Genomic DNA, 69,139 nt, shown 5'->3' with positions numbered 1-69,139 from the left:
GTCATAACAAAGTTAGAAAACAAATAAAATGTTTATAGAATACAATAAACATTTATTTCATATCACTGAAAAAAAAATTTCAAAGAAGCTCGTTTCCCCTTTTCAAAAGTGAGAGCAGAAACTTTCTCCTTGCGTTTGCCAAGTTGAAACAGACTTTGCTCTGCATGCATTTTGTCGAGGAATGTGTGTGTGCTTTGCCGTGTGTATATATTTGCTTGCATGTGTGTGTATATTGGACCCGAGGTGGTCATTTAGGTTTCAAGTTGTTCCCTTGTTCAAGAGGTTTTTAAGTGTAGCTGACGGGAAAGCCTTGCAAATAAATGTATGATGACCATAATAATTGTGATTGACCCAGTATCCCCCAAGCCTTGTATAAATGTAATGATGTCAGCTCTGGTTGGAGCAGAAATCAGCAAACAAAAAATGTGAACCTGGCTTTTCACAATATTGAAGGAGAGTAGGCATTACCTCGATGCTATTGATGAGCTCCAGGTAGCGCAGGTCTCTGATTCTAATGAAGGCCTGAAATTGGGAAAAGACAAGATATAATTAGGAGCAGTGATTCTTAAAGTGGGGTCCGTGTCACTCTGCCAGAGGGTCCGCAAAATAATTTGCTTTAAATTATAAAATTGGGCTGTGTCATTAAAAACTACATAACTACAGATGGTGACTATTTACACAAATAAAACAAGTATATTGTGTCCATTACTCCCACCCACGTTAGCTTTGGGCCAATAGAAACTCTGAAATGATTGTCAAGCATCACGTCAAACTGTCATGAATCAGTCACTTTACTCAGGGCGCACCAAACCGTTCCTGCTGCTGCTTAGCTTGGCTTATTAGCCAGCTAGCTAGTATGGAGAAATATGTGAGTCAGTCCACATTGTCAAGTGACGCTAAGCCCAAACTATCTAAATTGAGAAAATATGACCACTGTTATATCGAGTTTGGTTTTATTGAGAACAGCGAGAGGAGTCCAAAATGCGTCATGCGTCTTCAAGTGCTAGCGAACAAAGCCATGAAGTCAGCCAAGCTAAAAAGAGATCTAATTACAAAGCACCCTATACACATACATGTCAGGGCAAAACACATTAACATGATTCAAATAGAAAGGTGTTTCTGTTTATCACTATCAAACAGGTCTGAAGTATTTATGTTAAAAAAGTTTTAGAAGACAAATAGTTCCAATGGCATCTAAGAGTACAAATGGTAGTAAGAATATGCTTAATCTGTGTTACGATTAGAGGATGGTTTCTCAGAATCTGATGTTTTGTTTTCTTTTGCAGTACCAGCTTCTTCTAAATCCTGCTTCAAAGATGTAATGTGAACATTAATTTATATTTGTCTGTCTGGGTACTGTACATGCTGTAATTTACCGGTAGTGTTGAGAGTTTACAAATGACATGAAGCCTAAGAGTGAGGCGAAGGTAAAAGCAAGGTACCGACGCCACATTTGGAGGAGTTGCTGCTATTTGTACGTTTTTATTATTTTGTGAAGATAAAAGTAGTAAAATGAGTAGGTCGATGTGTTTGTGTGTGTCAGACTTGCCTTCTTGGTGGTGTCAAAGTCAAGTCCCTCCAGGGCCTCTGTGGCTAAATCCCTCCAGTCACTGTCAGTCACACCTAGACAGGCAATCTGGTAGGCCTCCTTGAACATCTTCCTCTCCAGGTACTGGTACATGGGTGCTGACTGAGCAGAGCAACAACACCACCGTCAAAAAGCATTGCAAACTATACAGGACCACCAACAAAATTATATCTTCACCACATACCTAGTTCAATAACTCATAGAAAATCAGTCCATTTAAGTATTTTTGTCTTTGTAGTACAAACAAATACCATGATATTTAAGATACACCAACCATTGGCAATAGTGTGCTGTCATTTCTACATTACTACACACCTGAGGCACCTCCACAGCTGACATAGAATAGACGTGTAGACAGAAGATCTTAGAGCCGTTGTAGCCGACCATAAAGCCTTGCATCTTCTGCTGGTGTACAGGAAAGTTGCTAGCCTTGATGTTGAGGTAGCCGTTGCCAGAGAAGCACAGCATGTCCTCACACTGGGTGTTCCAGGCCACGCTGTTAGCATTAGGCTCCTACAGGGAGAGCAAAAGAGAGGAGGCGGGTAAGGGGGGGTAGCGGGGAAATAAGGTCTGGAGGTGACTGTGGAACACAGACCAGACAGGAGTACATGAGTATACGTAGCTGTACCTAATGCAAATAATTACACATACATGTTTCTATTTATTCCATCCCACTGCACCTCTGAAATGTGTTTTTTTAAATCTGCCAGGTAAGGTTCCTCCACCATACTCTTAACCCTCTGCTGACCTGAAAAAGCAGCTCTTTACTGTTGATGTCATAGACCAGGAGAGTGTTGTGCTCATCCACCACAGCCAGTTTATTGCGGGAGGCGCTCATGTCTAGGCAGCGCACTGAGGTTGACAGCTTCAGCAGCGTGATGGGAAACAGGTTGTCAACAAATATCTTCAAGATCTACGTCACAAAAACAAGGACAAGCAGAGCAAAATCAGAATAGAGCATCAGAACTAATGCTACATGTAATAAATGTAAACCTTATTATATTTATGTTCAAATTCCTGAACCACTGGCTTAAGAGCATGAGTGTCATTTCTGCAGTTACTTAATGTGGGAATGTATTTTTCTCAAAAATACTCACAGCTCCATTCTTTAACCCGACTAGCAGGCCCTCTCTGCCTGGCGGACCACCAATCACTTTGATGTAGCGAATTAGAGACTCCATCACCCATTCTTTTTCCCTGACACTGGTGAAGGACAGGCACTGGAGCCTCTTCTCCTGCACAATAGCAGAGCGGGAAAGGCGAGACCACAATTACATTTAACACATGAAAATCTGACTGGTTCTGAATGACCAAATTATTCTGTTTTTATTATTCCACAGTCTGTTAATCACACCCTTAACCTTATTTAAACATACTTGTAAATCTCGAACAAATCTTAGCACATTCTTTTAAACACTGCAAAGTGTGGGTCAACGGCAGAAAGCAATGCTATAAAGATAAACAATGATTTGATTTGACACAGACATACGCAGCCCATACGAGCACAGCCCATTTATATGGTCTAAAAGCTGTCTGAGGCACGAAACACAGGCACGCCTGTTAAGAGAGAGATCTGAAGCACCTCTGTCACACCCAGACAGATTTAAAAGGAAATAACCTCTGTGTTATGGCTGCTCCTCCTCCCTACCAGCCGCTGTCAAACACATAGAGACATGAAGCAGAGAGGAACCCCGAGAGACACCCACTGGTTCAACAGACTGTGGTCCTTCCCCTTCATTCAACTGTCTTGCTTTATCCAGTTTGAAGAGGGTTGAGAAGGGGAGAGAGACAGAGCCCGCAGAGCACATGCACAGCTGGAGCCTTTTGCAAACTAGGCGGAAACATCTGGAAAACCAGCAATTTCATGATATTATCATTTTTTTCCCTGGGCTGTTTGGGCTTGTATTGAATGGCTAAACACTGATTCACTCTGCTTCCATCATGTTAATAGGCTCAAATGTCTCTACGGCCGCTTGCGCAATCTGTCAAGTGTGCATTAGTGTAATTTACAAAGAGCCAGAGAGTCACTTCAGGTCAGTAGAATTTAGTCTGAGAAGCAGAACTGATTGACTCATTATGTGGGGAAAGACCCAAAACAAAAACAAGCTCTAGAAGAAGCGAGCAAGACATTTGAAATAAGCTTTTTTTTTTACGAGCATTATACTGCACAATGACTATAGAAATATATCTCTTCTGACCTGACACAGGATGATATGCTGGGAGCAGACCACCAGCAAGTTGCATTCAAACTTTCTGCAAATTTTCTCCTTGATCCGGTAGTGCATGTCTGAGGAGTCATCTGAATAGAGCTCATAGATGAGGATCTTCTCGGGCAGCTGGATAGCAAGGCGGTTTCTGTAGATGGCGATCTTCTTCACCAGCTCGCGGCACTTTATCCTCACTGGGGAAAGAAGGAAATTAAGGGAGAGAGTGGACATGTTAGGAGGGAGAGGAAAGTTTTGTCATAATTTCATGCATACGTTTTTTCAGAGCTTGATTGTTACCATCCCAGTTATGCTGTCATGCTGCTTTTCCCTGTACGTTTTAAAAATGAATTACTAAAATAATGAGCTGTCATATCTCCTTTATGAAAACAACTCCTTTTATATTATATTACTGAAATGAGACATCCACCATTTGAAAAACTGTATACCCTTACAAAAACGTAATCGGATGATAGTTGATAGGACAAATATGACAAATGAAAAACATTTGAAAAGATACAATATATTCTTATTAAAAGGGATAGTTTGGGTGATTTGAAGAGGGGTCGTATGAGGTACTTATCCATACTAAGTGTATTACCTACAGTAGACGATAATTGGCATGACTCCAGTTTGGAGAAGCAGACAGGAGTAGCAGCATGGGAGCAAAGCAAAGTACTGCTGCAGATGGAGCCGGCAGCAAAACATATTTTAGCCACCTAAAAGAAAGGCTCATCTAATAAAATCAATATCAGTTTAAGTGTACGCTATATTTAGAATATTTTTACAGCTTTATCTTGCCGTCAGACAGCCCTTGCTGGCTTTGAAGAGAATACAGATAAGTTTAACTTTCAGTTAGTTCCTTGTCGGAAAATATTCTAAATATCGTGTAGACTTAAACCGATAATGATTTTTTTTAGGTGAGCTTTTCTTTTAAGTGGCTAAAATACCTTTTGCTGCTGCCCTCCGTCCACTGCAGTACATTGCTTTGCTCCTATCTGTTTCTCCGTGTGCAAGTGCGCTGACCTTCATCTGCTATAGGTAATACACTGACTATGAATAAGTATCTCATACAAGCCTACTTCAAAACACCCAAACTATCCCTTTTAAGGTATTGGTATTGTTTAAAGTTTAGTTCAGAAAATACTGCCTCTATACCTTTGATCATGGCACTAACTGAGATGCTTCAAGACACATACATTATCATTTGACATCACAATAGGTCTTCGATTATAAACTGAATATCCTGCAGCTAAAGCAAAAGTGCACCTTTTTGTTCAGTGATGAGGTGCTGGACAATGACATCGGTCATGCTGTCTCTATAAGCATAGCGATCCTTGTAGAGGCCGTGAACTGTACTGAAGATAAGTTGGTAGCAGGCGATGGTCCCATCCTGGCAGCCCAACACCTAGATAAGAGATAACAATGTAGCAGTACATCCTATTAACACCTCTAAGAAAAGACAGAGAGTGGGAAAATGTTCCTGTTGTTAAAGCATTTACACAGTAGAACTGAGAGAAATTCTCTCTCGTATGCCCCATCACTTTCAGTTAAATATAGTGAAAGGAAAAGGTGCTAAAGGTGTTACTGTTAAATAAAATGACTTGTGTATCTGTGTAGCTAAATGAGATCAAGAAAAAGTATCTAATGCAGACTGACACTCTTTATATCAGGTCTGAGTGTTATCAGTGTTTTGCATGACATTTTCCTATCTCTTCTCTCTATCTGACACATACTATTATTCAAGGGCAGGGATAACTTCTCCAGACATATGACTTCACAAGCTGTGGACCCACCACAAAGTTGGAGTCAGGCTTTACCCGGCATGTCCACACCCAGGCATTCTGCTCTCCAATGGTGCCGAGCCGCACGCCGTCTTTAGTGTAGAGGGAGGCCTGTTTATCAGAGCCCCCCATGACTATATACTCGCCCTTGGAGAAGTAGCTGACGCAACACGGGTCATAGGTGAGAGCCCTGTCTTTTCCAATCTGAGAGAGACAAAGAGAGAGGTGGACATTAAACCAAGAATAAAGGTAGTATTTCTCATATTTATTGCCTGGGGGCCTGGGCCAAAACTTCCCACTGTCTGGGTCGACACACATCAAAGTCAACAGTACATTCAACCATCCCTTTGAGTGTTTGATGAAAAGATGGACATAAAAAGTTTTTTTTCCTCTGGTTTAAACAACCTCTATTGTATTCATGTTCAAAGTCCATTTGCACAACATCATATCAGTCCCCCAACTCTGTGCATCTGTTTCTCCTCACTCTGGAAAAAAAAGAAAAAGCTGGCCGACAATCCATAGTTATTTTCTTTCATTGCGAACAATTCCTGGTGTTGTAATCAAAACAGAATGTTCACTTAAATAGATAAATAGGCCGATGACAATATACGAGCCTAAGGCAGAACGGCAGAGTAATGAACAGGGCATATTTGTCTATAATTACGGTACTGCCCACGGGGAATTTAAGAGGAAGGAGGGACAGTGAGGGGGCCATTGAAGCATAGCAGGATCACTTCCAATGTACTGTTATGGTTTCAATAGAGCCTGACAGTCTGATTACCACAGGAAACACAGGTCTTAAACTCAGTAAAGTGTTCCCAATACCATATATTTTGGACTTAAGTTTTCTTGTTTCTTATTGCTACAGCAAGTGATAGCAGATAGTGTTTCAAAATGCTATTAGTCTACTGGTATTTTCCATGCAAGGTAAAGAGACTGCCTATATTTAATCATCTAAATGTACTTTTAAACAGTTTCAAGTGGCAAAGGAGAAATTTGTTGTTTTATTAGAACATGTCGCATGAATAAGACTTTGTATATATGTATACAGCTCACCATGTTGGTTGGTTGTACTTAGCCATACCATATGGTAATTTGGGATTTTAAATTACATAGACCTGTGGTATTCACCTGCTTTCCACTGAGCTGATAAAAGGACAGCTTCTGACCCCAGTCTGCCACAGCCAGAATGTCATTGTGCTCATCCCTGTGAAAATACAACAAATATGATGTTAGGCATAAGTACTCCTGTCAACATACTGTACTGACGGGGCTTTGGTTGTTTAGGTAACGTTGACACGTGGTATAATAAAAGCAGAGAAGCCACCCTTCAACTAGGGGGTGCATGGTCAAGCCCTTTCCCCTAACAATTGACGGCTTTTAGCTTCACTATGTCTGTATCCTCAACCATTTTAATTGCATGTCTGAACATTGCATTTATCTTTATTATTTTCCAAATAATAGCCTTGGTATCTATCCATGTAAGCCTGTGTGCTGAGCAGAATTCACCCAGTTGAAGTGTCCTTGAGCAAGACACTGAATCCCTAGCAGCTCAAGAGATGCTATTCCCTGTCTGACCTCAAGCTCTGACCTCCCTGTGATATACCAATTATATTCCATAAAGCAACCCAAAATAATATATCTGGTGCATCTTGTCATTTTCTCTCGTCACTACCCTCTTTATCATTCCTCCTGCAAATGTGCCCTTTTCTCTCAGTTAACCTGTTCAGTAGTCCTCTGTCATGGCTACAGCTGTGCTTCTGGCTTTGGCTGGAGGGGGGCATCAAAAACATGGACAGCTGCTCAGAAGATTCATAATCCTCTCTCTCACAGAAACACTCCCCGGTTGACCACTGCCACCTGCTGGCGCCACACAAGCACTTTTCTTAAAATGGAATGCACTCTCAATAGCACATCATTACTCAAAATTGTGGGCGACATGGATGGACAACGCATAAGATTAGTGAAGAAAAAACACCTTATCTTATGCAGCAATAATTAAGTAAGACTAACTTAGAGGGGTTCCAGGCTATGGACCAGATAGGAGAAGAGGAGCCTCCTGGACGCTCTATCTTGACCTTCTCCTCGCCATTCTTGTTCCGAATGCTCACCACTCCATTCATCATGCCAAGGGCAAGGTACTGGCCATCGTTTGTCCACCTTCAATCAAATAAAACCAACTTAATCAACTTAAATGTGTCACATTAAAGTGTACGAATGTTGCAGACAGTTATGAAAACAGACTTCACTTACCCACAACATGTTATTTTGCTGCTCACTTTATGTTTGTTCACAGATTTTTGCTCCGGGGACCACAGACCTAAAAATGTAAAAAGGTACTCAGATGTCCAGTGCTCCATGTGGGCAATTTCTCTTTTTAAAAATTAGTATATATTATGCACAGGATTTTAGTCCAGTGTAGACTCAAACTCATGGTGCACTCACCAAAGTCTCCAGAAGAGCAGGAGGCAAGTTGGTGAGTGACAGGGTTGTAGGCAACACACTGGATAGAGTCATTGTGACTACAGATAAACAAATGAAAAGAAACAAAAGACGGAGTAATACACACTGCAGAGGACGCACTGATACTAAAGTGATGAGTGAAAGTGACACTTACGTATATTTCAAAATACCCTCCAATTTAGACGTCCAGATGATTATGCTTTTGTCTGCTGACCCTGAGGCAAACCTTTTACCTGCAGAAGAACGCAGTAGTTAGTAAGATAACAATGATGACTGATAAAGGAGTGTACAAATGAAAAGCCAATCGAGTACCATCTTTAGCATAGGCCACACAGTACACAATGTCTTTGTGTCCTTTTAAAGGCTGGATAATAGCTCCATCTGCTACATCATAAACCTGCAACAAAAATAAAATACATTAAATGTAATACAGTAATAATGCATGCATTCTTTAGATATGTGCCTTGGCCAAAGAAAACAGGAAAGCCTTACCAGGACACGAAGCCCTGCGGCAATGATGAGTTGGGTGCCATCTGGCTTGAAAGCAAGGTCATAAACACTGCAAAAGACAATAATGGATTTGTTTTTCTGAAACATTGATTAGTCAATCAACAATTTTGATGATCCACTCATCCTTGAAGTTACATATAAAGAAAATGTGCCATTCATGGGTTTCAACTTTTAAAATAAGAGGATTTGCTGCTTTGCTCAGTTTCTTTAATAATTGTACACTAAATATCTTTGGATGCATGTCTGGATTTTGGACTGTTGATCAGATAAAACAAGACATTTTAAGATGTTGAGCGCTTATTAATTAATTTAAAACATTTTAATCAATAAAAATTGTTTGAAGGTTCATTGTTTACCTTGGAAATAGTATTATGCCAAAAAAAAGTCTTATCACAAGGTCTACTTGTTTGTTTTTTCAGAGGGGTTTCAGTCAAACAGCTGAAAATAAAAAGCTGAAAACTCGAGAAACCCACCAAAGGAAGAGGACCTTAATAATTGAAACCATTTTGTTTTTGTCAAATAATGAAAAGATCATTATGTTAATCGTTAATATCTGTAAAGTACTTATCAAATCAGACGTTGAGTAGGTCTATGCTTGATCCGTACAGGTGTAGCTTTTTAATTTAATTTATTTTTATTTTTGTTTTTCACAATTTAAGACTATACAACATAACAAAAAAAAAAGAATGATATGCAGTGCAGGAAGAGGCAAAAAACCCACTGGGCTTATCTGAAGCCTCCACCTAGAGACAGGATTAATATAAAGAAATAATATGAATACATAAAAGTGATAACAAACAATTAGGACAAGTTATATATATAATAACAACAATAACAATACAGTAAATATATCAAAAGCTTCTTAGCTAATTGACGGACCACACTTGTTTACATATGAGCATTGATTGCAGCCACAATAACTGCTATACATCACCTACATACATTACATATTAGATAGATAGATAGATAGATAGATAGATAGATAGATAGATAGATAGATAGATAGATAGTAACTTTATTGATCTCAAGGGAAATTCAAGTTTCCAGCATCACAGTTCCATAGTGCAAAACATGTTAGTAAAAAGGCAGTAAAAAAGTTAGTAGGGCAAAGAACAAAAAAATATACAGATATAAAAATACAAGGAGATGAAGAAAACTGTGAAAACTGAATATAGTGCAGGGTAACAGCTGTGATACAGGACTATTAAAAATGTGAATATAGTGCAGAAGAGACTGTTAAAGATGAGTATAGTGCAGGTAACTCCAGTAACTTAGTCTATGAAAGTGCACTGTGTGCATTATTATCTGTTATTGCACATAATATGTATTATTATTGCATTATTGTGTATCAGATTGTGATACAGGACTATTACAAATTAACTCATTACATTATTAGCTGTAGTCCTATAAGAATCAATCAAAGCAAATAAAGTTAAGGCTGTTAATTTAGAAATATGTTATCTTTGGGCTCAGAGAGGGAACCTATATATGCTATGCTAAGGTTATCTTAAATCTTATCTTAAAAATGCCATTCACAGAAAGCAATGATGTGCAACACCTAACAACACCTAGAGCTAAGTAGCTTAACATTAACATTATGGCTTCGACCTAACGTTATATCGTGCTACACAATAAAAGCTGACATGCTACACTAGTGAAAGAAAAAATATGTTGCATGAAAACTACGTTACAATAATCATAAACTTTAGTATCTCTCTCATTTGTGGATGATAACCTATAATAGCTGCGTGGCTAATGCTAATGCTAGCTACCTGGCTAACACTAGTTGACATAGCAACCGCCGTTGCTAACCGCCCTAGTTACCTCCCAGCATCGAGCCCAGGCTGACAGCGTAAACACAAACATCCAGATGCTCACCATTGTTCACGAATAGTTTCTTTCCATGCTAGGACGGCTCTCATTTCCAGCTTTTAACAGTAAAAGAAGGACTGGTGGGTTTTGGTATCAACAGGTTGGTGTCGCTGGTTCTGTCTGTGTTTCATACCGAGCACCAACTAGTGATGTGTAGGTTCGGAACGAGCCGGTTCAAAGAGCCGGCTCTTTTAAGTGAACGATAATGGTACTTTTTTTTATCGCGAGGGGACGCGACGCTTCCCAACACTGGACGCTTGGTGGGCTGTCACTAGACACTGGCTGTCCCCACCTGATTGGACGAACGCTTTCCCTGGGTTGGCTGCTGCTCCCAGCTTTCAAACCGGAAACAGTATGGAGGCTCGTTTGGAAACTTTCTTCTCTTATTTCACGAAAATAGTTCACCGAAATGTGTTTCTGAAAACATTTGAGGCGAGAAATAAGCCATGCAGTTGCTGAATCTGTCTTTATTTTGGATCGACAAAGTTTATTTTAAAAGATCTCGGGAGTTTCAAGGGGCAGCGAGTCGTGACGCCCGTGATTTGCATAAAGTAGACTAGCCCTCAACTTTATGCAAACAAGGAGCGGGTGTTGTGACGTCACGCTACCAGAATGCATTGCGTGGCTGCTTACATAGACAATGAATGGGGAGTGTGGAAAGCACGGAGCCTGTGGACACGTACCATTAGAGCCGGCTCCCGTCCGAGAGCCATTTTTTTTTTTCTTTACTTAATTCAAGGCAGAATGATAGGACGCTCTTCTCCGCGCCACGGGCACTCCATGCACTCCATGCACTCCATGCACTGACTGTGACTGAATGTTGTGTTAATGACGTCCGTGCAACCAATCAGGTGATGACAGACAAGGATCATACCATCAAGCAGGGAGGGGCAGGGGTGCGTGGCGCGTTGACGGTCTACAGGTACAGAGCAGGAGGGAGAGAGAAAGAGAGAGAGGAGTGCGATGTGCGAATAGCAGACAAGATGAGTGACAGTCGGAAACGAAGCAGCATGTAAAATTATGGTATTCAGGAAATTATAAGGTTTAGTATAATTATATTGAATTTAAGTGATATTTGTTCACACATACTAATCAAAAATCAAAACAGTGATAAATTTGGCTGAATTATAAAAAGGCAGAAGTGGTAAAACAAAGAGCCGTTTGGGAGCCGAAAGAGCCGGCTCTTCTTGGTGAGCTGAGCCAAATGATCTGGCTCACTAAAAAGAGCAGGAATTCCCATCACTAGCTCCGTTTGCATGATTCGTTCTCACTGCGCATGCTCAGATCTGCTCGCTTCTTCCTGTGTGAAAGACAACAGAGAGCTCAGCACACCCATGAGTCTGCTGCATCATACATGCCTGCACTCCTGTGAGAAAGGAAGGAGATAGAGGTTAGTAAACAATTTGATTGCTGGTTATCATGTCTGTTGTATAGTTAGATCCATGATATGTTGAGTGGTGGTACTTTACCTACTTTGTTTTACATTGTATAATAGATAGATGTTATCCATGTGTTGTTGTTATTGTTGTTTATGCACCAAATATTTGGAACAAGCTCCCAGAAACCTGCAGGACCAGCTCCAACTCTGAGTTCTTTTAAATCAAAGCTTAAAACTTTCCTGTTTGCTGCTGCCTTTTATTAAACCAGATAATGATCTTATACTGCACTAGAACTTTTACTCTTGTGTGTTATACTGTATTTTAGCTTCTATCTTAGCTTTTATTTTTACCTTGTTTTTATTTTCTAATCTTTAATGTTTTTATGTTTTTTATAACTGTTTTAATTATGTTTTAATGTTCTTTTGCACTTTGTCAAAATGTTCTTGAATGTTTATGTAAATCACTTTCAATTCCCCTGTTGCTGACAAATAAAGCTGCCTTGCCTTGTTGTAATCATATATTTTAGGTAAATAAGACCAGGAATGGATGCTGCTGATGTTTGAGCTTCAAGGGGGACTCCATCACTTCAGAATCCACCGGGTCCGACAACAACAACACCAGCACACCTCTCAAAATGCAGTCTAGCTGTGATATCCAGCTGGAAAACAGTGGAGACATAACTAACCAAAGTCACAAGGACGAGGATGACTCATCCCGTACTTCCGCATTGCCCGGTGGGTGGATCAGAGAGGTGAGGCAGCGGAAAGCAGGGAAGACAGCAGGCAAAATGGACATCTACATTACGAGGTGACTCATTGTTTTCTTGCAATCCTGTCTGCATTGTCATCATACCATGACTAAGTGCTTTGGAATTCCAGTTATATCAGTGTCTTAATTGATTTCTCTTTTGTGTAAGTCCCCAAGGGAAGAAGTTCCGCTCAAGATCATCCCTGCATGCTTTCCTCCTGAAAGATGGAGAAGGAAACTTAGACATAAACCTTTTTGATTTCACCACATCCAAGGACGATGTCGTCACCACTTCACAGTTACTCCCCTCCCGAGTGAAACAGAGGAGAAAGAAAAAAAGACATGCAGATGGACAGCAGGAGACAACAGAAGGTGTAACAGAAATACTCGATCCACCTCCAAATAAATCTAAAAGAGCCTCTTCCTCCCTCAGAAGTGATGCTAAACACAGAAAAGTAAAGAGTGCAACTGTGAAGTGTTGCAAACAAGCTGCACCTTCAGCTACAGAGGATGATGTCAAACTGCAGAGGAGCCCTCAGAGGGCGGGTCAGCTGAGAGAGAAGCTACTCAGACTGGCTCCTTCCAGTAACCAACAAAACACTCTCATTGTTCACAAGGACGACGAAAAAGAGAAAGACTCGCTGCCTTCTGTCCCGACTCTGAATGTTGAACCTGCCACTGAGAGCGAGAACGAGGGTGAGGATGAACGAGGCGGAGATGAGATACAGAGTGAAGGTTGCAACAAGCCTAATTCTGAACTGGAGGCTGACAGTTACAAGGATGAGGAAGAGGAGGTGTTGTTGGTACCTGACATCACTAGTGAGAGCTGCACGCAAGTGAGAGATTCCCAGAATAGTGAGTCTGATCCACACCGTCTGTCAGCTTGTAAAAGTAGCAGTTTTAATTAGTTTTCTCTGGATCTACTTTAACGTATATTTTATTTTTTATTTCAGCATCTTATATAATGCAGCACAATCACTATAATTTCACATTTTAACAGTTTCTTTATCCAGTTTCCAGCTGCCTTCACATTTCTTCTTACTTCCAGCTATTACTACATAAAAATGGATGTTCAAAGGGGGGAAGAAATGTCAATTATTACAGAATATATGTGATTTGTTCCATAGTTTGAGGCAGGAACAGGTTTCAAGTAATACTGTACACTTGATGGTGGCCACTAATATGATTTGTAACAAGTAGAATACCTCTTTAAGGGCATTGAGCACATACTTCCATTATTAACTGAACTTCAGACATGATCATAGAAGTGCACATATGATGAGTATGATTTGATTGCAGCATCTGGAAGTATCATATTACTTACCATTTAGAATTCCCACCAAGTATTTGAAATAGTCACCAGCTTGAGTGGGTTATTTAAACATTTTCCCATTACTTGCGTGTTTAAATCTAAATCTTATTTTCATTTCTTTGTAGATTTCTTTAGAAATCTGTGTGTGTTTTAAGCTCTGCAAACATTAAATCAAACATCTCATCAGACATTGTGTGCGATATTAAAAGTAAATCAAATATTACGCAAGAAAATTCACTCACAGGGCTCACACACCATGGCTGACATCAAAAGTAAAGAGGAAAGGATTCATTAAGGGTGAAGTGATTGCAGCTCAGGGGGGGACGACTCCTCTCCAGGCAGGAGTGCTTGTGCTATCCTCGCTGCCTCAGCTGTGACCATGTGATCTCCTCGATGTGGACTTCTGACATTATGTGTCATAAGAAATGTCTTCTTTTTATATATAAATATACATAAATGTTTCCCGTCTGCCTAGGATCCAAGAGTGTGGAAGACAAACGGAAAACGAGCCCTTATTTCAGCAGGAAACCCCCCACTGATGGTAATGTTAAAACAGTTCATTTAAATAATTTAAATAAAAGTATTAAATGTGATAGCATAAAGTATAGCCTACCTCAACAGTTAAGTTGACATGTCGACTGTCTTTACGCAGGCCTTAGCCCACCCAAGAGGAAGGCCTTCAAGAAGTGGACACCTCCTCGCTCACCCTACAACCTCGTACAGGAAACCCTGTTCCACGACCCCTGGAAGCTCCTAGTGGCCACCATTTTTCTGAATAAGACCACTGGTAAAAGATCCAACATACACAAACACACATTACATTGCGACATTATTGTACCAATGAGTACTTCAGTCTAGCTTTTCTCCTTTTTTTTACAATACTGCAGGCAAGATGGCCATACCAGTACTGTGGCAGTTCTTTGAGCAATACCCGTCTCCAGAGGTGACCCGGGAGGCCGACTGGAAGCCCCTGTGTGAACTCATGAAGCCACTAGGCCTGTATGAGCTCAGATCCAAATCAATCATACGCTTCTCAGGTGAATGTGCTCGTCTTTTATACGTGATGGATAACAGTATCCACTTCTATGCACATTAATTACAGTGCAGTGTTAATATGCTGTCACTGTAGATTTGTAATGTTTTAATCAAAATCAATGAAGCAATAAGAGTGGCCAGAAAAACCTCACAATCCCTTTTTTCTCCCGTGTAGATGAATATCTAAATAAACAGTGGCGTTACCCCATCGAGCTGCACGGTATTGGGAAGTACGGCAACGACTCTTACAGGATCTTCTGTGTGGGAGAGTGGAGAGAGGTGAGTCTAATCCTAACTATTTTGGATTACATTAGTTTTGCAATGTTCATTAATGCCAAATCTGACATTGTAATACTATTTTTATGTCAAAGGTGAAACCTGAAGATCACATGTTAAACAAATACCACGACTGGCTGTGGGAGAACCATGAAACACTTGGAATCTGAAACGCAACGTATGAGGAAGATTTGCTGTGGCGCAGCAGACAAGAAAATCAGTTACATCACATAAACAATACACATAACAATATTAATATTATGATGAATTTGCAATGTTAAACCCGCATCCCTTTAAAATTATGCTGTTTTATTTATTCCTTTTAAAAAGTTTTACTCAATGTGCAATAAAATGTTTTAAGTGGTTTAAAAGTTGATTCATGAGTGCATTATTAAGTTTTCTGACTGGTTTTCTTGTTCCATGTCTTTGTACGTAGATGAGATCTGAATAAATCTTCTGACTGTATGTGGTTAGTCCAATGTCACAGGCTAATAATCTTTCTTTTTGAGTGCACTGATGCATGACCTTACAATCCACACAGTAGCTTGATTTTAAATAGAGGAGGGCGGGGGGGGGACTTGATTCCCAAGGCAACTGTTGCCACCGCAAAACACTCAGTGAATGCACAAGCATGTCACGGTTTAATCTCTAACTAGTGCCAGTACAGTCATTTGCTGTATTTACATTTGGAGCTGTGTTATGATTTACTAGAAATGTGAATTGCAACTTTAAGAAGATAATTAAAAGTGCAGGATTTGACACTTTGGAGAGTTCCATTCCACGAAGACTTCTCTGTTGGGCGAAACAGAAGAAACTACAAAATGAGACTACGTAAGAAAACCACCTTGTTTTTCCATTTGTTGTCTATTTAGTGTTACCAGTAAACATCTTGAAACGTGCTGTGATTCTGTTCATCTCAATCTTCATTACCGCAGCAGCCATCTCTATAGCTTCCACACCAGTGTGGATCCCTCACGACACACTGCCTGTCCGGCAGAGTCGCAGCCTGGTGGTCACCCCCGTGGCATTTCCCAGCATCACAGACTCTGCCCGGCTGTGGACGAGCAGTCAGGTGAGCAGAGATTCACTGACACTTCATCCATTGTCTGGCTGTTCTCCTGTCTGTCTCATAGGAAGATGTTTGAGGTTAGAAAAAAAAAAAACATACACAAATCTGCTCTGTAGATGATTCCAAGACTGAACCCTTTACATCCACCTTTGGTCCACAAACGCACTGTCTGTCTGGAGACGCCAGCTGTTCACCACCACAACCACCAGAGGACTCTGATTATGCAGAGGAGAGAGCACCACAGGTAGGAGCATCTGACCTCACTACGATAGAGAATCACTGAGGTCATCTTTGCTTTGGAGAGCTGAGTTTTGAGTTCCTGACTTGTAGTTGGTTGATGTGTCAGGTATCATCAAGTGTGGAGAAAACCTTTTTATGGGACCAGCAGTGAGAGAGAAGAGTACCGGTAAGATAAACACTTTCTCTTTCATACTCAAAATCTCCTAAATGGGGATTGCATTTTATACTGCATATAAATTATACATCTTTAAGTTCATTGGTGACAAAGAAAAGCCGTTCACTTTCCTGTAGGAAGGAGTTGCGTGAGCAGTTAAAGAGGCAGATGGAGGAGAAAAGTGTAGCGCTGAGGCTGCAGCTGGCCGGTAAAGTGAAGGAAGCAGAGTATGTACGAGAAGTGGACCGCCTCGCCCTGTTCAGTGAAAGACAGCTGAAGATCCAGCACAGCAAAGCAATGACTGCTTACAGAGACGAGAACAAGAGGGTAAAGTCCCACATATACTTTGTGTTTCCACTGCTAATGCTTTATGTCCCTCACAATAGTATCCTGATAATGCTTCCAACATGCTGGATGCTCTCAGGTTACAACAATATAGGGAGTGTCTGAGGTTTTTCTCTTGCTGTGTGTGTGTGAGCAGCTAATGGAGCAGAGCTGGAGGGACAGAGCACTAACGCGCTCCCAGGAGACCCTGAAGGAGAGAGAGCTGCTGGGCCTCAACCCCATTAACTGGAGTGGAACACTGAAATAGGTCGAACCTCAACACCCAGAGTCAAAACCTCAGACTCCGGCCTCATGGATGTCAGATGAAAATGGGATGCAACATATACAGTGCGTGTAATTAGTGCTGTGATAGCTATTGAAGGAACTTTAAGAGGGATATTCGTAGGATTTTCTAAACTGGGACGAACCAAATGAAGCTCTTCAGCATTCCTCAGAATATATAAGAATGCCGATTTATCTCCAATCTTACTTTATAAAGGTTGTGTTATTCGCCACCGTGTAAATCTAAGTACTCCCCCGATTTAGATATGCACTCCTATAACATTATCAGACGGACAGTTGTTTTAAAAAATTTCAAAAATCAATGCAGCAGAACCAGAGATTATAGTTATGTTCCAAATCACATACTTTTTCTTTTAGTACATACTGCAGCTGCTCTTACAAAGTACGTACTGTTGCATGTAGTATGCATATAACTGGGACATGCTATTTTGTCATAACATTGCACCTTGAACTTTGACCCTCTTGCTCATATATAGGGCAGTAAGGGCAGCTGCAGTATACTAAAAGTAAAAAGTATGTGATTTGGAACGTAGCTATCCTAAATCTTTTTCTGGCATACTAAATAGTATGGTAGTATGAGTACTGGAACGCACAGATTGTCTTTTTTTATTCTGTGCATTCTTCTTTCTTGTCAAAACCTGGTGCCTACATTACCCACAATGCAACCCAATCACCAACAATTATGTTGCAGATTTGGATAGGTTGTGCTAGCAGTGGCTAATGTTGCTTTGAGCTACTAGCCTCAAGCAGAGATGAGGAGCACAGAGGTCTGGTAAGGTCACTTATTTCTAACTACACAGCCCCAGATTTTTTTTTAATTTTCAAACTCATAATCCTCTGCCCCAAACAACTTAAAAAAAAAAAAGACTTCATACAATATTTTCTACATATGGAGGAGTATTCCCCAAGACCTGCAAACAGACTTTGATGTGTAAAATCGGTGGAGTTCCCCTTCAAGCGTTTCTTTCTGTCACCGACTTCCTGCATGTCCTATAATTTATGATGCAACATGCAATTGTAGAAAATAATTTCCATAAGATTGAATGTTTTTCCTCATTCTGTTTATGTAAAGAGCTGAGGAAGCTTGACAAAATTCAAATAAAACTTCAAATAAAAAACATGAGGAGTGACAGACTTTTTATTGTAAAGCAAACAACGAATAATGACTGGGAAACTTTCCTCACTAGGAAAACCAAAGTAGATGGTCGGATAAGAAGTGATGCTTCAGTGGCTTTCTAACATGATTCTATTACAGTATATCTGCTAGAATTACAATTGAACAGACTAAAAAAAAACTGTGTTGGAAATACACACAAAAATATGAAAATGTCCGGAGCAAAATATGATTAACATCTTCCCAATAAATATTGCTTTCAAAATAAATGAAAAGGCAACAGAAAATGGCTTCAACCATCCAGATCAGAGCTGGTATTTACCGTAGCACAGTCCCTCACACACTCATTAATGGTCAATAGCAGTAGTGATAACGTCTTCCATGCCAAAGTAAGACAATAAATTAATACATAGGGTGTCGTACCTTTCATTCCAAATCCTATTTTCATGCATTATTACTAAAAAGAATCATTCGGTAAGTAAGGAGGTAAAAAGTCATTCAGTGAACATAAATAAGTGGCTCATAATGGAAATATCCCAGAGTTTCAATGAGCTTTCTTTTTGGGATGATTGAGGAAATTCCTAAAAATTCCCATATCTAACCACACGCCCATTGCAAGAAGCTTGAGTGTTGCAGTGACCCAACACAGCCAAACCGTACGTACCATTCAGACTATGGGAAACCCTCTGCTTCACAGCATTGACATGAAAAAAACATGATGGACGTGATGACTGGAGGTTTTGACTGTGTGGAAGAAAAACGACATCATTTTAACATTGAGGCCAGATGAGACATCCAAATGCATAATAGATTTTAACAATCAGTAGTGGTCTTCATGTCACCCTCGTTCCCAACAAAGTCGAGGTAGGGGATTAAGTTCGGCTCCTTTATATCAGTGCAGTGTTGCTTTTGTTATTCCTCTTCCAAGATTCACGGCTTCAAAGCCTTCAAGTTCTCACTTTTTTCCTGCATTATCCTATTCATAAACATAAATGAACCCGAGCCCTTTCAAGTAACTCCCCGTGTAAATCCCTGAAAGGCTAGCATTGCAGGGATAGTTTCTTGCCCCCAGTTGAATCTTAGTCACCTTAACCGGCTGGTATCCCAGTGTCCTTTGCTTCAGACAGTCTAGCGTCCCTTCAGAAATCCATCCAGCATGTAGTCTCCCTTTTCTGTCAGCCAGTATCCGGCCATAGCGGCTACGCCTCCGATGAAAATGGCCGTGAAAACCATGTCACCCTTAGCAGCGAGCGTAGCTATGGCACAGATTACAACGCCAAAGAACATCTGCTGCAGTACGAGGACCTCGTCGTCTGTCATGTCGTCAAAAAGCCCCTTCTCTGGGCCAGCTGAGGAGGTAGAGGAAAAGACACTTAGCCAACAGATCTGAGAAGCTGTCAACAATATTATGTGTTTGTATATTTACTGCTGCGGCTGCTTACCAGGAGGCTTATTTTCAACACAAATGCTATCTCTTCTAATGAATCCATCAGCACAGTCACAGTGGAAGGAGCCCTCCTCGTTGATACAGGCCTCATTGAGTCCTGGGCATGCTATTGCACGATCGCTACATTCATCTATATCTGTGCGAGGAAGCAAATACAAATTTTAAGGAAATCAGGAAGAAAGGTGCAGAGGTGTGGCACAGAATTTCAGTAAATAAGTGGTATATCCTTACCGAGACACTTTGCTCCTCTCAATTTGTAGCCACGTGCACATTTCTTACAGCGGGCAGGACCACTACCCATGCAGCCCACACATGCCTGGTCACAGCCTGGATACACAAAAGCAAAGTGGTCAACATTAGGTACTAAACTGGGAATTACGTGCTACATTTTATGAATAACTGAATTTGTCACACAGTGGAGAATGTTTCCATTTCCTCAAAAAACAGCATGAAATAAAGTTTACAATAACGACCAACTAGAGCAGCAACAATTAGTCAACAAAAAATTATTTGCCACGTACTTTGATAATTGATCGAATTCGTTTGCCATTTTTCAAGCAAAAGTGACAAATATTCACTGGTTCGACCTCGTCAAATGTGAAGATTTGATGTTTTTCTTCGTCATATATGACAGTAAAATGAATGTCTTTGGGTTTTGGACTGTTGATAAAATAAAAGTAATTTGAACACAAATTCCTTAAGCTGTGGGAAATTATAATTTAATATATATCACTACTTTATGGCATTTTATAGACAAAACAATAGAGTGCTGCAGGGATGACGCATTTATGTAAGCCAACCAGGAAGTTAGCATCACACAACAAAAAGTGAGTATACACAATGAGGCTGTAATGACCGACGAGTCAGCGTGATGACATTTAGCCACTTTCAATTCAATTCTTTTTTATATAGCGTCAAATCATAACAGAAGTTATCTTGTTAGCAATCACCTTTTTTAAGATGCAGAGTCCTCAAAATTCACGAATGGGATATTTACTGACATATTTTACCATTTTTATTGACAGTGGATAGAGTCTTGGAAAGGGGGGGAGAGAGAGAGAGTGAGAGAGTGGATGCGGAAAGGGCCACAGGCCGGATTCGAACCCGGGCCACCGCGGTCAGGACTGAGGCCTGTTACATGGGCGCCCGCTCTACCAACTGAGCTAACCAGGCGCCCTTTACTGACATATTTTATGTTGTAGAACAAAAGGCTTCTAACCAAAATCCATTAAAAAAACAAACAAACATTGACTTCAAGATGAGGGTACCGGAAGTGCACAAATGTTAACTAATTTCCAGGTTTTAGGACTTATTACTGCACCACTATTAATCAAGAAAATAATCAGAAGATTAATCGATAATTCAAATAACACTTAGTAGCACAGAAAACCATTCGTATTTTATTTTGTGATGAAATACAGTAGATTTTTTATTATAATTTCTCCAATTTTGCAAAGGTAACTAAAAACCTGCCTCTCATCACAAATAATTAAAAAAGAAAAATTGTAGTAACCGCAGAAAATCTAGTGACGCGTACTTGCATTTCATTTGGTGCAATACAGTTTGTTGAGAACAGCAACTACACGAGAGAACTTACCTCTGCATTCATATGCTCCTTCTGTGTTGTGACAGTAGGTGTTAGAAGGACAACGAGCCAGCTCTGTACCACACTCGTCGATGTCTAAGAGACATACAAGGGCAGTCAAACAACATACATCCACACAACTGGCACAGAGTCAATGAAATGTTACCAAACGACCTCTAAAGCCAAACTCACCCACGCACTTGTTGTCATGAAGGATCCAGCCGGGTTTGCAGTCAAGGCATTTGTAGTCCTGCGGCCCTGCGCATTTCTTACATGAGTGGTAGCAAGCTACAAAGGGTGAAAGACAAGGAGACAGTGGGAAGGTCAATTTAAGACGACCTCAACCAGGATTAAATACATGTAGAGGGTTGAAACAGTTGTATGAATCTCAGGCACCTGCACAGGCTCCTATGCTGTCGTTGGAGCTTTTCTCTCTGTAGTAGCCATCAGCACAGCTCTGGCACAGACGGCCCGAGTATCCCGGATCACAGACACATTCTCCGTCTCCAAGGCGAGTCCCCTCCCCCTCGCAGCGTCCCAGACCTCCACACACACCACCAGGGCTGGATGGACACTCTGTATTACATAAATATGCTATTAGTGGTACTCTGGGTCTAAATTAGCATGGTGATTTTTTACATCTTTATGAAGTCTACAACATTCTTCACATAGGACAACCAATGTGAACAAGTACGGTTTGGCATGGTAAGGTTTTCTACACTGCTATCAGGAAGCTTCTGTTTATGTTTTTCACACCTTTGCAGGAAGGTCCAAAGCGCCCAGGCGGACAGCAGAGTCTCAGCTCCTCTATGCACAGCCACTCAAACAGGTCCGGTGCCTCCTGCTGCCTATAGGACAAATACATCATGTCAGTCATGAAGTTAAAACATGTTCCTCTCACAGAACAACAAACAATTATACTACATAATACACATATTTACCTGTGGAACCACCATGTCTCCACTTGGTCTTCTATCTGCTCCAGCAGCTGGTTACATTCAAAATCGGCTTTCTCACAAGCGGCTTCAACTATCTCCAGGAGCCGAGTCTCACTGAAACAAGAGACTAGCAATTAGAGATGTAAGACAAAAGTAGAATAACAGAACAGATGCTTTCTCACCCCCTCCCACCCCAAAAGAAGAGTGGAGCCCTGCTCTGGTCCACCGAGAGAATTCATTGACCTCAGTGGACTTTAACATTTAAAACAGACCGCCATTCACACATTACAAAATATCATATAGATGTGCAGGGAAGACAAAGGACTTCCGAATTGATTCTGGATGGTACAAATTCAAGAAAGATAGAGGTTTTTCTTTTTGGTATTTGTGATACCAAGTATTGACTGACTGCAAAATCCCCATAGATAGAAGTAACTCAAAAAAGTGTAGGTGTAACTCCAATTAAACTTTCTCTTACCTGCGTGCATACTTAGCCAGCTTTTCTTCTTCCCAGGCAGTGTTTCCTCCCCCAAAGTTCTTGTTGGCTGTTATTTCCAAGCCCTTAAATAGGGGGAAATTAATTTCAAGACTCAGGAATACTGAAAAAGCTTGGCTCCAGAAGAAGACAAGCATGAACTGATGGTACATTAACTTAACTGCGGTACCTTAATGAAACTCTCTGTGAGTTTTCGGCAAGTCTGGCATGGCGCGGTCTGGACTCTCACCACAGAGAGCTCTGAGAGAAGCACCAGAGCAGGCAGGAACGGCCAGGCCCACCACATGATCCTTCACAAAACACACAAAACCAGTAATGGTATGGTAAATAAATAAAAATGTTCAGGTTTAAATACTTGACAGTGATCATCCTAGGAAGTATCATCAAATACACATGCCTTCAGAAGACATTAACTGGATGCTACGTACTATTACTGTATGCAGTAACGCAACAAGAACATCTGCACAATACAAAGCCATGCAATATATACTAGTTTTACTTTAGATAGATAGATAAATAGATAGATAGATAGATAGATCGATCCCCAAAGAGAAATAGAGGTGTCACAGCAGCAATTTACATACATCACAAAAACGTGCATCACTCACACAAACAACATGAGCTAAGTACAAAAAACACCGTATTCACAAATCTCTATATACATACCAACTAGGCACTATCTGCACTACCTGCAACCACCTCTCCTAACCACTGGTGCACTTTAAACTTACTTTACACTACATCCCATATTCCATTTTATAGACTGCACATATTACATCTATTTATTGTACACTACATTTTTTTATTGACGGACGGTACACGCTATGTCCATTCACTATGTTCATTTACTATGTTCATTCACTTTGTATATTCACTATGTATATTCACTATGTTCATTCACTTTGTATATTCACTATGTATATTCACTATGTTCATTCACTATGTTCATTCACTTTGTATATTCACTTTGTATATTCACTATGTTCATTCACTTTGTATATTCACTATGTATATTCACTATGTTCATTCACTTTGTATATTCATTATGTATATTCACTATGTTCATTCACTTTGTATATTCATTATGTATATTCATTATGTATATTCACTATGTTCATTCACTATGTTCATTCACTTTGTATATTCACTATGTTCATTCACTTTGTATATTCACAATGTTCATTTACTATGTTCATTCACTATGTATATTCACTATGTTCATTCACTTTGTATATTCACTATGTTCATTTACTATGTTCAGTTACTATGTTCATTCACTTTGTATATTCACTATGTATATTTACTATGTATATTCTGTATTTCTATTTATTGTTTAATAATCTTTTTGTACACCTGCACCTCTGTATCTGCACTTTGCTGCTTTGTCACCTGAATTTCCCCCCTGGGATTAATAAAGGTTCATCTTATCTTATCTTAACTACTACTTAACACTAGATAAAAGAAATAAAATATACAATAAAAATAGAATTAACGATATATCTCTCTCTATATATATAAATCTATATATATATATCTTTTGTGATGCATAATATTCAGTATTAATTGGGACAGTGTCAGAGTGGTTATAACTTCTGGTATTTTTTAAAGCTGTATTTTTGTAGTTTAAATAGATTGCATTAGTTGTAATATTAAGCACATCCTCTGTAATGCCAAAAATATTATTATCAAACAGATTTAAGTTATTTTTTATACCTAAACACATGCAATCCTCCAGTAGCTCAGTGCTGTTATATTAATTAAGTCTTTAAACACACTCCTCTCAGCCTGGTTGTGATGCTCTTCTTCCAGCGTTAGCTTCCTGGTTAGCTTAGCTAGCTCAGCATCAGCACCACAACAACAATCTGCCATCTAGCAGCTGGTGTAGCTAAGGTCAGCAGAGAGCTAGCTGCTAAGCTACGCTAACAGCGTCTCTGTCATTGTCTGCTAATCTATCCGGTGTCACTTTAAAGTCTATTGAACTCAGTCCCATAACATCCTCCTAATATATATATTTAACTATCTGCTAGGTGATGTTTATTGCTCTGATATTATCTAGCTAAGAGCTTCTTTTAGCTGATATATAATCTGTTTTTACCTTATTTCCTCGTCCGCAGCACCACTGAAGATGAAGATTGTCTTGTCTGCTGGATCACACAACGCAGGCAGGGTTTCACATCTTTGGTCACTTTTAATGCTTCAAATGTGCCATTTTTGTTGTTGGTTAAGCTCGTTAACGCTGGTGGTGTAGTGCTTATATGCACTAGGCTTGTGTGTAGAGCTGTGAGCTACTGGAGCTCTGCTGCTGCTGAGGATGAATGAATGAAGCAGCAGCTCTTCCAGTCTCTTCTCTCTGCTGCTGCAGCTGAGCACACACACAGGATGTGCAGGATGGCACCGCCCAAACCAGCTGGGGTTTAATTCATCAACCAATCAGTCACATTTTACATTCATGTTAAAATGCATTTAAAATACATTTTAAAGAGCCATATCATACAGTATGTTAACATTTAGAGACAATTCAAGTTATCTGCAATTACTGATTGAAAATTATAATTGTGAATATGTGTAATTATTTTTTATTTGTTAAAACCGTTGAACTGACTGCACTGAGAAAGCCTTGTGGGTTACAAGAAAGCTCCCACACCTTTTTTTTTTTTTTACTTTCTGCTATGGCATAGTGCCTCAATTTCTTGATTTTATGGATCTGGAATTAAAGGTCCCATATTATAAAAAAAGTGAGATTTTCATGTTTTGTTTTTATTATAAAGCAGGCTTAAGTCCTATATAAATACTGTGAAAGTATCGAAACACTCAATCCACAGGGAAATACACACAGCCCGTATTCAGAAACTCTGCATTTGAAACAAGCTGTCAGGATTTCTGTCCATTTGTGATGTCACAAATATACAATATTTAGACCCATTACACAGTTTTAAACGTAAACATTGTAAATGTGTCCCAGTTTATTCAGGGTTGCAGTGTATGTGAATGTCATCAGCTGACAGGAAGTAAACATGGACCCAAGCTGTTGCCTAGCAACACAATTCTGTTGCAATTCCGTCAAAATGTGCTAAAACGGAGTGTTTCAGACAGAGGGTGAATACAGGCATATTCAGGCTGACAGTATGAGAAACAAAAAGTTTTTTTTAACATTTCAGCATGAAAACATGTTCTAGTAGAAACACAAAATACAACTATGAACCTGAAAATTAACACGATATGGGACCTTTAAAGGTGTTATTGATAACATTTTTATGTAGATGCATATTATTTAAAAAAAATAATAATAATACATCCACATAGCCTTTAGAATGGTGCCGAATAAAAGTTTTCCTAAAAACAATTTGAATCAATTTGAACATTTTGGCGGGTCCAAAATGAATGTTTTGTTTAACTCTGTTGAAGATATCTGATGTTTGGTTCCCAATTTTAACAAGTCTTGTGAGCCAATAGTATAACGACATTGTCACAGTCAAATTGCATCGCTTATGTCGCTCTTTTAGCCAGAACACTCATGTTACTCAATCAGAAGCAGGCTTTCCTTTAAACATTGGATCAGAGATACACTACAATTTTTGAAGCAAGAAAAGATAAGATTTGGTCTACGAGGACCGAAGAATAATTTTAGCAGCATATGGCAACCTTTCATTACATATCTGCCTGAGCAGCTGTGAGATTGTAGTATGGTTTGTTTTCATCATTTCCTATACAATTTGTTTACCCCAAACTGCCGCGTACACATACAAACACACACCTTGTCCATTGTCGTTGTGTTATTTCTTTTTTTATTATTATTTTGTTTTATTATTATTATTATTATTATTACTATTATTTTAATATGGGGATTATTATGCTTGATTTTTTACGTCTGTTTGTTTCCTTAAAAGAAAAAGATGAAAAATGTTTTACTGTTTCTTTTGTACACAAAATGTGTTTTTTAAGATGTGAAACCTAATAAACAAAGTGGGGAAAAAAACGACATTGGTATCACGTGGTATCTCTGGGTCGTCAGTTAGGGTGGGAAAAAAACGGATTAATGGCTGAGATTGGTGGTAAGTGCCTGGCAACGACTTGTTGTGAAGTAAATGCAATGTAACGGGGGAGGGAGAATGCAACATCTAGTGGCTGAATGTTATCAATGTTATCAATAGCACCTTTCATTTTTATGCATGTTAAACAAATGTAAAGGTGTCGCTCTGCAAACACACATCTCATGTCGTGATTGTAATGAATAAGAATTAACAATCGTTTGTACAAAAGAGCATCTGACATGTTTCAGATAGATTCTTTATTCAATCCAACTTTACACGGTAAGACAAAACACAGTATAAAACAGACTCACCATGCCTATAGAGCAACTGAAAAACTTATGTATAAAGAAAAAGGAAATAGCTTATTTCTGTTTTAAAACATCTTCATGTCAGTACTTTTAGCAATAGATAGTGCATGCAGAATGTCAAACACTAGTAAATATGTTATGTTATGTTATGTGTTATATATTATATATATTAATGTTTTCAAATATATTCACCACAGACCACTTTGTCAAACTGTGTATCAATTGATGTGTTTTTAGAAGTAGTGTGTGAGCTTTTATTGTTTGAGGTTGTTTGTTTTATTTTTCTGGAGCAGCAAGAGCTCAAGCTAACAACTCATCTTTTTTAGTTGAAAAAGGAACTACTGTTTCCTCTGACACATAAAACACTTCACTCCTTTTCAACTAAACCCCAGATGTTTATATCAGCAAATGTAACAGCTGCAAACTGATATTGATTTATCTCCCAGAGTATCACTTCAAGTCATTACTGGCCGCTCATCCCCAAACTTGTGTCGTTCTTTGCTGTCAGACCCAATCCATTTCACTGACCTTGGGGCTCGAGTCAGGACTGGAGGGAGGCGTGATAAGACAGGGCTGCAAGGGCACTGTTTCCCCAGAGTCTTCAATTCCTACCCCAACACAACTCTGGGACACTCCTGCAAGGCGTAATACTGTTGTCCCTGCCGTGAACCCCGACAGCCCTCGTGCCAGAGCTCGGGATGCCATCCTGAGCCCCCCTGCTCTTTTCCGTCTGGCTGAAGCAGTAGCCATCTGCCGAGCCCCGGCCAGTTCAGTCAGAAAGCCCAGGCTCTGGGAGGGGAGGCTATAGACATGAAGGCCGCGGAAAAGTTCTGGCAGCGGCCGGAAACCACCCGGAGGCTCAGGTGGAAGTGATTCAAACTGCACCAACATGAACCGCTCGCCTGCGCGGCCCTGTAAATAGTCTGCTAGGATACAGCTCAACGAAGCAGTAAAAACATCTACGCAGGGAGAAGATGCAGCGCAGCTTCTTCCTCCCTTCTCTTCCTCCATGTCTCTATTCCTCTCCTTGGGAGTGTTTCTCTCCCAGCTCCGAACTCCCCACTCTTCAGCCCTTATCCAGGCAGCCTGGGTTAAGACCAGCACCACTTTGCCCCCCTGCCTTTGCAGTCGGTTCAGTCTCGAGTGGAGCCAAGGCACGGGGCCCAGTACGCTGAGCTCAGCCTGGCTCCACAGGTCTAGAGACACGCTGAAGCCCAGGGCCTGGAGGGACGAGCCCAGGTGACTCATCAGCTCTGGCAAAGCCTGGTCGTCATCAGGTCGGTACAGCAACACTACATGACCACCACCCACAGCACCTGAAATAGAGGAAGATTAGTTTGGGTGTTTTGAAATGGGGTTGTGTGAGGTACTTATCCATAGTCAGTGTATTACCTACAGTAGCTGACGGTCAGCATGCCCCCAGTTTGGAGAAGCAGACAGGAGTTACTACATGGGAGCAAAGCAATGTACTGCTGTGGACGTGTATTTAGAATATTTTATTACCTTGCCGTGAAACAGACCTTTCCGGCGGGGAACTGAAGCCGTTGTATCCATCTATGCGCTCACCAAAGCCACCAGACTCCATTGAAAAAAACTTAAATTTTACCTCGCAAAATAAGAGGGTTGCTGGTCTACTGCTGCCTCAATTGGTCAGTTTGTTTGTGTTATTGTGTAACATTGGGTAGTTCGGATTCAAAAGAATGTAAAATTACTGTTTTTTTCAACGGAGTCTCGTTGCTTTGGAGAGAGCATAGATAACGGCTTCAGTTCCCTGTCGGAAACATTAACGTTATAGTTGTCTAACGGTAAAAATATTCTAAATATAGCATACAATTAAACTGATATTGATTTTTTTAGGTGGGCCTTTCTTTTTGGTGGCTAAATGACGTTTTGCTGCTGGCCACGTCCACAGCAAGCATACATTGCTTTGCTTCTGTGCGGTAACTCCTGTCTCCTTCTCCAAACTGGTGGCGTGTCGACTGTGATCTATACTGTAGATAATACACTGACTATGGATAAGTACCTCATACAACCCCACTTCAAAACACCCAAAGTCCCCTTAAGAGCTTTTATCATGTTTAAACAAATAGTTAGTTGTCAGGCTTCCTCATACCTTTAACATCGTCTTCTTTCAACCATCTCCACATGTAGCCTAGAAGGGAAACAGAAGTACACATTGAGGTATTTTGCTAAGGTGCTATTAATATTTAATGACCAACAGATAGGTCATTAAAAACTGACCTTTTAGGACCCCTTGTATAAGATAGGCCCCTAGTATGGCCAAACACATCAGTAGTAGTCCGATGAGGAGTAGCAGGCTCCATCTCCATCGAGATGCTGGAAAATAAATAAATTATTAAGTACAGAAGTCTTAAAAAAGCATATTAAAGAAGTTTCACAGATACTGCTAAGTGTAGAGTGAATGTGTAATTATTTATCTGCTAATAGTTAAACATTAATCACACTTAATCTGTGTCTGGATAATAATTAATAGTCTCACTCGCAAATGGACACTGGGGCTCTAAGTATGACTCCATCCCCTTTATCTTTATCTAAAAGAAAAACAAGTGAAAGAGTTAGCACAGTATGTAGTGTAGGAAGAAGCAGTGGAACATGTTTATGATTATATTTAATATATCAGGACAAGAACAAAGATCACCTGAACACAAAGCAGAGGATGTGACGACACATTGAAATCTCCTGTTTTCTGAAAAGTAAATTAAGAAATAAATGAATGAATGAATGAATAAATAATGACCAAGAAGAAAGATTCATCATTAAACATACAATAATGTAAAGCATATGCAACTTACAGTTAATAATAACAACATTTAAAACCACGGTGGTCCTTCAGGGTGAGGGTTAGGCGCATGTTTGCAGTGGTGGATTGAGTATTTAGATCCTTTATTTGAGCGAAAGTTGCAATGCCATAATATAAAAATACTCAACTAGTCATGCATTCAAAATGTTACTTAATTAAAAGTCCATAAGCATTGGTAGCTTTATTTAAAGCTGTCAGATAAATGGTAGTGGAAACTCTGGAAGGTAATAAATAGAAGTACGTCCAAATTCTACATAAGTACAGTACCTGAGTAAATCTACTTAGTTACTTTCCAACAGTGATTGACAGCTTGCAAAGAAAGCTTTTGTTGATGTTTTTACCCAGTATCCACTGCGCGTTGCCCTCCAGCCAGCATCTACATGGCTGTGCAGTGTCTGTCTGGAGCCCGTCACTTCTTCACACTGGCCTCCTGCCACGTCTTTCTTGCACAGCCTCACCTCTGCGTCCAGTCTGCAGAGGGCAGTCATGTTCCAGCTCAGCCCTGTCCCACCGTCCCTCATCCGAGACTTCTCCAAAGACACAGACACACTGTGCTGCATTCTTTCGTGTGCATCTGAACAAAAAGAAACATTGCTATGCTGTGAAATAATTAATCTTGCAAATTTATCTTGCTCTCAGATTGACCTCAGTGAACTTTCTTTACCTTGGTGGTTTTTGAAAGGACAGGATTCACTTGGAAGCTTTCCATTGCACCGTACCTGAAAAAAGAAAGAAGAAAAAAAATCTATTTCCCAAATAAAATGTTTGACCTTTTTTTGTCAGTTATAATTAACATGTGAAGCTACCTGGAAGCACAGGCATGGTGCAACAAAGCTTGACGGAAAGACCATTTCTCTCTTGTCTTCGGGCTGCAAAGGTTAAAAACAAAGTTACACAGACAGTATTGATTTTTGACTAACAGAGCAGATTGAAAAGTTTAGCATTGACTGACCCACGCAAGATACTCTCCATATTTTTTCCAATACACCCGGCACGTGAGCTCGTCATCAGTGTTTTCCAGTTGGAGGAGGACCCCATTTCTCTTATGATCAGCTCGGAGTCTCGGAACTGAAACACCAACCATCATGATTTATAATTGAGCTGTATCACTCTACAAATGTGTAAAACTGGTTTTGCTGGCACTCAATACATGTTAGTCCAGATACACAGGCGGAGACAAACACATCTTACCAAAACATTTCTTTTCAGTCCCCTTTAGTTTCATGGAGCAAACTGAAAGAAGGGAGATTGATGGTCAGTGACATTAGTAAGCTGCCATTCATTGTCTTTGCTTAGACATTACAGCGCTTGACCTCACCGTCTATTAAAGATGGGATTGTGATATTTTGAATGTTCTGCATTCCCTCTGAATGCTCATGGACGTGGACCACAACAGGAATGCCAAACTTTGTTTTCTCTCTCAACAGCAGCTGCATTTGTAGGAAATATATACTCATGAAATATATACACATGAACTTTAAGTATTTAAATCAATCAGTAACAACAAACACACTAAAAGACAAAGACATTTTGGAAACTAGTCTTTGAGCACTTCAATAAGACGGAGTGCAGAACAGTGAGAGACTAGCAGTGGTGGAAGAAGTATTAAGATCCTTTACATAAGTAATACAACAATGTAAAAAATACTCCATTACAAATAAAAGTCTTGAATTCACATTCTTTTTCTCTTTTTTCTTTGCTTTTTTGTAAAATAATGGGCAAATTTACATCTTTGGGCCTCAAACAGTTATTCATATGAAGCCATCTGAGAAGTTTAGAGATGAAATGTTTGTGAAACTGCAAACAACTCAGACATCTGAAAAGTGGCAAAGTGCCCCAACCAGCCGCTGCTTTTTGTAAGGAGCCACAAGCTGAATTGTTGGGAACCACTGGTTTAATCTTAACAATGTGCTGTAGGCCTCTTTATAAGATTATTGTGTGTTTTATGCACAGTCTCAATCAGTAAATTAACTAGTTACTACATCTGTCAAATAAATGTAGTGAAGTAGAAGTTTAAAGTAATGTAAAATTGATATCACTACTGGAATAATATCTCAACATTTTCCTTAAAGGAACAGTGTCTAGGATCTGGCGGCATCTAGCGGTGAGGTTGCAGATTGCAACCAACTTAAACTTGTGCAAATACGGTGGCCGACGCAAAAATGTGAAAATGTGAACGGCCCTCTCTAGAGCCAGGTGTTGTAAGAGTAGCGTAGGACATTTGGAGTAGAGCCAGTGCATAGATTGTGTTTGAGTGTGTGTACGTGGGAGGTGAGTGGTGGAGCGAGAGAGAGAGAGAGAGATGCGGATGTGTGCAGTGGAGCAGAACAGAGTTAGTTTAGCTCTGAGAATATCAAGTGTGGTTAAACCTGCAGTAGGCAGAATATTTTTGGCATCATTGGGCAAAAATTCCATAATAACCTTTCAGCATATTGTAATTCAAGTGTTCTGAGAGATAACTAGACGTCTGCACCTCCTCGTGGCTCTGTTTTCAGGCTTTAGAAAATCTAGCCCGTGATGGGAGACTTTGGCCAATCACAGGTCATTTCATTGAGAGAGCGTTCCGATTGGCATGTGACCGGAACTGGGCGTTCCTTCACCAGATTTCACAATGGCGGCGGCGTCACAAACTTTCTCATTTTACAGCTAAACCGTTCACAACAAGATGATTCTGAAAATATTTGAGGTGAGAAATAGGCATTACAGTAACATAATATTGATTCATATTTGATCAGCGCTGCCTAGTTTGACCGTTTGGTCGGAGTTCGCGAGTGATTGACAGCCGGCTCTCATAGACGGCAGCTGGACAGCGGACCTCAGATCAGCTTGTTTTCCTCCGGTATGTGAAATCTTGCAGATGTCGTTATGAGCACCGGAGGACACAGAGGCACATGCTTTTTGTCAGGTTATCTGTTTCATGTACTACTGTCAAGATATAGCGACCGTTTTATAAAAAAGACTTTTTTTAATCAAATATGCTCCAATCTCGCCTACTTCAGCTTTAACTCCGGAGTGAGTGACGTTATCGACTCCGGCCCAAGGAGGAAAGGTTAACACAGTGTTTGTTTTTTCTGTTCTGGGCTACTGTAAAAGCGTGGAGGATTCCGTGAGAGGACCCGCTCCTTATGTAGACATAAACGGCTCATTCCAAGGTAACAACACCACAATTCTTATTTTCAGGTGATTATACACGAAAGAAAACATACATATAAAAATGTAATTCCATTTCTGCGAATAGATCCCCTTAAATGTTACACTCTGGTCCTTTAAGTACAATTCTTGAGCAAATCTACAGTTACTTTCCACCACTGAGACTAGTTAATTAATGAACAACAGAAACAACAACAGCAGAAACAACAATATTAGCTGCCTCATGTGTGGGCCGTTGAGAAGAAGTTTGGTCTGAACCGAAGTAGCTTGGTTTAAACTCAAGTGTCTTGCAGCTGTCAATGGAGCCTGGGGAGCTGACACACACTATCACCAAAGCTGTAACACAGAGAGTAGAGAAGAGGGAGAGTAAACTGAGTGATTAGAAACAGTATGTGTGTGACTTTGTGTGTGTTATGTGTTGAGCTTATGACTCTATACCTCTTGGCTCAGGAGGCACAATGTGACCACTTCCTTCTGCCATTTGATTCATGCCAAATAACTCCTCTTCATCATTATGGTCACCAGAAACCTCTTCAGAAACCTCCCTTGTGTTACTAACTTCTGCAACAACGATCACAGTCAGTAAACAGCCTACTACAGTGGAGAGCACAATGTTTTAAGACCACAACTGACAAGCTGACAAGTCAAACAAGTTTGATAACATTGCAGGGAGCAGCTACTCAAGAGATGACTTGACACTAATTGCAACACTTATTGTGATAAGGATGACACACATCAAGGAAAGGAAAAACAAGTTCAAGGTGTGTCAACCTATTGACGACAAAGCTACCTTGGACTGCGATGATGATTTGCAGGTACGGATCACAGTCTTGTGTGGCTGAACAGCGCAGAATCACTTTAAGCTGCACATCTGTAACATTCACCGTATCATCTGGATCGGGCAGAGCAGCAGCGTACTGAGAGTCTGTGGAAGAGTGGAAGAGTGTCTGCTTTAGATAAACTGTGAGGTTATTACCGTGATATGAGATGCACTGGTGTTGATGGTGTCTCTACCTGAGCTCACGTGGCAGTCAGTCAAACCCTGGAGAAAGAAAAGTTGTGGATGAGAATTGAATGCCCAACAAATCCACTCACCAGAAATGAAACTTGAGTAGCGTAGGTGTCGACAGCGGTGAAAGAGATATTCAGATCCTTTACATGAGTAAAAGCCATTGACTGCAATACATTCTCATTTCAATTTCAAAGTTTCATACATAATAGCAATGGAAACTACAGACAGGTGACATATCAAAGTATATATAGTATTTCAGTAAGAACAGTGACTAAAGTGATATCTGCATTTAGATCTACTGTATGGGAGTGGAATCAGTTTAGGACCACCATTATCAAAACACCAAATGAGGGACTATCTTTAAGAACAATGACGCTCCATATGCCATATGTTGTTCCCAACCTGTTTCCTTAAGGTACACCTTCTCTATCATTGAGTAAGCTGACGACCCCTGAGACTAAGTGACATAGATATTTCTTATCATATTCAATGCATAACAATAACAGTACAGAACAACTGATAAACTGTATAATTAGCCCAAATAGTGAACGCAATAACTGCAGGAAGTTTGTGTAAAATGAGCGATTTGGATGAATTTTTTAGCAGATTATTTGAATATTGCATCAGAGATGAGTTTTCCTGTATACAATTATCTGTCTGTATTATGTTTATTTTTTAACAATCATTCATACTTAAAGGGACTGTTTGTAACTTCTTACACGTATAAATCTACCGGGTCGGTTTCCCATGCGCGCTCGCATTTGGGCACTCACGTGTGGCCGGAGTCTCTGCTCCTCTGCCTGCTTGCCTTCACTCACACACCGCACGCTTTCTCGCTGTCTCGCTCCACCTCTACACGTGCAAGCGCACACTACACACTGCAGAAGAGATGGTTTAGCTCTGAGAATATTTAGTGAATGTAAAGTGGACGTTTGTGCAGAAATAACTGCTGCAGCTCCTCCAGACCAACAGAGGTTTCCCGTGTCTTGTGAAGTGACAGGGTTCCGCAGCGAGAAATGTTATCGTCTCCGACCGGGTGCCGGTGTACAGTTGTACTAATCAATAGGCCTTTTTCACAGCATCCTACATTTTGACTTGTCATAGTAGGCAAAGCACAAGTGTTACTGATACTAACGACGGCTCCATTGTATTCAAGTGTCCCAGTGAGAGTGACCGCGAGACAGCGAGCCAGCATGCACAATACCAGGAACCTGAAACAGAAGCCGCTAAATGGAATTCAGCCACCAATTGATTATTTACACCTTCAATTTCAAGTGTTTCAGTTAATGCTCCTTTATACTTCTACTTCTTGTGCTTGTATGTGTATTTGACACTACATAATATTGATGTTCTTAGGGGTTGATTTACATCTCTGAAGCAAAATTCAGAGAAAAATCTAGCTACAACATCCCTTCTTGGAAACGGAGCAGTGGAGTAAGGTGTCAGGCACAATAGTAAATAAGTAATGGACATTAAACTCTGATATCTCTTTCTCTCCCTCTCTGTCTTGTCTCTCCCAAAAACCTGTATCCTGCACACTAAATTTTGTTATTCTGCATGTATGGATTGGTTCAATTTTTCATCGACAACAACTTAAAAAAAAAAGGTGGAGGTAACACACTTAATTAAGCAGAGTCCAAGTAATATTTATTAAGTAAAACTAGATCAACTAAATTCTAAACAACCTATAACTGTTTTTTATTTAGCTGTTGTCTTGTATTATAAAATGCACCATTTTACAAATGACCTCATAAAAAACATCAAACAATAATAATATATTATAATAAGCCGTTATAAATTCACTACCGAGTACATAATACACAATTACACAAAATCTATAGACCTATCTGTTCTTACAGATTGAAGTTATTGTTTGAGGTTAGTACAGCTTACTGTATGTACACATCCTATCTTAGTTTTAGAAACCTCGATAAGAACTTAGAAACCAAGATACTGTGACATTTAAACCAGTCGTTCTCAAACGTTTTCACATCAAGGACTCCTAAACCGACACAAATTAGACCACGAACCCCCATCTGAGAAGGGTCTCCCATCTGAGAGTTGTTTTTTTTTGCTTTAAGATGTTTTATTACAGAAATTGCATTAAATCCATGACCAAAATAGTCATACATTATTATTATTATAACATTATTGTTATTGTGTTACTTATGGATGGAATTATTGTGAAAATTAATTATTCCCATATGGGGACCCCCTGGAAACCCCTCAAGGACCCCTGGAGGTCCCCAGACCCCACTTTGAAAACCACTGATTTAATCATCTTCATGGTGCAGAACGACACAACTGCACACAGATCATCATTGCTTATGATCATGTACACAATATGGGATATGAATTACCAGGTTTGTCCATGTTTATGACATATCCCGAATATGATTTAAAAACAAAATGAAAAAACTCAAAACCAGGATGTATTGCAAACAATAAATCTGTGCAATATTAATACACTGAATGTGAATACATTTATCTGTGCAATATATCCTTGATGCAATATACACCTCAAGTGCAACTTTGTTTACATTTATTTATATACTCTACCTATTTTACAAGTGCAATTACATCTGTTTACATTAAATCTATTTTTATATTTTATACTTCTAGTGTAACACTTCTGTTTCTATTTATTTATTACATCTACTTTACCTGTTTTATTTGCTTTATAACTATGTGTGTGTTTTTACCAGTTATATGTTTTATCTGCCTCGTTTAGTCTTGTCAAGTATTTGTTTTAAAGCACTGAACCAGAAGTGGCAACTGTGAATCTCGTTGTATTTAATACAATGACAATAAAGCTTTCTATTCTATTCTATTCGTGCACATGTAAACGTTTTGACTTGTTACCTGGCTACAGGTGAGTTCAGGTGCGTCCAGGTCGATCACCTCCAGCGCGCTGGCGGACATGAGCAGCAGCCAGACACGCAGCAGTGACAGCAGCAGCAGTGGAGGGAGAGAAACATGATGTGGCTGTAGGAGAGGAAGAGCCATGTTTCTGGGAGAGATCCACGGCTAGATCTACTCTCCACATCCGAGACACAACGAGGAGAGCCCGGTATCCTCACATCCACAGCATGGTGGTGATATTTCCTCGGAGAAACCAGTGACCATGGCGTGTCCAACACAACACCAAACTGTGTGTCGCTCCTGGGACGTTGTTCCACGATGATTGACAGCTCTGCAGGTGGGCGTGTCCCAACGCCACCTGCTCAGGTGAGGGTGGATGAAACGCGTCACAACAAGTTCCTGCTTGGCTGTCATCATCATTCAGTGGAATTGAGGTCATGACAGAAATATTAGATTTATAACAAGGCCAAAGGCAGATGTGATGATTGTTGTCAGATTAAACATGTTTTGATGAAGCAATGAGATTAAGTCAAATGTTTCTCACAATGCCACTTTAACTGTAAACTACCTTGGCACCTTGGTTATGAATAGACACTGTTGTGTGAAAGTTTTTCAGTTGGAGTGCAAAAGTTAATTATTAACCGCAATCAATGGTCGGTTAAGTCCAATGTTGTAGATTATAGTTTGTATTCTTGCTTATCATACTGTGCATTATAGGTCCCTTCCTCCACCTGCGTTAACTGTGATCCTTTAGAGAGAGCAACCATAAAATGCAAAATCATTGTGGCTCTTAAATGTATTTGGCGGTTTGTGCCAAAGGAAAGGTTCAGCTCTTTATTTTATGGCCTTAAAGCTATTCCCATGTGATTAAACTGACTAACAGACAGTGATCTTTATTGGGGATCCAATCATATATACTTAAAATTCAAATGAGTACTGTATTGGAAAATATGAAATAGGCTCTTTTCCCATCTTATGACAATTTTTTTATTACCCCAGTTCTGTTACTTTGTGTGATTTACACCTTAAAGCAGCAGTGGGTAGAAAAGGAACAAATATGATTTTAAAACAAAGTTATTTTTATTGTGTGTATAGTCGTGTATTACTCATGTTGCAGAGACAAATCTGTTTACACAATCACATTGTGGGGACTCGCCTTCCTTTTGGGGACAAAATGCACGCCCGCATATCGTAAACCATGACATTTTAGGGTGAAGACTTGGTTTAAAGCCACAGTGGGTAGAAATGGAGCAAATATGATTAAAAAAAGTTATTTCTATAAAACGGTCACTATATCCTGACAGAAGTGCATGAAAAGGGTAATCTGAAAAAAATCCTGTGCCTCTGTGTCCTCCGGTGTCCTCCGGTGTCCTCCGGTGCTCCTAATGGCATCTGTAAGATCTCACTTGGAGGACTGGAGGAAAACAACCAATCAGAGCCGAGCTGGAGCCTTGCCGTCTCTGAGCAGCTGTCAATCACTCGTGGACTCCGATCAAACGGTCAAACTAGGCAGCGCTGATCGAATATCAATCAATATTCTGTTACTGTAATGCCTATTACTCTCCTCAAATGTTTTCAGAAACATCTTGTAGTGTACTGTTTAGCTGTAAAATGAGAAAGTTTGTGACCCGGCAGCCATGTTGAGATCTGTTGAGGAAATACCAAGCACCGCCCACCAGCCAAAACACACAGCCAATAAGAACGCTCTCTGAAATGACCTGTGATTGGTCAAAGTCTCCGGTCACAGGCTAGATTTTCTGTCTTTTTTGTCAGTCTATAAAAGTTATTAAAAGTGTGCCTTAGTTCAGTGTCCACATCAGAGGAAGTTACTCTCCTGAGACTATGAGACTAACCATTACATGCTGAACATGATATTCCAGTGTTGATACTGTAAATGATGATTTACTTCCTTAGTATTCCTGTCAAGAAGGTCAGAATCCTGGAGATTTGTTAATGTTGTGGTCGTTCAGTGTAACTCAAGTGAATAAACAGGTTCAAGAAAACACATGAAGCTTATAAAAAAAGACACTGAATGCTGAAAAACAGATTTCAGTCATATAAAAGCAGTTTTGCCTTGGCCATTTCAGTAAGTGAATCTCTTTATTTATATATATTAAAACCATTTTTATTATCTTCCATTCAAAATGTTCTAATGCCAACAGTGCTGAACAAATATTTCTTCAAGGGGCAATCAGATGTTTGCTGAATAAAGAAGTGCAGCATGCTGTGAAAAATAAATAACAAAACATTGATGGATTAATACTTAGTTCTTAGTAGGCAGTATGTATGTGTGCACAGATTTAAAGGGGCCCGATTATGCTTTTGTGCATTTTCCCAGTCCTTTAGTGTGTTATATATTTTTTTGTATATGTGAAAGGTCTGCAAAGTCCACGCCAAAGAGAGTTACTCTCCCCCACAGAAACACTGCTCCTGAACTGCCTGAAACGCCTTGATTGAAGTCCCGCCTTTTTTTCTGTAACACGGTGATGTCACCAAGTAACACAGTTTGCCTAGCAGCTAGTATGGCATGCCCTCAAACAAAGCTAGTTAGAGCGGAGCTGAAGCGGACCTGAATAGTTAGGTTCAGCTGAACAATCATAATAGAGAGGGCCAGCTGACCAATCAGAGCAGCCTGGGCTTTTCGGGAGGGCGGGGTAGGAACTCAAACAGAGCGTTTCAGACAGAGGGTGATAAAAGGTATGAGAAAAGTAAACAGTTTTTTGAACATTAAATCATGTGAACATGTAGTAGAAACCCAAAATACAAGTATGCACCTGAAAATAAGCAGAATACGTCTTCTTAAATAATAAGTTTCCCATACTAAAGGCAACAGTAGTAGTACATGACCACATGAATTAACTGCCAAATGGTCGAGCACACTTCAATACAAGTCACTTCATCTTTCCACCTGTTGCACTCTAACACTGGCGATCCTCGGACAGGTCTGGCTCAACGTCCCTGTTTAGAAAATCCTAAGTAAATGTGCTTGTTCCTGTATTCTGCAGTCATAAAGCTAGTCACCTCTGCTGTTGCAATATTTTCAAACATTAAATGCATCATGAAGAGTGAGGTATAATTTGCAAACAGATTTTCATAGTGGTTAGCATATTTGCATACAGTAGATAAGACAGGTGTTCACTATGGCTCATACACGAAAGCAACATAAAGAGCCTCTTTTAGAGGCTAAATGCGGACAGGACAGAGTATTTACCTATTCTTAATATGCAAAACGAGTGGTGGCGTTTTTCACATGATGGGTTGTCAAGTAATGAAAAGTTCTTACAGAGCGTTTGGCTCTGAGGCGCTCACAATGGAACACCGGCTCCCGTATCTCATGTATCATGTTTCCAGCAGAACAAAAGTCTGTCCCCATCAGACAGGTGAAACTTGAGATTAAAGTTTCACTGCTCACCATGGCGACTAGTGGAGAGGCTCATGCTCTTGTACAGTTCCTAGCCTGGCCATGTTGGCTGCCAGTGGCAACTTGAGCCTGCTTTTATCAGACATCATGTTTGCTGAAGGTGTGACGCTCAGCTCTTGCATTTTCTTTCCTTTCGTCTGAGGCAGCAGTTTCTGTAGTCTTTGGGCTAGCTGCCGTGCTAGCCATATTGACAGCACTTTAGACAGGAGCCTGGGCCAGCAGTGCCACCTGAATTTACCAGTTTTTGTCTGTCTTCTCATCCCTCCCAGCTCCTGTATCAAACCCCGGAAATCCTGCGGTAAGCAGTACCGAGGGACACCTCTGAAGGCCTTTGGGATGTCCCTGCTGTGGCAAAGACCCTGGAAGTAGACAAGGGCCACTCCTTGACCGTTGCCCTCCTGCAGCGCCCCCTCTAGGCAGGCCAGAGCAGCCGTAAACACTGGTGCGATCACTGTAGAGGGCTCCCTCTGGGTGTACCAGTCTTTATCATCACATAATTTGACACCTTTTTTTCTTGCAGCTTTCTCTTTTTTGTTTTTTCTTCCATTTGGTTTCAAAACCTCTTCCACCTCTACTCTTATTTTCTCATGTCTCACCTCTGCTTTGCTGTAATCGTCCATTTTTTTCTCATTCTTATCCATCTTTGCCCTCTCCTCCCTCCACTTCTCATAGGTATTTGTTGCTCCAGGGCTCCAAATAATCAACACTTTTCCTTGTGCCTTACGCACGGCTTCCCACTGCCCGTACAGCCAGGGGAGTGGACCCAGATCTGCTACTCCGGTCCCGGTCCCGGTCCCAGCCTGCTTTTGTGAGCTTTGGGCCCACAAAGCCATGTGCACTTTGGCACTTAGTTCCCCCTGTAGGATTGAGGCTAATGCACACACGGCAGAGACGTGGGCTGACTGCTCTGATGAGCACACCAGCAAGACTGGCTCCTGGATACAGAGCCAACCTGGAGAAAAGGGGAAAATTCAGGAGAGAAAAAAAAAAAGAGATTATTTATTATTTGTTGGCTGAATTACAATTCTTCCTTTTTAAGATTGTGAATTTAGCAAAGTTGCAATCAGGCATCAATCAAATAAATCAATTGAGGCAACACAAAATCTGAAGATGGAGACGTGCAACCACTCAAAGACAGAGAGGAACCGACCTGCAGCTCCACTCTTGGTGAGACGGTGAATGAGAATTCCCAGCGATGCAACAGTAGCCACTAATATCAAAGCTGCCACAGCATACATGCCACATCTGTTGTGCGTGTCTGTAGAAACAGAAAAGGTGTGTTTATTTAATTTGCAGGAGTTGTGTGTGCATGCATGCAGTCATGAACTGATGCACAAAAGCTCAAGCGATGGTAAACTTGAGACTCACAGTCCGGACACAGAATTCTTCTACCACGAAGAGCAGGATCCGACTGCCACACCTGCAGAAAAGCAGATTAAAAGAGTGAGAACAGAGAAAAGGTAACGCCAGAAACACCTGTCTCACGGGCATGCACTTTACCTGCACACACGGCTTCCCAGCATGAAAATGAAGAGGCACATTTATCCTCGTCTCAGCAGTATTCTCTTCCTGTAAAATGGATAATAGTCACACATTTACTTATTAAATTACCATCTTTTCCCACTCTCTCTCTCTTTAGCTCTTTCTCTCTCACAAACAGCTCGGCCGCTAGGCACACGCGCAGTGCGTAGGGCACCAAGTGCCCGAGGGGGCACAAACAGCCTGGTCATAACACTGTCATTTGTCACTGAGGTGGACGTCGCGATAACTTTGGAGTGATATTTAGCCCTTCTCCCAGTAAGCTAACATGACATGTTTGGTATCAATGGATTCATCGCAATATCAAGATTCATTTGATACCTGTATATTCGCTATCTTAAAAACTGAAATCCGGACTGAACGGCCTTCAAAAGACAGTAATGTTAATGCCAGTCAGATGATCCACCATCATTTTTAGAGGGTTAAAATTAGGCCAAGTAAACCAAGAACTGAGGAAGAGAATAATTCCAGTTTTAAGATCATGGTGATCAATGAGACAGGCAGAGTCTAATTAAAATATAACCTATGGTTCTATTTTTCACTTTTAGATAATTCAATTATGTTGGAAATAGGCCTACCAGTAGGCTGCAGTTGGATTTTTGGCCTATTCAAACAAGACAATTTCATTTAAAAGATATATATCACCTTACCTTGTTTTTTTTGTTAATGTTACTAGTGCATTCTGGTCAGATTTAATTATTTTTTTTATAAAAACAAGATTTGCTCTTTTTAAAAACAGAGTCTTGAAAAAAAAAGGGTGTCTCACAATCAAGGTCAATATGGTAGATTATAAGCAGGTAAAGCAGGCTTCCGCGCGTGCCGAAAGAGTGCAAGGACACCAGCTAAAATCCTGCCTAGGGCACCAAATTGGTCAGGGACAACTCTGCTCACAATCACATGCTTACCATTGTCACTGAGTGGACCTGGCCCATGGGTGTACATCCTCTCTTATTAAGGACACAGAGTTGAGCCGAGAACTTTGCAGGAACGAAGGAAGTGAGATACAAAGACACACTCTGCCTGCCTGGTTCAATATACACCTCCCATGAAGACATATCTGTGAAGGACAAGGAGAGAGGGACACAGATACATTGAGAATCACAGCTATCAGGAAAAATAATATTTTTTTTATCCTATTTGACTCACCAGCCTGGAAGGGGCAATGGATGTGATGACTGCCTTGTAGAGAAAACTGTAAAAATGAAACACAAGTATGTGAATCTGCAACTAAAACAATTTGACATGTTTCAATCAATGCAAGCACATCTGGCTAATTCTCACCTGCACACACATCTGAGGGTGTTTGTCCACTGCAGATGTGTTATATACCTGTTGAGGAGACACAGTGGGTGTTTGAGAAAGCTTTATTAGTTTCAATCAGGAATTTATCACCAATATCAACAGCAGTCCAGCCAGACTTACCAGGCTTGTTTCATCGTCGTTCTCCTCCTCCAGTGTGGAGTTGAGTACAGGTGTGCAGAGGTGTTCGTATTGGCTCCAGCAGAGGGAGGCAGAGACCTTCAGGTCGCACTTGGAGCGCCACATCAAACTTGACTCGAACGGCGTGACTTCAGAGGACAGCCAAACATCTCCGACATCTGTTGAGGACGCAAATGTTTACAACTGTGGTTTATCCAAGGATGTAAAATTAACCTATTAGAAATTAACCTATTAGAAATTTATTTGGAATTACTGCCAAATTACCCCAACATTTACATCAAAATTGACTAAAAATGACTTTATTATAAACATTATTTAATAATGAAATGCTGAAATAGCATATAATGGTTAAAATAGGGCCGTTTGGCTTGAGAAGCGGCAGTGTGCTGCTCTTCATCGGAGGTAGAAAACCAGAACTGATAGAAGATACTTCTGATCAGGCACAAATCTCACCATTTTGTGACTTAATTGTCTACACAAATGTAACCTGGTAGCTAATGTAATGATTCAGGGACTTTTTAAAGAAATTTCAAAGAAGTTATTTGCTAATTATTAACTATTTACCAGCAGACATGGAAATAAAGCATATCAATCAACTTTGTATTCTTTTCCTGGAAATTTATTAAATAAATTACCAGCTATTGGGAAATAGCGGAATATAATTATTAAATAATGTTTATAATAAAGTAATTACATTTTGAGGTAAATATTGGGATAATTTGGCAGTAATTCCCAAAAAAATTTAAAAAGGTTACTTGCTAATTATCACCTAATTACCATGAAATGTGTGGGCCTGTAAAATGAAGTGTTATCACATATTTCTCACCCCCTCTGGTGTCAAGCCATGCAGTTAGTTTGGGTTTTTGTCTCTGAAACTTCACTCGTCATCCCAATACAATCCAGGTGAATGGAATTAAAGAGACTATTTGGGAAATACCAATGCTTATTCACTTTATTGCCAAAGCTTAGATAAGAAGGTCGACGCCTCTCCCATATCCAATGAAGTAGCTAGCAGCCCTAGCTCCAAAAGTCCCTAAATCTAGAGAGAAAGTTGCCAGGTCTGTAACACACTGTAACTCGTCCTTTCAGGGTCATGTCTAGAAGGGAGCCCACAAACTGCAAATTTTGATCTGAGATCTACGAAAACTTGCAAAAGCTCTCGCGAGACTCGCTGCCCGACGACCTATCCTAACCTTAACTATTTGAGATCAACGCCTAACTTTAACTATTCGAGATCAATACTTTACCTTAACAATCATGAGGGTTTCCCAAGTTTGCAGGCACTCTTTTAGCCACTACATCCCTTCAGGGCTCCTTCCAAAGACACTCCCCCAAAATGATTATCATGAACCTAAGCATACCACACCTCCTTTGGTCATCTCTCATTCCAGTTTGCCGCTCCTACTGACTGTAATGAGTTACAGAACATGCTAAAACTCCACACCCTCATTCTGTTACCCTCTTTTAATAACTCATTACAAGCAATACTTTCTGATCACTGCACCTGCTTTTGAATTTGCTTGTATCAACTTGCCTTCTGTCGCTGCCTCTTGGCCAGGTCTTCATTGTAAATGAGAATTTGGTTCTCAATTGACTTACTTTGTTAAATAAAGGTAAAATAAAATAAATATCATAATGAGCGTAAACAACGAACATGGCTATTATTATTACTCACAGCTGTCAAGCTGGTACATTATGGAAGACTGGTGACGTGCAATGAGTGCACGGGCAGAGTGACCGCGGGCAGGTAGGTAGACAGGCCTTTTATTACAGTCCTGCGACAGCAACAGATGCCGTTTTTTTTCTCCCCCTTTTTTTGTCAGAGCATTTGATTTGTTTATAGCTGTTGGGATGTAATGAGAATTAAAATTTTTGAAGAAGATTACCAAACGTAGCTTTAATTGACTGCTGGCTGTAGCCTTATATTCACCAAACAGATACAAGATCTTCTCTAACTCTAACTAGAAAGCAAATAAGCCTATTTCCCAAAATATCGGACTGTTCCTTTAAATTTGCAATGCAAATGTTAAAACCTCAATACCAACTAGTCTTTCCAGAAACAATGTCTTCTGTTTCTATTGTAGTTCCACTGATAGGAAAGAGAAATAGTTCCAGTGAAAACTGAACACATGAGGTCTGTATTTTCTTGAATAGCCGGCCGGTTACATTGTTTCTGAAAATACATCATTGAGTTTTTTCGAATGTATTTTTTCAGTGCTGTAAGCACCACAAAGTTCCCTTCACCCGTATGTCTTAAAACCTTGACACACATTAAACCAAAACTATCTGCACGGATAGATACCACTAGGTAAATATGTATTTTTGTAATTTCAGTGAACTGACCCTTTAAAAATAGCAACTTTAAAACTAAGGATTTTCTCAAAATACAATTCTCTAATAAAACTGGTGTGCTCTAAAAAATATATGACAAAACAGGAGCGAATTCCAATTTTACCTCATCTAGCTGGCTGAGAAGAGAGACTACAGTTTGTGAACTAGTTTTCAGTACACAATACAGTGAGCTCTGTGACCAGCAAGGCAGCTTTGATGCATTTGAGACACAGAAAGAAATTACATAAAGAGTATGAACTGTAACAAGATCTAAAACTGGTCTTGTGTAAGACTGCAAGACTCCATCTAACAGATGAAGGGGAATACCAGTTTTGTATTTCTGAAGCTTGAGACACAGTGTCTCAGTCGTCCGTGGTAAACTGACAAAAGTTCCCAACAAGATCGTTTTGTTTTCAATCCGACCCTGACATTAATCATCTGTCACACCCACCTGTGAGGCTGTCATTTTGAAAAGGGCACTTCTTTTGTCGCTTGGAATCTGTGCGGGTGTAAAATACCTGTTGATGCAGACAAGACATGTACAGGCGTGAGAAAAATAAAATAATAATTTTGACTGAATAGAAAAATAAATGGAGCTGAAAGTACCTCCACACACACACAGGGCAGCAGGTAGGGGATGTTAAGGAGAGCGGATCGAGACTGAGATGGATCAATCTGAAAAGAACATACAAATATGTTACAGAAAAAAATCTTTCTTTAGTGGGTACAAACTAAAGTTCACACATGCAGATAAATGTGTCTCTGATACTTACAGTTATTAGTTTGGAGTCTGAACTGCAGTGCCCTGCATCTTTTTGGTAACACCATCTGGCGTGAACTTTGTCTCCAGGCTCCACGGTGACAGAGATGGATTTAGACGACCGGTTCACAGACAGATCAAAGTCTGGTACGGGATCTAAGTCACAGAAAAAAGTGATATAATACAGGATATGATCATCAACGCTGATGGGTCAAAACATACAGATGGAAAAATGTGGATACGGGAGTGAAGCTGAGAAACAGTTAAGTTGTTCTGATACATTTCTACCCTGATGTGCGTGTTTTTCCAGGATTAACAATGATCCCAGTCACAGGGCGTGAGAGGTCACTGAATGTTTTGAAGAGCATAAAAATGAAATGAATCATATGCTGCAGCAGATTTTTTTGCCATGGTTGTGTGTGTACGATTTATTATTTGAATAATAAATAACAATTCACAACATTTATGTTGTTTTACGTATGTATTTATGTTGTGTTTTGTTTTACAAAGTTAGGAAAGCGATGTTTAAGTCAAGCCTGATGTTGCCTTACACATAAAATAATCATCCCAGTCACTTCCACACAGTGAGACATACAGCTTATTAATAAATGGTATCGGAGCAGTACTCTATATCGGCCGATAGCCAAAGCCCAGGTATTGCTATCGGTATCAGGACTGAAAAGGTCGGATAAGTGCATTCCTATACCGAGGAGCATTGGAGCTGTTCTGGAGGCTCGTAGTGGCCCGACACACTTCCTGAGACACTTTGTGTTGTTTTTTTTCCTTTAATGTGTCACCCATCTGAGACAGGATATATCACACCTGACTCTTACATTTCCTTTGTGCTACACAGGCTGCTCTGATGGAGAAAGAATCGTGGAGAGTGTATGAAAAAAAAAACATCAAGCCTAAATATACAGTACCTGGTACTGTGTAATTGACACTGCAGTTTGTTGATGTTGTGCTGTAGGACACGGAAACAACACCATCTGCTTCAGCCTCGACACAATTATGTACCAGCTCCCACTGGAAAAAAACACAAAAAATACACCATCATCATCAGAATTGTCTTAATATCATGACAGTATGTTTGAGCCAAAAACAGGAAAAATCCTCTTACCAGAGCAAATCTGGTATCACTTCGTGGTTGCTTGACACGGCTGACACACCTGACTTCTGTTTCACCCGGTTGTATTTCATTGTCACACTAAGAAAGAGAGAATAGAGAAAGAGACATGATACCATTGTGTTCCACCTTGAACTACTATGAACTGTATAGGCTCATGATGGCATTTACAGAGTTTGGGGCAGGTGCAAACCTTTTTTTGTCTTTTCCTTGTTCTCACAGGCCTAATTATCTCTTTTTCTGTGTAGAGGGGGGTCCAGACAACAATTTCAATCTTTGGGGCCTTGCAGAAGTCTGGAAGAGAGCAGTGTGACACACTTTTGTGAGACAATGACAGCTTTACCATAGATCATTTATGTACACGCAGATACCGCCGAATTTGTCTGTAAAAAGACAAAACAAAGAATTTTCTTTCTCCGCAGCCTCAGGTCTTTTGGTGCGAGTAAACAAATTCTTCTTTTTTTTTTTTACTTCCATTATTATGAGTGTTCGACAGTATTGTTATACTACATGGTACAAGAGTTTGTCCACTACTTTAAGTCAAAACTGCTCCACCAAATGAAAATCTGCTCAAGGATTGTAGGTCAGCCCCTTGAGAAATTCTATGAATCAGCCTATCATGATAACATATTAAGGCTGACTAAAACACCATCGTCTCTGACCCCCAACCATGTTTTGAACAGTGAATATGAATTGTTACCATCAAATCGGAGATACATGGTTCCACGATTTAATAAGGTTAGACTGAAGCACTCTTTTGTACACCAGTGTATCCTAAAACTAAATATGGAGCCTAATCCCAGATCAAATGTACGTTGAAGGGCCCTGAATATCCTGTGATTGTAATGTTTAAATGTATGTATCCTTGTTTCTTTTGATTGTCTTTGTCCTTTCTGTGATGCAAAACAAATTTCAGACCTGTCTGACAATAAAGTATTATCGTATTCGTATGTATTTAGAGATGATGAAATGTGGGTATACAAGATAACAAAATGGACTTTGCAGCTGTGGTTTGGCTCCATTACCATCAGTCTTCATCCAGACATGGACAGTGACATATTCAGAGTAACTGTCCCTAGACTCCTGAGGCAGGACTGAGGTCAGTCTCACAGGGCAGTCTGCCCCAACATGATCTGTACAGACAACAGGAGAGTATTAGTAAACACATGTGGCTTCCACGTGGAGATATTGATGCTATAATCAATGTGATAAGATACTTTTTAACAAACCATTTTTATTTCCTCCATCAACTTCCTTCATCTAAAGTACAAGGACAACATAATAAGTCAAGCATTCACAAAAACGTATGCATATCTTATTGCATATGCATGTCTTATTGCATAATGATTGTTTTATAGAGATTTCTGCAGTGAGTTCATGGTGGTGTTAAACTCACCTGACATGTTGTGGTGCATTCCAGCAGCAGTGGGGACACCACGACGGCAAGAAGTGCCAGCGCGGTGCCGAAACCTCGTTTAAACATTGAAAACACATTTAAAATAGGAAACAGTCACAGAAATATCGTGTGACATCACGAAGCTGCAGTTTTCCCCGCTGGTCCATGTAGCTGGTTAATGCTGGGAAGAGCGAAAAATAGTAGATCCTCTGAGCGCACTGCCTCTCTGCTGCTCCAACCAGCAGCCCGCCTGTTTCTCTAAGTCCTCATCTGACTAAACCTTGAAGGCGTTTGATCAAAACAAAACATTTTTGCATGAACAATCCTCGTCCACCTCAGCTCCGCCTCTCGTCACAGTCACAGATAGCATGAGGAGGAGAAAGGTTGGCTCAGAGCCCAGTAATACTCTCCTGAGGCACCAACAGAAAACGATACCCCCATAGGAACCTGTAGACCTGTCACATATCATATAGATTATTTTGAATAACACCTACTCACCTTTCACTTTTGTATCAGCTGCCAGGAAGCGATGGTGAAGACACTAATTCTTTCTCTCTCACACACATACAGGTTGTGTTTCCATCCCTTTAGGGGATATGACATTAACTTAGGCCTCCATTCATTTCCTGGAGACTTACCCTAACCCTAACCAGAACTGCTGCCTAAACCTAACCCTAACCTAAACCTAAATTTACCCTAACCTTAAAGGGACTGTTTGTAAGAATCAGAAATTGGTTGTAACAGCGACACCTGTGGCCGTTAAGTCAGCGAAAGTCAGCGTCCTGTTGCTCTAGCTCGCCCGTGTGCACGCGCTACGTGAATGTGAGCGAGCATCCGTGAAAACAGTTAGGCGAGACACATCAGCTAAAACCACAATATCACTCTATGTTTCACCTGCTTGGCAGTAATGTTAGCTGACCAGACGAAGGTCTCTACATGAATCAATGCTGATCCTAGTGTTGGCTTTTCCTCCCTCATCTCCCGACCGCGGCCGGAGGGCGAGCTGAGCGAGCGAGCGAGCGAGAACGAGTGCGCTGTGTGAGCGAAGGCAAGCAGGCAGGCAGAGGAGCAGTGCAAGTCAATATCAAGTACTTGTACAAATACAAAGTAGCATTCACCCCCTCAAATATGACACCTAAATCATCACTGGTGCAGCCAATATGAGCCAAGTCACATCATAAGTTAAATCTCCTGTGGGTAGACAAGGAGTTTAAGTTGATGGTATAGGTACACCTGTACCTGGAAAGCGAGTCTATGACAAAACCTACACCATGAAGACCATGAAGGAACACTCCAAGCAACTCGGAGAGAAAGTGATTGAAAAACACACGTCAGTTGATCCAAGTCAACGAACATCCCCTGAGATTCAAGTTAAATCAATTATTAAGGAGTGGAAAGCGTATGGCACAGCTGTAAATCGGCGTAGAGCAGGGCGTCATGAGGAAAACACAAGTGCACTTATTTAGATTAATTAGCTGCAGTGGCATTACCTAAATCAGAGGTTTTCAAAGTCTGAGACTGTGGGCCTTTCTTCAGACAAAGCTTGGTAAAAGGCGCCCCTTCACCTCCCCTTTAGTTTACTTGCTTAGATTCGCTCAATTCCTCGATGCCTATGGGGTCATGATTATGTTATATGATCACATAGACATTCAACAATTGAGCCAAGGTAGCCTAATATTGCTGTTTGACATAACTTCAGACTACACCAAATACATAAAAAAGGTCTGTCCTAAAGACATTTATTAGTTTATGACTCAAAACAGTGAAATTCCCCAAAACTACTGTATCTCTGAACTATCTCTTTAACCAAATCACACACATTTAGGCTATTCTATGTGAACTGTTTGGAGCCCTTCGGGGAGACCCGCCTCCCAACTTCAAAACCTCTGATATAAATGATCTGGTTTGTGGTTTATTTCATTCCATTAAATACAATCTTATTATAACCACACCAATCACACACAGATAGCAACAACAACTGGAGTCTAATCTGGTTATGCGTACTCATAGCTGGCTGATAAAGCTGATTCTTATCCTGATAACCCATGCATTATTGTGTGTACCGTGTACAGAAGGAGGGTACAGACAGCAAATGTTGATAGCTAGTTAGAACGGAAAGCCAAAACAGGGTTAGGTTTCCGAAAACACCACGAGGCCATATGCTACCGTGATAAAACGTGCTGTCGAAACCACAGATTGATGCTTATCAATCTTTTCCACTTACACGGAGCGTTGCTCAGGGCAGGAAACAATGTGTCTTTACTGAGAACGACGTTGTTATGGTTGCAAATCTGAAGACATAGACGTTGTGGTGGTGAGTGGGTGTTCCGGTTGGGTGGGGGATCTTCACGATGCGCGGAAAAGATTAATCAAAAACTCTGGTTTGGGGAGAGGAAATTCACACCGGTTGTCTCAACATCAGCTCATGTAGCAACTGATAATGTAAATAGTTAGTTTATGGGAAATGATATCAAAATGGCAGTAAAGTGTAGTCATATGGTAAACCTGAAAATGCAGTGAAACGGTTGTTATTTTGTGATATCTTGTATCCTTAAAGCAGCAGTGGGTAGAGATGGAGCAAATATGATTAAGAAAAGTTATTTTTATAAAACGGTCACGATATCCTGACAGTAGTGCATGAGACAGGAAATCTGAAAAAACTAATGTGCGTCTTTGTCCTCCGGTGCTCCTATTGGCATCTGCAAGATTTCACAGACTGGAGGAAAACAACCAATCAGAGCCGAGATGCAGCCAGCAATCTCTGAGCAGCTGTCAATCACTCGCGAACTCCGATGAAACGGTCAAATTAGACAGCGCTGATCAAATATGAATCAATATTTTGTTAGTGTACTGCCTATTTATCTCCTCAAATGTTTTCAGAAACATCTTGTAGTGTACTGTTTAGCTGTAGAATGAGAAAGGCTGGACCTGGTAGCCATGTTGAGATCTGTTGAGGAAATACCAAGCACCGCCAACCAGTCGGAGAACAGCCAATAGGAACGTTCACTCTGAAATGACCTGTGATTGGCCAAAGTCTCCCGTCACAGGCTAGATTTTCTAAAGCATGAAAACAGCGATCCAAAACATCCTGTATGTGTGTGTGAGAGAAATAATTAGTGTCCTCACCATTGCTTCCTGGCATCTGGTACAAAAGTGATAGGTGAGGAGGTGTAATTAAAAAAAAATCAATATGATATTTATAAGTTTGACCTGACAGACAGGTCTACAGGTTCCTATTGGAGTATCGTTTTCTGTTGGTGCCTCAGGAGGGTATAACTGGGCTCGGATATAACCTTTCTCCTCCGTCGGCTGTCTGCGAATGTGACGAGAGGCGGAGCTGAGGTGGCTGCAATTATTCATGCAAAAATGTTTTGTTTTTAACAAACGCCTTCGAGGTTTAGTCATTGTACTGTTTAGCTGTAAAATGAGAATTTGTGACCCGGCAGCCATGTTGAGATCAGTTGAGGAAATACCAAGCAAGTCTAGTTTTCTCTCAGAACACTTGAATTACAATATGCCGAAAGGTTATTATGGAATTTCTGCCCAATGATGCCAAAAATATTCTGCCTACTGCAGGTTTAAAGGCCCTTCAGGTATAATTCACAGGCAACCAAACCACAGTCTTAACATCTGGGCATTTAAGACATTTTAAGACACAGCACACAATGTTTATTTGGCAGTCTCTGCAAAAAAACAGGCATATTGATGGTACCTGTGTGTTTTTGTAAAGGCTGTCAAACCAGTAGAACCAGTGTTTACAGTAAGTCTGTGCTCTGCACACCATAAAAGGACTGCACAACGCAAGAACCAATGCAAAAGACTCTACATTAACTGTCACACCACCACAAGGAACTTATCTACTAACACATGGATGAGGGCATATTTACCCTGATTGAACTTCCTTAGGTATGAGGAAGAAAGCCTGTGGGCTGAGCAAGGTACAATAAATTTACAAGGTCTCAAATGTTGGGACACATCCAGTCTTTACCGTTATTATAATAGAGGAAGTTTAACCGTGTTTAGGCCACTATGCACCCTCAAGACTTGTCTTTGCAGCGTAGATAATCCTTTTAAAGAAACATAACACATGACCGCTCATGTTCATTGATGTCAAATTAAGTGTTTTGTCAGTGTATGTGAGGTATCAGAAAGATACAGCATAGTAAATCTTTGTAAAGAGGCAATGGGCGGGTACGAATTTGAGCTGAACACACAAGGATATTATTCCACACATGAATGAAACCAGGAAGAACGCTGAAGTTGAACAAACACAATCCACACTCACTCTCAGTCCACAATGCAAACCCACAAGTTTAAAAAACTCAATTCTTTTTTATTAAACTTCTATCTTTATGCAATCTGTATATATAAAAGTTCTAAAGCCATCAGCCTGAGTCTAAGACAGACAGTTGAGGCGATCATGTGTTTAAGTTTAGTCCTCATTATTCGTTGACCGGCGGCCTGTGTGACGTTAACAAAACCGTAAAAACAGGCGACATGATGAACACAGAGTGACGGACGAAAAATAGGACCACACAATAATGTCTTGTGTAGCAGGAGTGATTAGAAGTAGTCCATGATAAAAAGGAGCTTGTTAAGAAGCAGAATAAATAACATTAATGTTGGTTTGCCCACAGTTCAGGCTGCAGCAGTCTCTCTTTGTGCTCCACTGACAGATGACTGGACACTAGCACCAGGCCTGTTTTGTTTTTGGAGAGGTGGTTGATGGATGTGAAGATGTGTCGGGGGCGATGGCATTCACAGCCATACCCACATTGTGTGCATTTGATGTACACATGCATTTCCCTATTCAGATGTAAAAACTACATGTGTAAAAATGACAGGGAGAGGCAGAGCTGTGTATGCATCATAAATGTGTTTAAGTTTTGAGTGTGTAAACCATCATCTCAATCGTTCTTAAACATATCGACCGCATACGAGGATTATTTTGATTGGTGATTCTGAACATAGCATATTTTTTCCATCATTATTCAATTTTTTTCAATTCTCTTAAATACAATATTTTACATGTCAGATTAAATACGGCTTAGTGTGCATGACGTGTGTGTGTGTCTTGGGGCCAATGTAGTGGATGTTCGTTTTCCCCACTGTGCTACTGGTTTCTTCTGTTCTGTGATGGAGGGCTGGGCTCTCGATAGAGACACTCCACAGTGTGTGTGTGATTGTGTGAGTGTGTTTGTTTTCAGTCACTGTCACTGGTCTCGCTGCTGGGGTCTCCCTGCACCTTGCTGCGGTGTTGCATGGCGCGGTGATACGCCACCTGCACCGACTTGCGGATGTTGGATTTCCTGCCCTCCAGCATCTTCTCCTTGTCCAGCTCCTGGTCCACCCCGAGCGGCACCAGCTTAGAGCGCGGCAGCCACTGCCTGGATACACACAGACATATACCTGAGTGTTAAATCATTTCCAATCAAACAGAGGTATAGTACATTTATTTTACAGTGAAATGTGCAAGAAAAGGAAAACAAAATAATAAAAATACCTCTGCAGGCAAGTTTGGGTCATTTCATGTGCAAGAGTAAACTAGTTCTAACTCTTGACTTTAGGCACTGTAGAGGCCGCGGCCTGAAAGTAGTTCAACTCCTGATGCCCTCTAAGAGGATCGTCATTGCGGTTTAGAGTGACACTGGCTGTGGTCATAATTTTTTTCCCCTTTGAACTCAAAAGCAAACCTTGAATTGATGTGATTGCACAGCACACAATGACCTAAAATATGACCTGTTTTTTCCCTCCTCTTCTGTTCTCAAAAAACACGTTTGCCCTATTTCTGCTAAATGTTCTGTCGTCTTGCACTTTAGAACAAGGAGTGCAGTTTCCTTTGACCTTCTACCACAGAGGTATGTGTGAGCACAGATCCAGCAATAACAGAAGTCTGTTTTGCTAGCGTACTCATTTTAAAAAAAAAAAAAAAAGACAGAACGTCAGTGAGAACAAACAAAGAAGACACAAACAAAATCAATTAATACAAAAAAGGTGACACAAGGTGACCCAGAGCACTGACCAAGTTCTCTTGTTGTCAAAGAAGAGGACCAAGAACAGGTGCTCCCTGGCCTCCTGGGTCATTTGCTCCCCTAGTTTCAGCACATCCAACGGGGGGACGGGGATCGGGACGCCCCGGTGGAACACCCCTTCCCTGGGCATCTTCGGGTCAATTATCTTCAGGACAAACAGTGGCAAGTGGAGGGTTAGACATACCGTCATTAACCTGCAGAATGTCCTGAGTTACTCTGTGCTGTTTGCAGTGTCCTTTTGTGTCTCACCAGAGCAGGATACGAAGGATAGCCTCTGCACTTGGCCCACACCAGATCCAAAGCTTCAAGAGAAGAATAGTCATCAGAAGACATCCAGCATGCTGACCTGGCCCGACCCCGCACCACTGACGGTAAGGAACACGGTAACAGGAAGACAGTCACCATTGTGCTACCTCCCTTCTAACTAAACTATCAGTCATGATCATAATCACACTCTTCTAACTAAGTATTTATTACAAAATACACCCCATTCCTTAGAACTGTGTGAGGGGTAACTGGGCTTGTTGTTAAACATCCAGCTCCTACAAGACTAGATGCGAGGTGGGTTGGGCGTCCTAATCAAACGGTGTTGGTCGCCAATTGAACTTGAAAATTCAATACTTCACATGGCCAATGCTGATCACTTTATCTGCATTTTCTCTTGGTTTGTTTCATTTTCCCTCCTGTCATAGAAAACAACTACAGCAGCTGCCATGTCTTTGTGTAGTGTTGAAAATGTCATGTTCTCTGCGCAACAATGCTGCTCACTATAGATGCCATTTTATTCAATATTAAATAAATAAATAAATAAGTATTTAAAAAAAGATTAAATTTGTATTTATTTATTTAATGGGACTTTTATTTGATAATTCCACATTTATGTCGCAGCTCTTTTTCCATCTGTTATATTCAAATGAATGGGATAGTTGTGTCCTGTAGTAAGTAGTTGTGTCCTGTCACTGTATATTATAATATCTTTGCATTGTGTCATTTTGCAGAAATCAGGTTTACTACACATTTTCCATTTCAAAAATAATACATACTTTTCCAGACTCAAATTGCCAGACTCCTCTGTAACAGAACCACCACAGTATTTCAGAAATACTGTTTGGCTGTTTTGTAGCATAAGGACCAATTCTGTCCTGTCTTCTGTATCGTTTTTGGGAAGGTTAATCTTTCTTTGCATAGATTGTTGTCCCAATAAAAAACAAAAAACAAAAAAAAAGAGTATAATTTGGGCCCAGGCAAATGTAAAAACACATTATTATTAAGTCGAAAGGCAACCTTCAAGAAATGTCATGTTATTTAGTGTGAACCAGTGTCATGACAACATGATTAGTAAACTTTCCCCTGAAGACACTGAGTCAAATCATATCAGATCAAATACAAAAATGACTGCGGTCATATCAGATTGGTTCCAGACTCAAAGATACTGCGTATGCAATTGTACAATTGTGTATGCACTGACACATGGATGTGTGTGTGTGTGTGTGTGTGTGTGTGAGGATGTGAACGTGTGCTTACAATGTGAAACACTCCGCGATCCTCCGACTGAGTAGGAATCATTTTCAGTGCCAGACGTCTCCTCGCTGCTGTCCTCCTGGAAGGCGGAGCGAGAGAACGACGCCTTCCCTCTGCCCTGCTTAGACGGGGTCGTACTGAGAGAGAAGAGAGACGAGACTATAAAGATCCATAATGTAACTTTATTAGAAGTGTTTACGTTCTGACTGGTCTAAGATGTTATCAAATTTATAACACTAGTTGCTAAACAAGACGTGGCTGATGATCTCATTTATACTTATATCTTTTTAGTGCTACTAAAAACAATTATTGCATGTTTAACCACTGCATAAAAGCCATAATTCCCTTGAGATGACTGCCTGGTTGGCTAACACTACTGCAACGTCATATCAGGAAGCACATTAAACAAATAGTTTGACATTTTGGGAAATACGTTTATTTGCTTTCTCTTATATCTGTGCATTAACTCTGAAACTATCTTAGCTTAGCATAAAGAAATCAGGAATCAAGGGGGAAAAGAGCTAGCCTGGCTCACTTTAAAATTCATAAAAATGCCTACCAGCACATCAAAAGCCCCGTAATTATCACACTGTATCTTGGTTTCTTAATTCTTACATAAACACTAAAACGACAAATTGCTGTTTTACAGGGATTTACATGCTGGAACTGTTTCTCAGTGACCAGGGGCCGGGTGCTGTGGCTTTCTGGAGTCTCCGCTGGCTGCCTGGGAACATCAAAGTGATGACAAGACTCCAGGGAGTCACTGGAAAGCAAATAAGCGTATTTAGCAAAATGTCGAACTGTTCCTTTAAAGCTGCAGTAATTGATTTTTGTTGGCCTCTTGGAGGCAGAAGAACTCCTCAGCACTGCCCTGACATAATATCGCCATATGAAGTTGGTATGGCTAAAGGCCCAGACACACCAACCTGACATCAAAGAACTAGTGGCGACGAAGGCAGACCTTTAAGTCACCTTACGCCGCCTTTATCTTGGCCAACAAGTTGCGCGCGAACACACCGCAAAGACTACAGCCGACGGCCAACTACCACGTATGTTCTGCGCCTGCGCGAGATAAAATTGTCGTTCAAAAAGGGAAACCGGAAGGCCGAGGACTGCGGATATACAAGCCATTGTTAAGATAGGTACATGAAACAAAGCGGCGTTTGCCGATCATTTTCACACCACTCTCACTCACCACTCAGCTTCATTCCAGATGGCCATGTGGTCGTGAAAATATCCGTCTATTGGAATGATCAGTTGAGATGAAGATGAAAAATGAGAAGAGCCTTCTGTGTGTGCCCTCTTGACTTTACTCGTTTGCTTGCTTTCCTCAATTCCGTTTCTCTTCTCGTGCACTGATTTGTTTAAGCTGAACAGCCAATCAGAGTGATTTCTCTCACCGTCGGTCTCCGCCGCTGATTCAACATGCAGAATCGGCCAAAAAGCCTCCGACACGGGAAGACTAGAGCCAACGATGTGTAACACACCTCAATATGTGTGTCAGGGACTTAAAGCTGCAGTAATTGATTATTGTTGGTCTCTTGGAGGCAGAATAACTCATCAACCGGCTCACAGACACACTTTCCTGACATTATATCGCCATATGAAGTTGGTACGGCTGCACAGTGAGTTCATCTGAGCTTTTTTTTGCTTAAAACAGCTGCCTGTAGCGGCTGTAAACAGGGATGATGAGAGTGCTGGGAATAACCCCTCCATGTAAATCTGTGGCTGTAAAACCAAACCAATGAGCTAATGTTTGTGCGCTAATCACCTGGTCCTGTCAGAGGCTGCACTGCTGCTGCTGCTGGTTGTGGACTCAGAGTCCGAGCTGGAACGAGGGAGACGAGACTCACTTCTGTACACGCGGAAGCTCTCCGTTACTGGCTGGTTTCCTCCGTCGAAACCGTTACTTGGCAAACCTGAGGGGGAGAGAGAGGGAGAGGGAGAAGGAGAGAGTGAGGGGGAGAGAGAGGGAGAGAGAGAGGGAGAAGGAGAGAGTGAGGGGGAGAGAGAGGGAGAGAGAGAGAGAGAGAGAGAGAGAGAGAGAGAGAGAGAGAGAGAGAGAGTGCAATGAGTGTGGGTGTGACTCAAAAATTGTTAATATTTATTATATTATCATCTACGGTACCTGGGAGCAGGTCGTCATTATCACTGTCGCTGTCAGAGCTGGAGCTGCTGCGGGGACTGCGTGGCCTCTTCCTCTGCCTGCTTGGTGACAGTAGGGGCAGTTGAGGGGGACCGATAGGGCTTTGGCTTAACCCCGCCCCACCGTAGCCAGCGTCACGGTTCTTGGGGGGGCGTCCTGGCCTTTTGGGGGGTCCAGCCATTTTTTGGTTCTTCTTGGAGAAGAGGACAGACGTCCGACGGCCCACCTCTGGAGCCAGGGCAGACGAGGACACACTCATATCTTGAGGAGGAGAGAGCTTTATAAGTTAAAGTGCAAGCAAATGTTCATCATGTTACTCTCCTTTAATAGCTATTAGCATTTTCATGCACATTAATGATAATTTACACCTTTTCCACCAATCTCCTGGCTGCTGCTTTCTCCCCCTTCATCGTGGTGTACTGAGGAGGATGGGTGATGGGGGAGGGAAGCGCCCCGGTCTCCTCCTCCCACGGACTCCCTTCCCCCCATACCGGAGCCTCCCTCCCGCTGGTGCGCGAGCTTCCTCTTGATCACACTGATTTCCTTCCTCAGAGCTTTGGCTCTGCGAGATTGCCCAATGCTGTGCTTCCCCGTGCTGACCTCATCAAGACGCGCCTGCAGGTAATGCAGCTGCTCTTCCAGCGGTAGCCGTCGCCTGTTCTCTGGCAGGAGCAAGTCTGCGAGAGGCAGGGAGAGAAAGGTTGTTACACACCTTCAGAGAAAGAAAGAGAATGAGAATAATTATGAAGGAAGTCAAATATGACTGGAAACTAACAAAGTAGGGCTGTCCTCGACCAAAGAAATTCTTAGTAACACTCACACGATTTTGTCGACTAATCGATTAGTTGATTTAAACGGCAAATCTGTAAAACTGAGTTTCTACACAAAGAATCACACAAAAGCAACACTTTAAATCTTGTGTTTATCAAAGATGTGCTTATAAGTTTCTTGGAAATGAGTCATTCAGGATGAAAAAAGCACAAAAAACTAGCATTCAGTCGACTAATTGACTAAGAGGGGGCAGCCTTATAACAAAGGGAGGGATGTGGGCTGTTTCCTGATGGACAATATGTTTGGTAGAATTCCCGTGCTACCAGACATCTGACAACATTATGCTAATTTGTGTAGTATTGATATAAACTGTACCAAATTCAGCATGTCTGCAAGATTCACCAAACCTAATCTGAGACTGTTCAAAAATAGTTCTAATGGGAGTTCAAATGAAATATGTGAGAGGGCCGAACAAGTCACTTAAATCTGCAGTTGGTAACTTTAATAAAAATAAGTTTTTGTCATATTTGCTCATACTGTTTTTTATATCCTGGCAGTAGGGCGTGAGACAGATAATCTGTGAAAAAAAATCAGGTTCTCTTGCCTCATTATAGTGCTCCTAATGGCATTTTCAAGATTCCGTCGCAACCGAAAAATAAACAACCAATCAGAGCCGAAGAGTCTCTAACGCAGCTGTCAATCACTGCTTGTGAAGCTTGTGAACTCCGATCAAACTAGGGAGCGCTGATCAAATATGAATCAAGATTCTGTTTCTGTAATGCCTGTAACATATTTTAGTGTACTGTTTAGCTGTAAAATGAGAAAGTTTGTGACCCATATGCCATGTGGAAAACAGTCAAGCCAAAACATAAGCACCGCCCACCGGCCGGAGCAAACTTTCTCATTTTACGGCTAAACAGTACACTACAAGATGTTTCTGAAAACATTTGAGGGGAGAAATAGGCATTACAGTAACAGAATATTGATTCATATTTGATAAGCACTGTCTAGTTTGACCGTTTGATCGGAGTTCGCCAGTTTTGCGAGCTATGATTGAGTGTTTTTCTTCGGGCATTGTGAAATCTTGCAAATGCCAGTGGGAGCAATAAAGGGAGGCAAAGGAACATGATTGTTTCACAGATTCTATGTCTCATGTACAGTAGTACATCAGAATATAGTGACAGTTAGAGCAAATATGACAAAAAGTTTCCAACTGTAGCTTTAATCTATTAACAAAGATTTATAGAGGTTGGTTTTAAACCAAAGACATAGATAGTAGTATACAAGCAACAAGGATGAGTGATGTTTTTAGCAACTGAATTGAATGAATGTCATACGCCCCCCTAGTGGTCAACATGCTTTACTGCGCAAAGATATTTTTTTCCTCTTCAATATATTTGTATTCAGCATCTTACTCCACATGTCTAATACTGTTCCAGTGCTCAACATTTGTGACAAGGAATGTGTTGTAACTGCCATTCAATCAATGAAAGGAAAGAAAAAACAAACAAAAACACAAACAATAACCTAGACCTAGCCTTGAGAGCTAAATTGTTATATATGCCTACTACCTCTTTTTTTTACACTCATGTCTCGTGGTCTGCCCTCCTATCCCTCCACCCTAATATTTCCTCCAGTATTTCACTCACATTTGTTTGATAACGAAGTATACATTTTCATCTAGCTTCTAGCCTGCCAAATGTTCCTGTAGTGTGTAATTTTAGAACATGTTGTTTCGGAGGTGTCAATTGGCCGCCCGAAAGTGGTTGAACGACCTAGAAGTTCTCTTTGCCAAACATAAATCATTTTAAATTGTTTGCCTCTCACCTATTTTTCACTTTAGTGCTTGAGAAACAATGCTTTGGCTGCCATAAAGCTCCTAACCAAAATGAAAGAGGTTCACTTACCATCTTCATTAGAGGACAATGGCCGGTCTCGTTCTCTATCTCTATCTCGTTCTCGTTCTCTATCTCGTTCTCGTTCTCGTTCTCTGTCTCTGTCTCTATCTCTGTCTCTGTCTCTGTCTCTGTCTCTGTCTCGGTCTCTGTCTCGGTCTCTGTCTCGGTCTCTGTCTCTGTCTCGTTCCCGTTCTCGTTCCCTTTCTCGCTCCCGTTCGCGCTCCCGTTCGCGCTCCCGTTCCCGTTCCCTCTCTCTGTCCCTGTCTTGGTCACGCTGACTGTCTGGGCTCGGCTCTCGGGGGAGGTGTATGCCAGCCTCGTAGTCAAAGCCTATCCGCTCAGCGTGGCGCCGGGCGGTTCTTATGACGGCTCCGCCCATCTCTCTGAGCCGCAGGGCGGCACGGTAGAAGACTGTGTCCTTGGCGTTGTACTTGAGACAGTTGTTGACAATGAGGCCGAAGTCTGCCTCGAAGGCCTCGAAAGTGAGGTAGCGATGGGCCTCCAGCAGGTTCCACATGGTCTGGAAGTCCATTGGCGTGTCGATGTGGTCCAGGTAGTCTGGCACCTGGATAGTAGAGGGTAGAGATCAGGCAGAGGCATGACCCGCATGTTCTAATAAGTATATGTGCAATGAATTTTCAGTGCAGATGTGAGTATGTAGAAGTCAGAGAACATAGACAGGTCAGGATCAGAGCCTGACCAATACTGTAATTTTGAGGCTGCCAACAATATGTAAGGGATAATGCACAGCCGGTCATTGTTGTAAAATAAACCCTGACAAGAGGGCGATGCAGGTGGGTTTATTTCACAACAATGACCCGCTGGCTGTATATTATCTCGCTTATTACACGGCTACTTACTTAAGAAATTAGTAATTTGACACAAAATTGGTCCGCCAGAGTCCGACATCATAACTGGCCCCATAGCAACGGTCTGTTATACATAGCAACAGCCTGCTATAAAGAAATACAGACCGTAGAACGCTGTGATTGACTAACATTCGTTTTCTACATAAACACACAAACATTTCTGGCATGATCCCTTATAATATGATTATTATAAATATAGTTCTAAATAAAATGCAAATAGATAAAGAAGGAAGGTACACATTTAACATACATTATGAGCTAGTTTAAATAAATGGAGGAGACACATAAATAGGCAAATGTGATCAGATTTCAAAACTAACATTGACATGAAAAAAGGACGCATATCTAAACTTCCTGAGTGTGTGGGAATGTGTGTGTTTACCTCTGCCAGCGGTACAGGCTCAGTGAAGAAGTTGTTGATGTCTCTTTCCTGTAACTGTTCCAACGTACTTCTCAACAGCACCAGGAAGGGAGTCAGCTGCATCTCCAGCGCCATCTGCTGCACTTTAATCTGAGCACAGACACAATATTTTAACAATTCACACTTGCTGACTGATTAAATAAACAGAGAGAAATCTGTGTAGTAAGAACGTTGTATGTGTACAGACATTCAATTCAACATGCTAATCCAAAGAGAAAACTTAGGCACCGTCCTATACAGCTCACTGGAGAGAAACATAGGTTGTGTTCCACATTGCATACTTTTTCTTCTTACTTCTGTACACACTGCCCTTACAAAGTACATACTGTTGCATGCAGTATGCTTACAATTGGGACATACTACTTTGTCATAACATTGTTCCTTGAACTTTGACTTTCTTGCTCATCTCTTGCTATCTGTCGTACTCCATAGCGCGAAATTTGAAGTACAAAGAAAAAGTATGCAATTCGGCAGCTTATATCAATGTATTGATTAACGTTATACATGTGTTGCAAAAATATGTAGCATTAGCAACCTACTTATACTTGCATGCGCTTTCTGTCATTACGGCTTCTGTCAGTAAGCTGTCAAATAAGCTGTCAGCAGCTGTCATCTGTCATCATATTACAGATATGTCACTGGTGACGCTGCGCAGAGGATTGTGGGTCGGAATAGCCACAAAAGCATGCTGGCTTGCATACTGCAAATTACGACCAGATGTAGGACATCCTGGTATTTTTGGCATACTGCATTTGACATACTGTGTAATGGGACATTCTACATATTTCTTCATACAAAATAGTACAGTAGTATGGGTATTGCAAAGATAGAGTGCCACTGCTAGTGTTTTGATATCTGTTAGTTACAGAAATAAAAAGTAATTTGTGTCTCACCGTCTCCCTCTTGAGTTTTTCCCTCTTACGGATGAGCTCCACCAGCAGCCTGGCTCTCTCCAGGTCGTGTCTCAGTCTCTGCCACGCCTTCAGCTGCTCCTTTAAAGCCGAATGTTTCTCCTCGCTGTCCCTCTGCAACACCAACACGCACAAACGTGTTAGACAAGTACAGAATTACAGTAACATACAAAAAAATTTTTTTTTTTGTTTTTTTTTTTTTACAATTCCACAAGTCAACGGAGGGAGTTGTGATGGAGGTGGTGGTGGGAGTGGGTCGATATGTCGTTGGGACTGCAGGTGGGTTTGGAGCCGGCGTAGCAGAGGTACACCATTACGACTTTGCCTCTTCAGGGTCCAGTAGCTGTGAAGCCGCTGCATGAACTGGCTCTTCCTGGGTACCGTCAAGTTACTGGTGATTTTGCTCAGCCTGCAGAGAAACAAATTTTAACTCGGGTACTCCCATGTCACAAATGCAAAAAATATGTGATCATTTTGGTTCTGGTCAACCTGCTGATCCACATGGAAACATGTATATTGTGTACGTACCTATGGGGAGGTATGCAGGGCACAGACACCACCGGCGCAGCAGCTCTCCTCTCAGCCAAGATCTTCCTCGCTCTTTTCATCTTCAGCCTGGACTTGGCCTTCGCCCTCTTGGCTCGCTCAGAGCTCCAGCCCTTGGAGTCGTCATCGTGGCCGATGCTGGGCTCGTCATCCTCCTCCAGCTCTCCCTCGCTGTGAGACGAACCCATGCTGGCGCCGCCCACTCCTCCCAAAGGTCGCGCCGATCCCGGGGGCGTGTGGATGTCGCAGTAAGCCGTCTTGCGGACGCTGAAAGAGGTGCCGTTAGCCCCGGTCTCTCTGACGGGCTCCATTTTCATGTAGAGGCCCGCCTGCTGGGCGCAGGTGACGTGGAAGGCTGTGTAACAGTTGGCTTTGTGACACTGGATGCAGGCGCCGGAACCACGCTGCTTGCAGATGTAGCAAGTGAGCTTCCAGCGTGCTGGAGGAATGTGTTCAATACTGTCGATTGGCTCCAGGAAGACTGTGTTAGCAAAACAGACCTGAGGAAAGGCAGCAGAATTCAGTTTATTGCAAAACTTTAATCGAAGAGTTAGGGTAGTAACGAGACAACAGACTTACTGATACCTGCTAAACTGTTCATTAACATTGATGTTTGGACCAAGATGACCCATATATTTATTTCTTTAGTAATCATTCAACACTCAGAATTTGTTTTTTTCTGTCTCTCTTTATTTATTTATTTTCAGTCCTTGTTTTCTTAATTTTGTTTTGGCTTTTGCAAGTACTTGATACATTTTTTTAAATATATTATTCTTTTTTTTTCCATTCTTTTCTTCATTTTTGTTCTTTTTTGTCTTTGGGCTTCATGACTCTGGTATGACTTGCTGATATTCCTATATTTTTGGAGCGTATGTGTATTGATATTGTATCATATGTCATTGCCCAATGTTATGTTGTGTAGAAGAAAATATAAATAAACAACAGATCACAATCTAAGACTGCTCATCACTGTTTCATCTTGGAATATATAATTTTTGTTGTGTTTTCCATTCTATTATGCACCTAGTGCTATTTATCAAACCACTTGCACTTAACATGTGACTAAACAAGCTAAGCAACCATCCATAAATGTGCAAAATATAGATCATCCTCACAGTCCTGGGCTGTGTAAGCATCAGTTAATAAGGTTAAATCCTTATGCACCCGCTGCAGAAACTTAAAGCAACTTTGATTCTGAAAGAAAAACTAATACTGAAAGCTGTGTGCACCACAGATGAACAGGGCACAATGCAGAGCACCTCAATCTCTGCAAGGTTATGAAGCTCTGCTCAAGAACGCATGTGCTGGTGAGTGGATTTACCTCCGGGATCCAGAGGGCACACACTACGTGAGCCCAGCGAGCATCGTCTGTCTGTTTGAAAGCACCTCCCTTGTTGGGGCACAGAGCACAGTCCACAGCTCTACTCGGCGACTGCAGGCAGCGACGACACAACCACTGTCCCTCTGGGATGTAGGGCACACCATAGCACTCCTGGTGTACTGCCAGGTTACACATGTCGCAGAACAGGATCACATTGCTGTTCTGACACTCTCCGTCGTTACAGATGCAGCAGACAGCGTCTTCATCGATTAGGGTGCTGGGGTCAGCCTGGGAGACAGGAGGATAAGTAGAGATCAGAGTTGGATGCATTCTATCTGTTAAAATATAATTTTTCCATCAGCTTTCAGGTTCAGGTACCTTGTTGTGGCTCTCAAAGTAGGACTCCTTCTCTAAGCGGTCCATGAGGTACTCAAAAACCTCCTGAGGGATGGGTGTCACGCCGTCACGCCGCCGCTTGTCGTTCATGATGTCAAGCCAGATGTAGTCTTCCTCATCAATGTCGTACTCTACCTCCTCATCCAGCTCCTCCACAGACTTATCAATGTACCTGAACACCAGCGTGGGAAAGAAGAGAGAAAATGTGTTTATATGTCATTACATAATAGTACATGAGTAGGACAGAAGTGTGGGAGTATAGGGTTTGCAACAACTTCAACTTTCTGTAGAAAGAGGAAACAATGACAGAATAATACGAGGAATCTGAGGTCAAATTAATTTCTGATACAAGCACGACAACAAGCTGTACAACTGCAAACAAGCTGGTGACTGACTGTATACATGTGTGCCTCAAATATTCATGACTCAACAAATTTCCTTATCTTTGAATTGCCTGCCATGTACTTAATAATCCTGTTTCTGATTCTTACACCTACTATGTAATAGTTAATGAACCAGATTATAATTCTCAATGCAGACCTGTAGTAAGATGATGGTCGAGGGGGGGCCTCAGGTCTCTCTTGGTCCAGTTCTCTGAACACCGCCTCAGGGAGCTTGACCGCAGGGCCGGACTGAGCGCTGTGATGATGAGATGAGCCGTCCTTCTTCTTTTCTTTACTCTTATGCTTCCCAGACTTTGGGGTGGATTTGCCGCCATTAGAGGACGGGATATCTGTCCGGTCCTTGCCACTACCTCCTAACTCGCTACCTCCAGCTCCACCATCACTACCGTTACACACCCCTCCGCCACTACCACCAGTACCAGACGGTGGAGCATCCTCCGCATCGCTGTCTTCTTCTGACACCACGTCAATGTTCTCAAAGATGCTGATGCGGTGGATGCGTCCTTGAAACTCCAGCTCCACCATTCGCTGCGCCTGAGCGTATGTCATTGTTTCTCTCCCCGGGGAGTGGGAGTGATCTGACCGGTTGGGGCTACCCGGTGTGTTCCCCCCCTGCCCCGGTCCTCCACCTCCTCCGTTACCCCCACCATCGTCCGTATCCCCTGACCCAGCCAATGAGGCGCGAGGAGGCCGTCCCTTTCTCTTCTTCTGGGGCACACTCTGTGCAGGAGTGGGGTTGTCGTGGTCATAGTGGTAAAGGTGATACTCAATGCCACTGTAGCTCTTGTAGACCTTACGGCACGTCTCCACGGGGCACTCATAAGGGGGCTTGGTGGCCCGCAGATTGTGACAGAACGTCTTTACATCAAAGTCCAGCCCCATTGTGCCAACAGCCACTGCTGGGGACAGATGCTGTTCATCAAGTTTACATCTGAAAGAGAAGGAGCACAAAGGAGGACCAATGGGGGGATTAATTACAATACATTAAGTTAGATAGTAGTCACTGCAGTTAGAGACTGAGCACACTGTGCACCTGTTATGGTGCAGTCACGTGTCCCTCACTCCCAGTAGGAAACTTGTTGTGTTTGGTTCCTCAGTAACAGGTGCAATTTAGGGTCAATATTTATGTTTCTGTTCCTGTGCTAACTGCCCTGTAGCTCACTGTAAGCTAGTTGACTGTGAATTCAAGCTTGCTTCCAACAGCCAGTCAGTTCTGCCTAGCAACAGCAGTGCACTTTAGTTTGAAAAACTAACCGTTGGGACTTTATAAACCAAGCTACCATTAGCTTTAGCATCTTTGCTGATGCTTTCCTCCTCAAACAATGAGACGCTGTTAGCCAGCAAGCTAACAGCAGCTAGCAAACAACAACACCAACCAGCAACCAGTTCACTTTCCTAAACACAGCTACGTAGAATAAAACTAATACACACACACACGAGTTAACGTTATAAACTAGCTACTGCCGTTAATTTGTTCATGTTAACCGTTGCTCAGTGACGGTTAATAGTTTAACTGGCGTGCTAAATGGTTGCTATAGTCACAGAGGCAGCCGTTAGTTAGCTACACAAGAGAGGGTGTTAGATACTTATTTAGTATGATTAATACACAACGAGTGTTTAAAGTTAGACCTTCTCTACAGTGTTTCCCTCCACAATGACCTCACCCTGCTAAATGACAGTATACCATGATGATTTCATGACTACTACTACTACAAGCATGTGGAATCAGGTGCTTGTTGTTAAAATAGCTAAAGTAGATCGACCGTTTCCCCCTCCACAAAACCAACGGTTTTAACGGTTTTAACGGCTACATATCTAACGTTATAAACACTTACTACTCCACGTTCCTCAGGACTGCTGCGTGCTTCGGTTGCCTCCTCACACCAAGATATCGCACAGCAGATCGGTGTTTTAATTCATTAGATGTATAATCCCAGACGAGATTCACGGCGTAGGTTGCAGGGTAAAATGTTGTTTATAAAACAATATAATAATCCCGATCATTTCATTGTGTTATTGGGGAATAATTCAGGAACTCGGTTGAACAAAAGGGGGCAACCGTTGCTGTGACGTTACGCCGTGTAGGACGCGGATTGACACATTCGCCACACATAGCCAGGGTCTATTTCTCGTTAAAGTAGAGCCTGTTAGACACATTTTAACCAAGATTTTATAATTATATCAATTATATTCTGTTCAGATAATTTATTTAATAATTTACCAATACTTTCCCACGGGTTATTTTAGTGTTTGAATGTTGCGAATCTGTGTCTTTGTTTCAAAGATGTCTGCAGGAGTGAACACATCAGTGCGCGTCACACTTTCAAATAAGTCTGCAAACACTTAAAATCTATCTATTGATCTAATCAATCTCATTATTCACTGTTGCAAAGTTTTTTTTACATTCATAAATGCAAATTTGCGAGGGTTAAAATCTCATTTTAATGTTTTTAAAGAAAGAAATGGAAATATATATTAAGAAAATATATTCTGCAAAAAACAAAAGGGCTAGTAAAACGGTGAGGTTTAGGTGATTTTACCTAAGTTACTATTATTCATTTATTTATTTTAACCCCTGGCATGTTTTGTGTTTCATTGCTTTTATTCATATTTTTTTAATGTTTTTTTGGTGTGTTCCCCCCCCCTTTATGTATTGATTTAATTGTTCTGTGTATTGTTTACAAAAAAAAACTTAAAATCGTTGTCTATATATACTATATATAAATATATATAGTATATATAGTATATCATACAACTATTTATTATTTTTGGAAAATAAATAAATGTTTACAAATTTAAAATAAAATGTATTGGGGAAAAAACCTTAAAATCTTAGTTTTTATATATTATATATACTATATATAGT

The 69,139-nt window shown here is 41.0% G+C and overlaps 7 protein-coding genes across 13 annotated transcripts in view; 2 read left to right on the top strand and 5 right to left on the bottom strand.

Annotated features, from left to right (window-relative positions):
* Positions 1-10,583, bottom strand: part of ift122 (intraflagellar transport 122 homolog (Chlamydomonas)) — a 24,269-nt gene extending 13,686 nt beyond the window's left edge. Inside the window, exons 1-17 of one of the 2 annotated variants that reach the window (XM_074643912.1) lie at positions 10,428-10,583; positions 8,532-8,598; positions 8,352-8,436; positions 8,194-8,272; positions 8,022-8,098; positions 7,830-7,896; positions 7,590-7,736; positions 7,299-7,436; positions 6,708-6,783; positions 5,589-5,780; positions 5,062-5,200; positions 3,787-3,989; positions 2,686-2,823; positions 2,337-2,501; positions 1,904-2,101; positions 1,550-1,690; positions 469-522 (exon numbers count right to left, since the gene is read on the bottom strand). In XM_074643912.1, the coding sequence (XP_074500013.1) occupies positions 469-522; positions 1,550-1,690; positions 1,904-2,101; positions 2,337-2,501; positions 2,686-2,823; positions 3,787-3,989; positions 5,062-5,200; positions 5,589-5,780; positions 6,708-6,783; positions 7,299-7,436; positions 7,590-7,736; positions 7,830-7,896; positions 8,022-8,098; positions 8,194-8,272; positions 8,352-8,436; positions 8,532-8,598; positions 10,428-10,471 (2,010 nt within the window). In that variant the 5' untranslated portion in view covers positions 10,472-10,583. The remainder of the gene's footprint in view (positions 1-468; positions 523-1,549; positions 1,691-1,903; positions 2,102-2,336; positions 2,502-2,685; positions 2,824-3,786; positions 3,990-5,061; positions 5,201-5,588; positions 5,781-6,707; positions 6,784-7,298; positions 7,437-7,589; positions 7,737-7,829; positions 7,897-8,021; positions 8,099-8,193; positions 8,273-8,351; positions 8,437-8,531; positions 8,599-10,427) is intronic. The other variant, XM_074643913.1, reaches the window with a different exon arrangement.
* Positions 10,584-11,709: 1,126 nt separating this feature from the next.
* mbd4 (methyl-CpG binding domain protein 4) lies at positions 11,710-15,541 on the top strand. Its single transcript, XM_074643910.1, has 8 exons — positions 11,710-11,811; positions 12,327-12,607; positions 12,717-13,402; positions 14,335-14,400; positions 14,512-14,646; positions 14,747-14,896; positions 15,070-15,173; positions 15,266-15,541. The coding sequence occupies exons 2-8, from the start codon at positions 12,435-12,437 to the stop codon at positions 15,338-15,340; spliced, it is 1,389 nt and encodes a 462-aa protein (XP_074500011.1). The 5' UTR covers positions 11,710-11,811; positions 12,327-12,434; the 3' UTR covers positions 15,341-15,541.
* Positions 15,542-15,797: 256 nt separating this feature from the next.
* Positions 15,798-18,228, top strand: LOC141772662 (uncharacterized). The gene is made up of 6 exons (XM_074643909.1): positions 15,798-16,001; positions 16,106-16,242; positions 16,356-16,483; positions 16,586-16,645; positions 16,771-16,960; positions 17,115-18,228. The coding sequence occupies exons 1-6, from the start codon at positions 15,992-15,994 to the stop codon at positions 17,223-17,225; spliced, it is 636 nt and encodes a 211-aa protein (XP_074500010.1). The 5' UTR covers positions 15,798-15,991; the 3' UTR covers positions 17,226-18,228.
* A 156-nt stretch (positions 18,229-18,384) lies between these two features.
* creld1b (cysteine-rich with EGF-like domains 1b) lies at positions 18,385-25,229 on the bottom strand. Its single transcript, XM_074643908.1, has 11 exons — positions 24,936-25,229; positions 23,010-23,130; positions 22,823-22,905; positions 22,348-22,458; positions 22,163-22,254; positions 21,803-21,982; positions 21,599-21,694; positions 21,419-21,502; positions 20,053-20,148; positions 19,817-19,957; positions 18,385-19,723 (listed from the first exon to the last, which is right to left on the bottom strand). Exons 2-11 carry the CDS (start codon positions 23,124-23,126, stop codon positions 19,503-19,505), a joined length of 1,221 nt encoding a protein of 406 aa, XP_074500009.1. The 5' UTR covers positions 23,127-23,130; positions 24,936-25,229; the 3' UTR covers positions 18,385-19,502.
* A 1,884-nt stretch (positions 25,230-27,113) lies between these two features.
* LOC141772660 (interleukin-17 receptor C) lies at positions 27,114-37,306 on the bottom strand. Its single transcript, XM_074643907.1, has 16 exons — positions 37,025-37,306; positions 34,165-34,192; positions 33,941-34,075; positions 33,589-33,711; positions 33,371-33,486; positions 31,319-31,430; positions 31,192-31,233; positions 30,953-31,068; positions 30,807-30,869; positions 30,665-30,719; positions 30,342-30,574; positions 29,839-29,886; positions 29,680-29,731; positions 29,421-29,516; positions 29,293-29,331; positions 27,114-28,495 (listed from the first exon to the last, which is right to left on the bottom strand). The coding sequence occupies exons 1-16, from the start codon at positions 37,166-37,168 to the stop codon at positions 27,684-27,686; spliced, it is 2,214 nt and encodes a 737-aa protein (XP_074500008.1). The 5' UTR covers positions 37,169-37,306; the 3' UTR covers positions 27,114-27,683.
* A 1,804-nt stretch (positions 37,307-39,110) lies between these two features.
* Positions 39,111-49,314, bottom strand: LOC141772659 (uncharacterized). The gene is made up of 17 exons (XM_074643906.1): positions 49,038-49,314; positions 48,871-48,901; positions 48,667-48,774; positions 47,835-47,935; positions 47,636-47,722; positions 47,439-47,541; positions 46,529-46,671; positions 46,362-46,430; positions 46,207-46,273; positions 43,407-43,582; positions 43,266-43,313; positions 43,131-43,176; positions 42,890-43,041; positions 41,946-42,014; positions 41,814-41,865; positions 41,596-41,703; positions 39,111-41,397 (listed from the first exon to the last, which is right to left on the bottom strand). The coding sequence occupies exons 1-17, from the start codon at positions 49,122-49,124 to the stop codon at positions 40,445-40,447; spliced, it is 2,400 nt and encodes a 799-aa protein (XP_074500007.1). The 5' UTR covers positions 49,125-49,314; the 3' UTR covers positions 39,111-40,444.
* A 4,035-nt stretch (positions 49,315-53,349) lies between these two features.
* brpf1 (bromodomain and PHD finger containing, 1) lies at positions 53,350-68,363 on the bottom strand. 6 transcript variants are annotated; one of them, XM_074643902.1, is made up of 17 exons: positions 68,109-68,363; positions 66,410-67,204; positions 65,852-66,041; positions 65,474-65,761; positions 64,135-64,652; positions 63,811-64,015; positions 63,589-63,720; positions 62,657-62,785; positions 61,487-61,970; positions 61,415-61,456; positions 59,105-59,413; positions 58,719-58,997; positions 58,362-58,509; positions 56,594-56,727; positions 55,319-55,434; positions 55,060-55,214; positions 53,350-54,424 (listed from the first exon to the last, which is right to left on the bottom strand). In XM_074643902.1, exons 2-17 carry the CDS (start codon positions 67,153-67,155, stop codon positions 54,241-54,243), a joined length of 4,059 nt encoding a protein of 1,352 aa, XP_074500003.1. In that variant the 5' UTR covers positions 67,156-67,204; positions 68,109-68,363; the 3' UTR covers positions 53,350-54,240. The 6 variants fall into 6 exon arrangements, 4 of the variants coding, with proteins under 4 accessions (XP_074500003.1, XP_074500001.1, XP_074500004.1 ...); XM_074643900.1 differs by having other exon boundaries at positions 61,415-61,970; XM_074643903.1 differs by having other exon boundaries at positions 55,319-55,371; positions 61,415-61,970.
* Positions 68,364-69,139: the final 776 nt, after the last annotated feature.

The sequence above is a fragment of the Sebastes fasciatus genome, chromosome 8 (assembly GCF_043250625.1).
Source record: "Sebastes fasciatus isolate fSebFas1 chromosome 8, fSebFas1.pri, whole genome shotgun sequence".
In the NCBI taxonomy this organism is placed as follows: domain Eukaryota; kingdom Metazoa; phylum Chordata; class Actinopteri; order Perciformes; family Sebastidae; genus Sebastes; species Sebastes fasciatus.
The sequence above is the reverse complement of the archived record's forward strand: the minus strand, read 5'-3'. Positions and strand labels throughout refer to the sequence as shown.

Excerpts from the sequence above, each read along its gene's own strand:
- LOC141772662 (XM_074643909.1), top strand. Across the intron at positions 16,243-16,355 it reads GGCTGTGGACGAGCAGTCAG|ATGATTCCAAGACTGAACCC; the intron begins GTGAGCAGAGAT and ends TCTGCTCTGTAG. Across the intron at positions 16,484-16,585 it reads CAGAGGAGAGAGCACCACAG|GTATCATCAAGTGTGGAGAA; the intron begins GTAGGAGCATCT and ends TTGATGTGTCAG.
- mbd4 (XM_074643910.1), top strand. The coding sequence starts at position 12,435 with ATGCAGTCTAGCTGTGATATCCAGCTGGAAAACAGTGGAGACATAACT. Across the intron at positions 12,608-12,716 it reads ATGGACATCTACATTACGAG|TCCCCAAGGGAAGAAGTTCC; the intron begins GTGACTCATTGT and ends CTTTTGTGTAAG. Across the intron at positions 13,403-14,334 it reads AGTGAGAGATTCCCAGAATA|GATCCAAGAGTGTGGAAGAC; the intron begins GTGAGTCTGATC and ends CCGTCTGCCTAG.
- LOC141772660 (XM_074643907.1), bottom strand. The coding sequence starts at position 37,168 with ATGGCTCTTCCTCTCCTACAGCCACATCATGTTTCTCTCCCTCCACTG. Across the intron at positions 34,193-37,024 it reads CTGAACTCACCTGTAGCCAG|GGTTTGACTGACTGCCACGT; the intron begins GTAACAAGTCAA and ends TTCTTTCTCCAG. Across the intron at positions 30,575-30,664 it reads TCCTTTCAAAAACCACCAAG|ATGCACACGAAAGAATGCAG; the intron begins GTAAAGAAAGTT and ends CTTTTTGTTCAG.
- LOC141772659 (XM_074643906.1), bottom strand. The coding sequence starts at position 49,124 with ATGTTTAAACGAGGTTTCGGCACCGCGCTGGCACTTCTTGCCGTCGTG. Across the intron at positions 48,775-48,870 it reads TGATGGAGGAAATAAAAATG|ATCATGTTGGGGCAGACTGC; the intron begins GTTTGTTAAAAA and ends TTGTCTGTACAG. Across the intron at positions 43,177-43,265 it reads ACCCTCAGATGTGTGTGCAG|TTTTCTCTACAAGGCAGTCA; the intron begins GTGAGAATTAGC and ends TCATTTTTACAG.
- creld1b (XM_074643908.1), bottom strand. The coding sequence starts at position 23,126 with ATGTGGTGGGCCTGGCCGTTCCTGCCTGCTCTGGTGCTTCTCTCAGAG. Across the intron at positions 22,459-22,822 it reads CTGGCTAAGTATGCACGCAG|TGAGACTCGGCTCCTGGAGA; the intron begins GTAAGAGAAAGT and ends CTCTTGTTTCAG. Across the intron at positions 19,724-19,816 it reads TGTTGAAAATAAGCCTCCTG|CTGGCCCAGAGAAGGGGCTT; the intron begins GTAAGCAGCCGC and ends CTACCTCCTCAG.
- brpf1 (XM_074643900.1), bottom strand. The coding sequence starts at position 67,155 with ATGGGGCTGGACTTTGATGTAAAGACGTTCTGTCACAATCTGCGGGCC. Across the intron at positions 65,762-65,851 it reads ACTTTGAGAGCCACAACAAG|GCTGACCCCAGCACCCTAAT; the intron begins GTACCTGAACCT and ends CCTGTCTCCCAG. Across the intron at positions 62,786-63,588 it reads AAAAACTCAAGAGGGAGACG|ATTAAAGTGCAGCAGATGGC; the intron begins GTGAGACACAAA and ends GTCTGTGCTCAG.